Raw genomic sequence first — 60445 nt, 5'->3', positions numbered from 1 at the left:
ATTAAACGTGATTTCCGTCCATTTGTTACACTTTAGGTATACCCATCTCTTATCCGCAACTCCTCTAACACCACTGAACAAAATTTTCATAGAATCTTTATAACATATTTCCATTGTGCTTCTTCTATTACTTCTTCATCCTACACATATTTTGGGTTTCCCATTGCAAAACATGCACACTGCCATTATATTCATATTAGAGGCGGTTGATCATTTATATCACTGCTCACAGTCTTCAAATTTGTAATATATTTTTCCTTTGCACCTTTATTCATGTGTTATGAAAATTTCAGTTTCGCAGGAATAATATCAATGTTGATAAAATATGGATTATAACACAGCATCCTTTTAAGAGCTAACAGGTTTGTTATATAAAACTTCTCTGTGAATAAAAATGTATTTCAATTACACGAACATTATACATGGAGTATGTCAGAACTTAATCTTTTTTAATATTGTGAAGAAAAGAGCAATACCAAGTTAAAAACAAATATTTATTGGACAAAACATAAAAACAGTGGTATATGTGAGAGTTTGTGTGCTTACAAATTATCTGGTATGTAAATGAGGTTTTCCTTTTATTAAAAAAAATATACTTTATTCTTCATTTTGTTGTTTTTCATCGCGATTTTACGAAAACATTGGTGTCCGTTTTAGGTTTTAATATTTATAACAGAGTACTAATTTTACCGCTTTTTGCAGGTGATACTGCTGATTAAGTAATAAATACGCATGCTTTCTAAAGTTTTTATGCATTGACGAATTCAATTAAACCAAGAAAATGTTCATGAAAAATTTGAATAAGACTAAATTTAACGTTTGCCGTCAGTATGTAGAGTTGTCGTTCGTATCTCTTTCAGTGTATGACGCTACACTAAAAATGAGTTCCACTGCGAAAAACTTTCATAGTTCTTTATAATTTAGTTTTACATATGTACTTTGAACGAAATCTAATATTCAAAATAAGATTACTTTATCATTACATTTACTTTATGAAAATTAGATTAAATCAGGAGAAAATGACATGAACTATTTGTCGCGGATGTTTATGCATGTTTTCTGTTGAATATCATCGGAGTAAATCAGCCGACACAGTAGCCTCGCTTTCGTCTCTATGTAATCAACACAAATTACTGCGCATGTTAAATACGTGATGACCATGGGAGATTGAACATAGTTCAACTCCCAAAAATGCATGCATTTCCACTATATAATAAATAGATCTCCGCGCAAACACCAGAACCCCTGACCCTGGGGCCATAAAATTAACAATTTTGAAAGATGCACTCTTGCCCATCATAACTATGTACTTATTTAGTTTATTTAATATCCAGGAGAGAGAAGATTTTCAGAGAATTAATGCATTTTTACTATATTATCAATAGAGCCCCGCCGTAGCACCTAAGAACCCCTCACCCTGGGGCCTTAAGATTCACAATTTTAGAAGTGGCAGTCTTATTTAACATGAATTATGTATTTGGTTTGTTTATCAAATGCCCAATGTAAAAGAAGATTTTCAAAGAAATAATGCATTTTCACTATAAAATCAATATAGCCCCACCCTAGCACCTAAGAACCCCTGACCCCACGGCCATGTATTTCACAATTTTGGAAGAGGCAGCCTTATTCAACAAAACTTTGAAATGAAGTTCAACTTACTTAGTTTATTTAATGCCCAGGAGCAGAGAAGATTTTCAAAGAAATAATGCATTTTCACTGCATCATCTATATAGCCCCGCCCTAGCAACTAAGAACCCTGACCCGAGGGCCATGAATTTCACAGTTTTGGAAGAGGCAGCCTTATTTAACATACATGTAACTATATACTTATTTAGTTTATTTAATGCCCAGGAGCAAAAAAGAAGATTTTCAAAGAAATAATGCATTTTCACAATATAATCTATTCAGCCAGTATAACTTGGCACACAAGTAAACTACAAAGAAATACATAAATAAGTGTATCGGTTTTTGATTTCGAAGAACGGTGTCGCCATGGCTACTAAAAATAGAATTTTTTGTGAAATTCCTTTAAAACGCTATTCCTCCTACAATTTTGGTCTGATTTCAGTATAACTTGGCACACAAGTAGACAACATGTGCACTAAGATTCATAAATTAGAACATCGGTTTTGATTTCGAAGAACCGTGTTGCCATGGTTACTATAACTAGAATTTTTTTGTGAAATTCCTTTAAAACGCTCTTCCTCCTACAGTTTCGGTTTAATTTCAATACAACTTGGCACAGTAGTCACTATTTGACTACACTAAGATACATAAATAAGTACATCGGATTTTTTATTAGGACTATAAACTTTTTTTATTTTATGAAATTGAAGCAAAGATGAAATAAAAAGGAATTGGCATTAAATTGAAGATTAAATGTATTTTTGAAAGTGCAAGAAAAGTGTGTGATTTTGGGAAAACGGTATATGTGTGATTTTGCGTTAGAAATAGGAAGTGGTATATGCGTTAAAATGCGTGACTGCGGGGAAGGGGGTTAAACTCTATATCCCACGTCAATATGTTATTTTTATGGGGTCAAATTTTGATGGCTCAAGGGGAAATATTACTTCAAAATTTAATTTCGTGATTGACACGTCAACATTATGTAAAAAAAAAAAAACATTCAAACCTCGGGAATCTCATCATAACAATGTGTTTAAAAAGTTATTACTCATTAATTTGGCACCAATATATATGTATATAGAGATTTGGCTAAATATGTATGTTTTGATACTTTACCGAAGCTTCATCCCAAGATCCTCCAGTTTCATTGACATAATAACAATTGCCGTCAAAGGGATGCCATCCATCCTGACAGGCTGCAATGAAACAAATGACATTCACCTTCAACAGCCTTGCTCTAACAAAAAAAAATATGGTATACTATAGTAAATCAAGGTTCCAAAGTTTTCACCATAGTAAAAGCTCCAAAGTTTTCACCGTAGTAAGTCAAAGTTCCAAAGTTTTAACTATATTAAGTCAAAGTTTCAAAGTTAATTAGCTATAGTATTTTTTTTTGTTAGGGTGGTTCTTTTCCTTTGAACATAAATTTTTAAAAGTTTTATTCCATATTTGTAAAAGAACTTGGCACGCTTGTCGTAAAACAGCCTGAAGCAGGTACAAGTTAAAATAGAAGAACATTTTGATGTGGCTCGTGATAGATATCACAGATTATTGTTAATAATATTCATTTGAGACTGGGTTCGAGGGCGTCAACTTGCGTTTTGTCGGAGCCAAGAAGTAAACAAACAGCCCCGTACAAACCTTTTTTTTTGACAATTTACGCGTGCTTCCATTAATTGTTGACACTGCCGGGATTAGAGGAAGTTACCAAAATATACACAAGTTTTACTAAATCAATTTTCAGCTCACCTGAAGCGAAGGCTCAAGTGAGCTTTTCTGATCAAAATTTGTCCGTCGTCTGTCGTCGTTGTTGTCGTTGTTGGCGTTAACTTTTCACATTTTCGACTTCTTCTCAAGAATTACAGGGCCACTTTCAGCGAAACTTGGCACAAAGTATCCTTAGGTAAAGGGGATTCAAGTTTGTTCAATTGAAGGGCCATGCCCTTATAATTATTCAAGGGGAGATAATTCAGGAATAGTGAAAATTTGATGGTATGTTTTAAAAATCTTCTTCTCAAGAACCACTGGGCCAGGAAAATTGAAACTCATGTGGTATTATCCTCAGGTAGTGTAGATTTGAATTTGTTCAAATCATGACCCCCGGGGGTAGGGTGTGGCCAAAATGGCCGATGAAAGTTTTACATAGGAATATATAGGAAAAATCTTTAAAAATCTTATTCTCAAGAACCACTGGGCCAGTAAAGTTGAAACTCATGTGGTACCATCCTCAGGTAGTGTAGATTCAAGTTTATTCAAATCATGACCCCCGGGGATATGGTGGGGCCAAAATGGCCGATCAAAATTTTACATAGGAATAAATATGAAAAATCTTGAAAAATTTTATTCTCAAGAACCACTGGGCCTGTAAAGTTGAATCTCATGTGGTACTTGTACCATCCTCAGGTAGTGTAGATTCAAGTTTGTTCAAATCATGACCCCCGGGGGTAGGGTGGGGCCAAAATTGCTGACCAAATTTTTACATAGGAATATATAGGAAAAATCTTTAAAAATCTTCTTCTCAAGAACCACTCGGCCAGGAAAGATGACACTCATGTGGAATCATCCTAAGGTAGTGTAGATTCAAATTTGTTCAAATCATGATCCCCAGGGCTAAGGTGGGGCCAAAATGGCCGACCCAAATTTTACAAAGGAATATATATAGGAAAAATCTTTAAAAATCTTCTTCTCAAGAACCATTGAGACAGGGAAGATGAAACTCATGTGAAATTATCCTCAGGTAGTGTAGATTCACGTTTGTTCAAATCATGACCCCCAGGGCTAGGGTGGGGCCAAAATGGCCGACCAAAGTTTTACATAGGAATATATAGGGAAATCTTTTAAAATCTTTTTCAAGTACTTCGAAGCCATGATTAGTGATATTTATATGGAATCATCCTCAGGTAGTGTAAATTCTAGTTTGTTCAAAGTATGACCCCCTTGGGGGTTAAAATTCAAGCCCCCTCCCCCCGTTTACCTCAGGTAAACTTTCATGTCTGATTTGATAAGTGCTTTTTCCTAGCCGATGTGCTCAGGTGAGCGCTGTGGCCCCTGGGTCTCTTGTTTCTGGTGTTGCTGCGGGCCCCGATCCGAAACTCGTCGCCACCTTTTTTTAATATTCCTGGATTCGTCACAGGTTGAGATACATTTTGAGACATAGATTTTTGAGACATAGATGAACGCGACTACATGTGACAATTAAAAACATTAATGTAGTCACATGATGTGAACGTGACCATTTTCTCACTCGGGTGTTCAATTTCTATTATTTGGGCCGTTCACAATGGATTTTTTATGCAAAGTCTTATTTAGCAAAAAAAATTTTAAAGATCTAAAAATGATAAATGTCGTTGCTTTAATTTATGAATATTGATTTATTGATAATTACTCTTGATATAATGAAGAATATTAATTACTCAATATTGATGCCAAATTTGATGACTTCATTTTGATTTAAAATCATTTATGATAATAATTATGTTAAGTCTAGTATCTTTTGTCGCCCGCTTGGCGCAGTGGTAAGAGCGTCTGCTCTAGAGTCGCGAAGTAAGGAGTTGATGGTTCGAATCCCACTTTGGACGTGGAGACCAGTCCTTCGGATGAAACAGTATAAACCGAGGTCTCGTGTCGCAGTAGGTGCTGGCACAAAAACGTCCCTCCCTGCTCGATGGTCCTGAGTGCAGAGTATAGGACACTCCATGAACTTTACAAGGCAACTTGATCCTCACTTCTTTGTTAGGATAGTGTAAGAATGAAGAATCGAGAGGGAATTGAACACAAACATATTCCCTTTCATATTTTGTAAATTTCAAAATTTAAATACATTGTTCAATACAAGATTATCCGTTCACAACATGAAATATTTGTGAATGTTGAATTTTTGATTGAGAATAACAAAATGCAAATATACTAATGCAAGGACACGAAATCAGAGCTGGACAATCAAGAACATATGGTTTACGTTTATTAAACTAATAATTAATTCTTATTTGGATATCATAATATATTCAGATTTATATGATGTAACAATTCCTAACTCTCTGATTGGTTGTGGTCCATCATTCTAAAAATCATACTAAGTTATGTTGCACAAGACCTTCTACATGAACATTATATTAAACATTTTTAGCTCTACTGGTCAGAGACCAGAAGAGCTTATGCGATAGTAATGCGTCCGGCATCCGTCCGTCTGTCTGTCTGTCTGTCCGTCTGTCTGTAAACAATTTTTCAAAACGCTACTCCTCCTACAATTTTAGTCTGATTTCAATATTACTTGGCACACAAGTAGACTACACTAAGATACATAGAATAGTGCATCGGTTTTTAATTTCGATGAACGGTGTTGCCATGGTTACTAAAAGTAGAATTTTCTGTGAAATTCCTTTAAAACACTACTCCTTCAACAGTTTTGGTCTGATTTCAATATAACTTGGCACACAAGTAGACTACACTAAGATACATAGAATAGTGCATCGGTTTTCAATTTTGATGTTCGGTGTTGCCATGGTTACTAAAAATAGAATTTTCTGTGAAATTCCTTAAAAACGCTATTCCTTCTACAGTTTTGGTTTGATTTTGATATATCTTGGCACACAAGTAGACTACACTAAGATACATAGAATAGTGCATCGGTTTTTAATTTTGATGTTCGGTGTTGCCATGGTTACTAAAAATAGAATTTTCTGTGAAATTCCTAAAAAACGCTACTCCTTCTACAGTTTTGGTCTGATTTCAATATAACTTGGCACACAAGTAGACTACACTAAGATACATAGAATATTCCATCGGTTTTTGATTTCAATGAACGGTGTTGCCATGGTTACTAAAAATAGAATTTCCTGTGAAATTCCTTTAAAACACTACTCCTTCTACAGTTTCAGTTTGATTTCAAAATAAGTTGGCACACAAGTAGACTATACAAAGATACATAAAATAGTGCAATGGTTTTTGATAAGTACAAACCAGTAGAGCTACAGTCTCGACAGAGACTTCTGGTTTTACACTGGACTAAAATAGATCAAGAATTTCCAACAACTGATATGATTTAGCAACCCTCGAACTACAATGTTTATGCTCGGGGAATACTGCTCTTGTGATAGCTTACTTGTCATATTGTCCTCTAAACAGCAATTATTGTATGATATTATTAACATTTTATATGAAGAAGCGTGGTGGGACATGTAATAGGTAAAATGTCTTCGGAATTGTTGTCAAAAGTTTATCTAAATAATGAATAATAATAGAAGTAATTAAACAAAGATCCGTGTCCTAAAAATCATAAGTAATTAAAAACATATCCTTTGATTAACTTCATCGCATAATTGAATATTATTTCATTAATAAAAAAACCAATTGTAATTTCTTTTCTACAAAAAACTCAGAATTAAGCAGTTTTATAGTATTTTACGAAAATCGAGTATATATGACGTCATTTTAATCGCCATTTTGAGCTAATTGACACATTTCAAATTTAAACAGCCAAATTTTCCGAATTAAAGTGAGAATATTTAGTGTTCTGTTGTCATTTTACAAAGTTGTACTACGCTTAGTTCGATATTCACAAATCCTATGTAAACGACATTAAGAAAGGATTTTTTAAAATAATGAATATCCGTCATTTTGAATCGCCATTTTGACTTTTAACTTACAGCTGCACTGTTATTGAATTGTAGAATTGTGAGATGCAGAGGTACAAATTCAAATCTGCAGTGTGTTGATATTTGCAAATGTAAAATCTTTACCAAAGCAGAATATAGAAACAACAGACAAATAATTAGAATAAAATGTAGAAACGACTTAATTTTCTGAGATAAAGTAATAATGTTAGCATTCTAATATAATTTTGATAGTTGCATTACACTCAGTGAGATATTCACACATTATTTTTCCGTTTTGAACGACATTATGAGAAAAATAGAAAATTGGATGTCCGCCATTTTGAATCGCAATTTTGACCCCTTTAACACCATTTTCATGAAGGCCAGCATATTTTTTCGAATTCAGCATACTCGAAATAGGTTGAAAAAGTATGCTGGACCAAATAATAATTATTCGTCGTTAGAAGTTATTTCTAGCCTTCTTTTTAAAAATCAGGACCAAACTATAAACTCTATCAGAATTTTGTCTAGCATTCCAAAAATTCACTTCCGCTTTTGAGTTATTTCCCTTTAAACGTAAATTTATAGGCTTTCATTTCCAGACAAAGGCTCGGAGATGGCAAGTGGTGGCGTCTCAATGATTAAAAAATTCTCAAGAGGGACGTTAAACATTATACAATCATTAAATCTAGTATCTTTTGATACGAATAAAAGAAAACATACCTTGATAATTTGCCCAGTAAACTGAAGCATCAGTTGTGTTGTTATAACTGTTTACCAATTTTACGTCTAGGTGGACTTGAAGAAGCCGACACGAACGCAGGTTTTCATCATACTACTAATATAATACTAACGCATTCCGGTGAGTACATTAAACAATGAACAACACACGAGAGATGAGTGATTTCCTCTTTAGTTGTCAGATAGTATTGCGTGTCGGTCCAGCCGTCGTATGAAGGGTCTCGTTGAAGTACGATTTCCTTGAATTCTGAGCTTAGACAAATATTTTGCACAGAAAATGTTAAAAGAACACAAAGTACGTAAATAAAGCACTGCATTTTTCTCATATACCTTACAAGAAATCCTTTAAGCACTATTTGGTTATGATAACTATCTTTCGATCTTCGGACGTCAAATGCAAGTATCTTTGACATTTTTATTATATCCAAAGATTTTAATAATAGTGAACTATTTTGTTTAATTAGACTACTGTCATATATTGATCAATTCCCATTACAAGAGCAATTAAAATATTTGAAGTCTCATCCTTTGATTATTTGAATTGATGGAAACCTGTATTGTTCTGGACACCATTGACTGTATTGATTGGTAGGTCACGGTGTGTGCTGGATACTCATGAAAGGCAAAAAGTTATATCAGAGATCTAACATGGGGTCAGCGAAACTTGAAGAAACAGCCTACATTAAACTTTTGCAAGACAAATTACTTGATGTTGGCGTTCTTATCGGATCAACTCTATGCATGTAAATTAAAACAGTAAGCTGAATTATACAAATTTGCTTTAATGTTTAAATTTACATGCATAGAGTTGATCCGTACGTCGTGGATTCCCATCGTAAGACGTGGAGACCGGTCCTTCAGATGAGACCGTATAAACCTAGGTTCCCTGTCGCTGTAGGTGCTGGCAGGAAAAAGATCCCTCCCTGATCAACGGTCGTGAGTGCTGAGTGAAAGAAAAAAAGAATTGCAGCCCTCCAATTGCAAATGGTAGTGTTTCCATATGATTGAAACATTTATGAGAGGCGCGTTATACATACTATAATAATAATAATAATAATGATTGGATTTATATAGCGCTTTTCTAGCATAAATGCTACTCAAAGCGCTTTACAATCATCATTACCCCAGCAGACCTTAACAATCCAGAATCTTTCTCAGTGCAAGCTGCCGTAATCAGCGCTAGAACACTAACATTCTGACAATATATTTCACTGTCTATAGCCAGGTACCCCTTTTACACTTGGGTGGAGTGAGGAAATTCGTGTAAAGTGCCTTTCCCAAGGACACAACGTCGACTTGCCGCGGCCAGGATTCGAACTCACAACCTTTCGGTTTGGAGTCCGGCACCTTAACCACTAGGCTACCGATACTAACAAACATGCTTGTATAGACAAGTGTGGCTTGCTCCATTATGATTAAATGCATTTATTTCTAATACTTTTTTAGGGCAACATTTTAAAACATTAAAATTTTGCTGTAAAACTTTGCAGTATCATTTCATTTTCATTGCTGATTGGCGTCGAAATATTCGGATGGCTTGTACAGACGCAATCGGAGCTTCTCGGGCCTTTCCGACTAGCGGAAAAACGATCTCGAATGTATTTGGTAGACGCCATTACAACCCTCCCTTTTCACGATCTTTGAAATAAATGCATGGATACCTTTTATCTGTGGAATATGGAGTTTGACTTTATTCAATGTAATGATATTACCTAAAACATACCATAGAAGGGACTTCTAACTCAGTCTATCCTATATTTGAATAAACAGGAAATGTATAAATTTTGAACATCCGGTGATGTTAATACATTCGAGGTTGTTTTTCCGACCTCTGACGGAAAGACCCGAGATGATTCGATTGGTACAGACGTACACTAAGCTCTGCCTTCAACGGTGTTCGACCATCTTGCCGAATCAATCGTAATCTTATTTGAATTTCTTTCAAATGTCATACATTTGAAATTTGAGTTACTTTGTGGCTCGACGAACACTTTGTTTTTGCTTTAAAAGCATGCTAACATGAGGTTTTTATCAAAGCCTATTTACAACGAGGAATTAGAAATATTTATAAATTTTTTCGAAGAACTTTATGCAGAACTGAATATGAAATGAGTGGAAAGGCAGTTCCCGGCGGAGAATCAGTATCTACCTGATGCGTTTCCCAATCAATATCATCTAAGTTTTGAATGGATCATAGCGAAGTCAGCCAAGGAGTGCTTACTGACATCGAAAGGTCAAGGTCAATTAATTAGCACATGGCTTTATAAGAGAATTGACCAATCGTAGCTTTGGTTTTATTATTTTAACTTTAATATGTTAATGGAGGAAGTGGTTGCAGGATAAAATTAATGAGCGAAAATGTCTATCATGAAGGTAAATAAATAATGGCATGCTCGGAAACATCTTGTCACAATTAATACACATGTCAACCATGTATGCTCCATCTCACCTCGATCAAAAGCTACATGGAAATACGAGGGTTGATCCAAAAGTTCGTGGAATTTATTTCTAAAATTTTATCATGATTTGATGAAAACAAACAACAGGCATATTTATAATATAGAGTCATAAGGCAACAATATTAGAAAATTTCATCACTTTCCAATCACCAATAAGGTCACACGAGCTTTCTGAAAATTTATAGTTGTGAAACCCGGGGGAGACTTCGACGTTACGTAAAGTAAGATATGTCACGTCACGTTATAGAAGTATCTCATCCTACTGACCAATTTGAATACGTTATTCTACATAATGCTGCCCTTTCCTCGATTTTTTTCTTAAGAAAAGCATGGGTATCCTCTCGCACCAACTTATCTCCATTTTTTACTCATATTTCAAAATATTACCCATCTTTCCATATGATGTACCAATTTCACTAGCAATGTCAAGAATAGTGCGGCAGCCCACAACGTCCATTTACGCTTTTGATTTGTCTAGGGGAGTATGCACTTAAAACAGAGCATCCAAAAAGCGACCAATACTTTTATCAACATCAATGGAAGTTATTTTTTTCTTAAATTTCTTATGCCACTGGAAAACAAGTAATTAAATGTATTTTCCCCAAGCCTATGTCAATAGTATACGCGTTTAAGATAGAGTGATCCCAGGATTTTCGCTAAAAATATGACTTGACCGATATTTGATGTTGTATAACAACTTAAAGATGGACAATGAATCATCAACTTATAAACTAAATATCCCGTAAAATCAGTAAAACTCTCACACAAAGGTTTATTGAAGATCAAGCAATCGTTATAATGACATAATTTTAGTTTGATATGCCGCATAGGGCGGTTTAATTCTCATTTCACTTATTAAGAATTAAAGTAATAATAAACGCGTTAATGTCTCCCCCGCATTTCCAAACAACCGTTTCTATGGCAACTGCCAAAGTGTTACTATCAAAGATATTAAAAATGTGTTTTCATTTTAAATATTCATCAAGTGTCTATATTTTCATTTGTAATTTTCAACAAATTTCACTTAAAAATGAATAAAATATGAAGAAATTCCACGAACTTTTGGATCAACCCTCGTATATCATTTTCAAAATGTATGTCAAACTTCAAGTTTGGTGTTACAAAAAAAAGTCCACTTTTTTCTTTTTCTAAAGTTACGACTAATAAAATGTAATGTTTAATTTATAAAAAGTAGGTCAAACTATAAGGTCACTGGCATGGAGTCAAAAATCATATATATATATAAAGTATTTAGAAATGTCTTGTCACAGGTATGTTGTTATACACAAGGGTTGTCCCAAAATTTCGTAGACAAGGGTTGTTTTGTAGGAATCCGATGTCATACATTAATGAAACTTCGTACATAGATTACTATCTATCAACACTATCTAATACATTTATGGACAAATATGGAGCAACTACACAAATTATTCCAATTTAAAAGACAAATTTCATTGTCTGGTGTAGGAAGGCGGCGCAATACTGAAAAATTGCAATTAAAATTTGGTATATTATATTTAAAAGCCTACGGAAAAGTAATTTCTACCCTGTATTTTTTGAATGGAAATAAAAATCCTTAATACAGTTTTATTAACTATTATTCCTAAAAATATTGGTGTTTATGCTTTAATAAATATAAATTTTATAACGGTTTATATACATTGGTTGAAATCCGACTTTTTGAAAAATGTCGGCCGCGTTGGCACAGGCGGCGCACTGGACTATTATCAAGTGTTTTGATCCTGAATTCACTCTTCCAAAAATGTACCAGTCTTTATGTTTGGTAGACAAGGTAACATTTTCTCGTCCTTAGTATTTAAAATGACTGAAACGGTTTCTCTATATATTTGAATAACAGTAACTAAAATAGAAGACAGGGCTAAACACTGGGCAAGAGTTCCACTGTGCAACTCCATTACAGAGGGCAGACGAGAAGCCCATTGAAATAATAGCGTTTTCAAATTATTATTATTATTTCATACCTGTACATGCATACACTTTGTTTACATATTTTAATGTTTTATCATATCATAGTAATTAAGATATTTCACATTTATAACTATAACCATTTCGTTTAATTTAAGACTTTGATTCTGGTCACTGAAATATTTTCTCCAAAAATTTGAACCGTTGACATTTGTATTTTTTGACTTTGCAGATTGCTCCGGGTGTTAGAGAACACTATATCTTCAAATCTTATTTTTCGAATAGTTTTCAAGTAAACATGAAAAAACTTCGTAATTCATCTGTCAAGAACACACTTTATCCAAGCTGAAAATTTTATAAAGATACATTAATTTCTTTGAAAGATATGAGCTCAGTATACGAATTTTTAGGACAACCCTCGTACATGTAAAATATGTTAACTATTGTTTCTCATTCAAAAGATTGAAGATTTCCTAAAATTCAGACGGATAGATTGACAGACGACCGCGAAAGCGGGAGAGAAAGAGAATTTTTAATTGCATATTCAAAACCTTTTCTCAAAAACACCTGTACCGTTCTCGATACTGGGATCAATATGAATAAGCCATTCAAACAATTTAAATAGAAACTAGAGGTACTGTGAGCAATGAGCTCACTAAATGATACCCCCCGCCTCCCATATGATTATAATGGCGAAGTCCATGTTTTGCGGTGGCCGGGAAACCCAAAATATTTGTCGGATCAAAAAATAAAATAGGAGGTGCACAATGGCAATATGTAATAAAGATTCTGTTAAAGTTTCATTAAATTTCACTCCGTGGTTTAAAAGGAGTTGAGGATAAGAGATGGGTACCCCAAAGCGTAACAGACGGACGGACGGACAGACGTACAGACGGACAGACGGACGGACGGAATTAACGATTACTATATACCCTCCCGCTTTTCAAGCGGGGGGTATAACAAACCTAGAATTATACATGTATCTCATCCACTAAATGAAGGTGTGTAAACATTAATTATTGACATTCTAGTGTCAGTGTTCTGATTAAAGGCGCTATATACAATGTTTCTTCTGTGTATGAAGACCTGTATAAAGTGATTGTTTGATCAGCTAATGGTTAAAAGGTGGACTTGATAATATATTATGTTTCTCAAACATCATGTAGATTGATTAAAGTACCAAATGCATGCCAATTATTTAAAGAAAATGCAAAAACGATTTCGAAAGAGAGAAAATAAAGTTCTAATTTGTGAACAGATTTTTCATAAAGCAAGCAATCAAAAACGGTTACTTCAAGGTGCCAAAAATATGTTTCCTAAACACACGAGAAGTTTCCATCTGATCGTTTGAAACAGAATTTTCTCCTCTTAATGACCCTGTTTAAAGACAATTATAAAAAACATGATATACTTAACATTGGTTATGGAAATTATAAAACTGTTTATATATACTTTCCTTTTCCTAAATAGCATATTTATCGCATACGTTTTTTGCTCTACTTGTCAGAGCTTATATAAATGTGATATTAAGGTATCCGTTTGTCCGCTAACAATCTCAAAATGCTTCTTCTTACAGTCACTTGTTTGTAATGTTTTATGGACTTTTAATCTTAAATACTGTTCGTAATCTCCATATGTTTCACAGTTATAATAACTCGGAAGCCATTTTTGAATCGTACTGAAAACAAGAGGCCCATGGGCCTTGAAGGTCGCCTGAATCTCTGTCATAGTAAAGAACACGTTGGACCCACTAGGAATATTTTATTTGAATCTTACTCCCTTTCACAGATGACCTGATAGCGTAAAACACAAGACACATCGTTTGCTTTACTATTACGCATAAGGGAGATACAGTGCTGGTCTCCTCCTGCGTTATTGGGTTGGCCTGAGCCCCATTCCGGGAAAACCATGTCTGTACCACTGTGTGTCCAGATAAATTTAGTCGTGGTGTTGAAGTCTGTAGCCCCCGTCCACATGGAACAGCTGTAGAATACAGGACACTGGTCATCAACTAGAAAACAAACGTTTTAAAAATTAATGTGGTCGTGGATATTGGTCACAAGAAGAAGGTATAGTTTGTGAATCATTGTGCCTTAAAAATTTAATGTTCTTAAAAAGTTATGAAATTGGTTTTAACAAGAGTTGAGTAGATGAATATTATAAATCATTAAAGAATATGGAAGGAAGGGGCTCATTATGGAAATATGACGTTATCAATTTGGTACAATTTTAAGTTTAATGCAAAAAAGCCTCAAAATGTCTCCTTTCAGTGCTAATTTTCCTTTAGAAAATAGTGTCTGCCACCATCGCCCACTTCAATATTTGGATACACTATGTAATCTGCTTTGTAAAATCACTTATTTCAAGATCTTGGTAGGCGATGCAGGCAGAGTACGTTTTCTAAAAGAAAATTCCACTGCATATTGGTGTCTTTTGCACCTTTTTCAGAAAATACGGGAAAAGTTAATGACGTCATAATTAGCAAGGAGGTCAAATGAGAAACTATTGTGTATTCTTACTAATGGAATTCCTGTGATTCAGAAAAAATGAATTTCAATTCCTTATATCACTTTCATATTTTAGAAAAATACAGCGTTAAATTTGTATAGAAACTAAACCAGTTTATCAAAATATCTGTTTTTTTATTCCTACCCTTTTCAAAACCGTTCATAAGGTATTATATAGTTTGAAAATAATGAAATATTTCCGAAAATGCAATCACGAACAGATGAGCACCAATAAGATAATTTCTTTCACGTATCCATTTGCTTCTTTGTTGTTTAACATTCCTCTCGAGAATTTTTCATGTATGGAGACGCTACGTTTTCCCAATGGTAAGCTGTCAATTTCGACCAGTACGTAAACATTGCAGAAGTACAGTGGATTCCGTATTGACCCTTCAAAAGTATTTTATTTTTCATTTGTAAAAAACATTTAAAGTCTCTTACCACCACTGACAGGAAGAAGAAATGAATCTACGATCCAGCTAATCTCGAGAGATGATTGTAATTCCAATAAATAAGACCGTTTCTCTCTGCAAAAATTCTACAATTCAAATTAGGGAAAAAGCCAAATATCAATAGATATTTCATATTGGGATTATTTAACCGTATTTATTATTCTAAGGGTATTCCAAGGCACGTATAAAAATATTCCTTTTTTCGACCGACTGGCTAAAACTTGTACCATTCATTTTTTTTTTTTTTCAATCCTCTTAAAATCAATAATACTCATCCAAATCCTTCAAAAAGTACGTCAACAGTAATTTCAAACCGTCAATCTTAACAATTTTTGAAGATTCAGTGTTAATATTGAAAATTTCTAGAGAAAAACATTGGTCTTACCCAAACCTTGTTGTAATTATGAATAATAGCATGGCCTTTGTGAAATGTTGTATCTATTATTTTATTGTACCCTTAAAATATACATGTAATTATTATTATAATATTGTGGCCTTAAAATATACTATCAGAATTACAAGGGTCCTTTCATAATAAATGATTTTTTTTCTTGGAATAACTATTTAAAATAGCAACCAACCTTTATTTTTCATCTTTTATATGTGCCTTGGTACATCCTTTTATATTCTATTTGATAGATATAAATAATCCCACTATTGCGCTATTATATGGATATTATATATATATTTCTATTAGCTCACCTGAGCCGAAAGCTCAAGTGAATATATAAAAGTGAATATAAATAAAAGTGATATATTTTGGGAAGCTGCGCGTGCAACAAGATACTCACCAAGGCTTCATTAAAAGTTACTTTTGGTTTATGGAAGAAATAACAGTGACCCGCAAAGGGAGACCATCCATCCTCGCAGACTAAAGTTACAAAAAAATTGATTTGGTTGATTTCCAAACTTCAACAAATCACAATTTAAAAACAAATTGTTAACAAAAGCTACTTTCATGATTAAAATAATAAAAATTCTAAAAAATGACATATATCTTTAGATCAATATGAGTATAATTAAGAACCTTTACACTTATAGGATAGGTAATACTCGTAAGTAGCGAGATTTCGTCAGTCAGTTTTAATTTGACATAAATCAAATCAAAACAAAAACCTTAATTCATCTATTTAAAATTTGTTATTCATACTGTTTGTGTTGCATTGTTTATATACTGGTACTTTCTAAGTTGTAATTGCGTTTAATTGAAAATCAGCAATTGTCCATGATTGGCCATATTACCCAGAATACCCCAATTTTCCTGTTTGTTTGCTTTATATTAAAATTAAATTGTACCGTTTTCTTAAAAACTGTATTTAGAAAACACTAAAACATACAAATCAAAACAGATAACATTAATCTGAACAATCCTGTTCCTGCGAATAAACGTAGTTTCATAACTTTGAAGTGTTGGAGCGTGACATTTGGTATTTGGTAAATAAACATGGCGCTGAAGAAGTTGCCGATCCCGTTAGTATAAAGATCCTTAGTACATGTATATTATTAAAGATATAACTCTTACTCATTAATTAATTAAAATGAATTAAAGAAACATAAGCTATACCATTAGTTTCTTCTTTTTAGAAAGAAATACAAGAAAAAAACATAAAACAACATTGCGGTTATATACCCTTAATATACAAAAAAGAAAATACCTTTAAGTCTTGCCCAGTATTGCGACTGGTCATTAGTTGTGTTGTGAGTAGGAACGGTTGTTAAATTTAAGCTGAGGTAAATTAAAATAAGTCGACACGATCGCAGCTCCTCATCATACAAAATGCTCGCACACTCGGACGAGTAAATTAAACAAAATATAACACACGAAGGACGAGTAGTTTCCTCAATATTTGTCAAAATGTACTGTGTGTTTTTTGGTGTCGAGCCATCGAACAAGGAATCTCGTCCTAAAATAGTTTCCTTATACGTTGAAGTTAATTGGTAAGGTCTTCCAACATGTAGTATATAGAGTTGAAGAATGCAAACCAAGGAAGCAAATCCCTGCATTTTCCACCTTAGGAAACTGTCAATCCATTTGAACTCTGGGGTAATTTAATACCTTTTTGTCTTTAAAAAAGGTGATTTTTTTTATCTAATATGTTTTGCAGCTCTTCTCATAGTCATATCCCTCTGATCAAAAATAATAATAAAAAAAAGAATAGACATCTTGACAGCTATGTGAAATATTATTTGAAGTACCATTGAAATGTTAAGTAATACATGCTATTTTTAAAAGTCGATAAACTTCATGCCAGTCAAATTACCTACTTGCGGAAACTAACATTCATGATTGTCTGTTTGCCATGCATTATCGTTACAAATTTACTGAAATTTTAAAAGCTAATGTGTTTTCTAAATCGTTACTGTACCTTATTCAAGGAGTTCAAGGCGTATTCTCGATCGCAGCAAGGGTCGAACTATTTGAGGCTGTGTTTAAAAGTGTAAATCGGGATGTGAGACGTGATAGGTAGCTCTACTGGTCAGAGACTAGAAGAGCTTTGGCGATAGCTATGCGTCCGGCCGCCCGTCTGTCTGTTTTTATTTTGTTGAATGATGTTGCCATGGTAACTTAAATTGGAAATACTCTCAAGTTTTATTATAAAAGCTACTCCAACTGTTGTAGTCTTATTGCAGTATCTTCCCACAAAAAGAGACTTAATCAAGGATCATTATTAATATTTATTGCTGTTGTAAAGTTTCAAGTTCCAAGCTACTTTTCTTTTCCTTTGTTATAAGTACAGACCAGTAGAGCATCAGTCTCGACAGAGACTTCTGGTTTTTATTAGTTCCGTAAACTAATTCTAAATGTATAAAATCATGAGAAAAATATTTTTGAAACTTGCTTAAAAATAAGCATTTATTGTTTTATTATGTTTCAATTCTATTATCCTTTATTGTGAAATAAAAAGATTATTTTTACGATAAGTACTACAAAGCCTGGGAGTGTGTAAGATAATGAAGGGAAGTCGTCATGAATTTTCGGATAATAGTGATGTGTTGAAAGTGCATGATGAACAAAAATTGAAACGTTGTTAAACGAGTAAAATTGTTTTTAATATGCTACAGCGAGTGACCCACGGATAATTTTTTCCCACATTTTGCACCGCGCCTTGCAGCATAGCCTACTCTGTAGAGTCATAGGCATTATAACGTGACAAGAGATACATGTACATGTACAGGGTTCATTGTACATGTATCAGCACGTGGTTCATGTTGAGAGGCCTACATCTTTATTTTAATGACAGTAAATTCTTATCATTATGTTCCCCAAACGAAGTTGGGGAACATATTGTTTTTACTCTGTTTTTTATTATTATTAAGGTCTTTCGTCTTCACGGAAGACCTTATAGTGATTCTACTGTTTCTTATTAAGGTCTTCCGTCTTCACGGAAGACCTTATAGTGATTCTACTGTTTCTTATTATTATTAAGGTCTTCCGTTTCAGTCGGAAGACCTTATAGTGATTCTACTGTTTTTTCTTATTATTATTATTATTATTTTTTTCCCCAAATCTTGTCGGCAAGATTTCTCAGAGATGGCTGGACAGATTTTCGTGAAATTTTCAGGGATGATAGAGAACTAAAATACGCCCAGGCGTTTTTTTCATTTTTTCAAAATTCACTTCCGGTCGTCAGATTTGTCCGATTTCCGCTTTTTTCAAAATAATTTTGTCTAAGTCATATCTCAGAAACGGTAGGAGATAAAGAATCCAAACTTATATGAGTAATAGATCTTAATAAGTAGGCATGTCCATTTGGGTTAAGATCATCCGCCGTCACTTCCGGTCGTCACAGGAAGTGATCTAAGAAATCGAAAATTTCAACTTCTCTTTCATGAAACCTTTTTAGCACCACGTTATAGCATCTTATTTGTAGTTTCGAAATATATCAGTCCCACCGGAAACAAAAACGACAACTTCCGGTTATAAGAGAAAAACTACATAATTTGAGTATTTTTCTTTCCTATAAATATTTTTTATAGATAAAGTATTTGTAATGATTTTTGGATATGTTATCTAGACTGCAAGTATCTACAGTAACGTCAAATATCTTTGTAAAATTCACTTCCGGTCGCGTGATTTCCTGTCCTCAAAATGAGAAGTTATCATAGCTAGATCTCGTAAACGGTAAGAGATGAAGACACTAAACTTATGGGAATGATAGATCTTGATGAGTAAATAATTTCATTTGGGATTAGATCGTTCGCCGTCACTTCCGGTTGTCACAGGAAGTGATCAAAGAAATCGAAAATTTCAACTTATCTTTTATGAAACCCTTTCTGGCGTCACATTATTGCATCTTATTTGTTGTTTTGAAGTATGTCAGTCCCACCGGAAGCAAAAACGACAACTTCCGGTTATAAGAGAAAAACTACATAATTTGAGTTTTTTTTCTTTCCCATAAATATTGTTTATAGATAAAGTATTTTTAATGATTTTTGGATATGTTATTCAGACTGCAACTGTCTATAGTAACATCAAATATCTTTGTAAAATTCACTTCCGGTGGCGTGATTTCCTGTCCCAAAAATGGGAAGTTATCATAGCTAGATCTTGTATACGGTAAAAGATTAAGACACCAAACTTACAGGAGTGATAGATCTTGATGAGCAGGCAAATACATTTGGGTTAACATTGTCCGCCGTCACTTACAGTTGTCACAGGAAGTGAACAAATAAATCAAAAATTTAATTTTTTATGGAATTTTTCTTAGTAATACATTATAGCATCTTATTTGTAGTTATGAAATATGTCAGTACCACTGGAAACAAAAACGACTACTTCCGATTATGAGAGAAAAACAGCATAAATTTAGTTTCGTGCTATCCCATTAATATTTTTTTTTTATAAAAAGAGCATGATTTTAGGACATGTTATTCAGACTGAAATGTCTAGAGTAACCTCAAATATATTTTCAAAAATTTACTTCCGGTCACGTGATTTCTTATCCTCAAAGTGAGAAGATAACATTATGAGATCTCCTAAACTGTAACAGATCAAAACACTAAACTTATATGAATAATAAACCAAGAAGATTGGGCAATAGATATAGGGTAAAGTGCGTTCGCCGTCACTTCCGGTCGTCACAGAAAGTGATAAAAGAAATTGAAAATGATTTTGTAAATGTTATTAGGACTATAATTGTCTAAAGTAACGTCGAGAATCGAAACTTATTAAGTTACACCTCCGGCCGTTTGTTTTCCTGAAATCATTAAAAATATTATATGCCTTTTTAACATAGATAAAAGCTCATTCATGTAGATAAACAGAGGAGAACGGAAGACCTTCTTTGTTGCTGTAGCAACAAGAGATTCTAGTTATTATTATTATTCTTATTTTTTAGACAAATTTTGTGCACGCGATATCTCGAGAACTACTCATCGGTTTTTCATCAAACTTTAAGGGATGATGCGCTCTTATATGCCATTGATAATTTTGGAAGAATTTTGGAACAACTCTCTTTTGGTGCCAAGTTATGGCCATTTTCCTGATTTTAAAATGAAATTTTGTCAGTTCGAGATCTAAAGAACTACTAAAGATATGAACTGGAGACTTATTGGAGAGCATAGGGCATGACTTCTAGATATGCGGAATGTCCTTTTCGTGCGTCGTCAGTACTTCCGGTCGCTACCGGAAGCGAATTAAAAAAAATCAAATTTTCAACTTTTTTGTTTTTCATTATTTTTCTTTGATTTTTACAGGGTTAATAGAGACTCTTAAATGAATGCGGAATGTGTGATTTGTTTTAGAATTAAAGAACCCAATCTCCAGAAATTCGCATTTAAAGATTTGAAGCGGTGTTCCCGATGGCGTAATGGTTAGCTCGTTGGATTTTCACGCGGGCGACCCGGGTTCGATCCCCCGTGGGACTGATATTTTTTTACGACTTTTTCATCTAGATTTTTCGTTCTTTATTTCAGAATCGGACGGAAGACCTCTCGTTGCTCGCAACGAGATCGTTTCTAGTTATTATTATTATTCTTATTTTTTAGACAAATTTTGTGCACGCGATATCTCGAGAACTATTCATCGGTTTTTCATCAAACTTTCAGGAATGATGCGCTCTTATATGCCATTGTTAATTTTGGAAGAATTTTGGAACAACTCGCTTTTGGTGCCAAGTTATGGCCATTTTCCTGATTTTAAAATGAAATTTTGTCAGTTCGAGATCTAAAGAACTACTAAAGATATGAACTGGAGACTTCTTGGAGAACATAGGGCATGACTTCTAAATATGCGGAATGTCCTTTTCGTGTGTCGTCACTACTTCCGGTCGCTACCGGAAGCGAATTAAAAAAATCAAAATTTTCAACTTTTTTGTTTTTCATTATTTTTCTTTGATTTTTATAGGGTTAATAGAGACTCTTAAATGAATGCGAAATGTGTAATTTGTTTTAGGATTAAAGAAGCCAATCTCGAGAAATTCGCATTTAAAAATTTGAAGCGGTGTTCCCGATGGCGTAATGGCTAGCGCGTTGGATTTTCACGCGGGCGACCCGGGTTCGATCCCCCGCGTGACCGATATTTTTTTACGACTTTTTCATCTAGATTTTTAGTTTTTTATTTCAGAATCGGACGGAAGACCTCTCGTTGCTTGCAACGAGATCGTTTCTAGTTAGGGTCTTCCGTCTCCAACGGAAGACCCTTCTATTATTCTATTGTTTCTTTTTCACTTTTATTATTATTCTTTTTTTTTCTTTACAATTTTTTTGCAGAAGATTTCTCGAAGATGGCTCGACCGATTTTGTTCAAATTTTCAGAGATTATGTGTTTCTATCTGAAGTTTGTACCCCCGAATCAATTTTGAAAAATTCACTTCCGGTCGGAAGTTATCGCCCTTTCATTGATTTTTAGAGGGTCTCTTTGTCCTTGAGTAATCTCAAAAACGACATTAGCTAGAGAGCTGAAATTTTCAGCGATGATAGACGACACATTGCTGAATTGCGCATTGGATTTAGAATTTTTCAGAAAGGTCTAATATGGAAGCTCGGTAGGGGTCAAAATCTAGAACACGAATCATGAGTGAATTTTCGAGACATTTTGTATCATATCTTTTAAAGTATAATTATTTTGTTAAGACATACTGAACAATATTTGTGGGGAATGCCAGGATCTTCAATATGATTCCATGAAAAAAGTGCTGACTCATCATATTAAGGTCAAAAAGGGGCCAAAAGTCTTTGATCGATAACTCTTTACCAGGCAATATTTTGTGATACATTGCTGAAGCAAAAATGTTTATCTCAACAATCTTCAGCTATATATTATGATTTTCATGTAGTATGGTACATAATTAGGGGCCACAAGGGGCCAGAATGCCAAATCTTTGACGCTTTATATCTCGAAAATGAGAAATATTTTGATAAGTATTATTGAACAAAAGATGTTCAAAATAACGTTCTAAACAATGTGCAACCTTTCATTTTTCTCTTAACGTTCCCATTAGGGAGTTGAAGGGTTAGCCCCTAAATATTTCTTTTGCAAACAACTCGAAAACGAAAAGGAATCTCTGAATAGTTGTTGAACAAAAAGTGTTCAAAATCATAAGAGCTTTAAGACAAAATCCAGAAAAAGGGGCTGGGCACTCAAATTAGGGGCTGAGAGGGGCCAAAAGTCTTTAATCGATAACTCTTTATCAGTTAATATTTTGTAATACATTACTGAAGCAAAGATGTTTATCTCAACCATTTACAACTATATATTATGATTTTTATGTAGTATGGTACATAATTAGGGGCCACAAGGGGCCAGAATGCTCAATCTTTGACGCTTTATATCTCGAAAGAGAGAAATATTTTGATAAATTATATTGAACAAAAGATGTTCAAAATAATGTTCTGAACAATATGCAACCTTTCATTTTTCGCTAAACGTCCCCGTTAGGGAGTTAAAGGGTTGGCCCCTAAATATTTCTTTTGCAAATGACTCGAAAACGAAAAAGAATCTCTGAATAGTTGTTGAACAAAAAGTGTTCAAAATCATAAGAACTTTAAGACGAAATCAAGAAAAAGGGGCTGGGCACTCAAATTAGGGGCCAAGAGGGGCCAAACGTCTTTAATCGATAACTCTTTATCAGTAAATATTTTGTAATACATTACTGAAGCAAAGATGTTTATCTCAACCATTTACAACTATATATTATGATTTTTATGTCGTATGGTACATAATTAGGGGCCACAAGGGGCCAGAATGCACAATCTTTGACGCTTTATATCTCGAAAGAGAGAAATATTTTGATAAGTAGTATAGAATAAAAGATGTTCAAAATCATGTTCTGAACAATATGCAACCTTTCATTTTGCGCTAAACGTCCCCATTAAGGAGTTGAAGGGCTGGCCCCTAAATATTTCTTTTGCAAATAACTCGAAAACGAAAAGGAATCTCTAAATAGTTGTTGAACAAAAAGTGTTCAAAATCATGAGAGGTTTAAGATAAAACCCAGAAAAAAGGGCTGGACACTCAAATGAAGGGCCGAGAGGGGCCAAAAGTCTTTAATCAATACCTCTTTAGCAAGCAATATATTGATATACATTACTGAAGCAAAAATGTTAATCTAAAAAATCTACAACTGTATATTATTATTTTAATGTCGTATATTACATAATTAGGGGTCACATGGGGCCAAAAGGCTAAATCTTCGACGCATCATATCTCAAAAGTGGGAAATATTTTGATATGTAATATTGTACAAAAGATGTTCAGAATCATGTTCTGAACAATATGCAACCTTTTATTTTTCGTTAAACGTCCCCATTAAGGAGTTGAAGGGTTGGTCCCTAAATATTTCTTTTACAAATAACTCGAAAACGAAAAAGAATCTCTGAAAAGTTGTTGAACAAAAAGTGTTCAAAATCATAAGAACTTTAAGACGAAATCAAGAAAAAGGGGCTGGGCACTCAAATTAGGGGCCAAGAGGGGCCAAACGTCTTTAATCGATAACTCTTTATCAGTAAATATTTTGTAATACATTACTGAAGCAAAGATGTTTATCTCAACCATTTACAACTATATATTATGATTTTTATGTCGTATGGTACATAATTAGGGGCCACAAGGGGCCAGAATGCACAATCTTTGACGCTTTATATCTCGAAAGAGAGAAATATTTTGATAAGTAGTATAGAATAAAAGATGTTCAAAATCATGTTCTGAACAATATGCAACCTTTCATTTTGCGCTAAACGTCCCCATTAAGGAGTTGAAGGGCTGGCCCCTAAATATTTCTTTTGCAAATAACTCGAAAACGAAACGGAATCTCTAAATAGTTGTTGAACAAAAAGTATTCAAAATCATGAGAGGTTTAAGATAAAATCCAGAAAAAGGGGCTGGACACTCAAATTAAGGGCCGAGAGGGGCCAAAAGTATTTAATCGATAACTCTTTAGCAAGCAATATATTGATATACATTACTGAAGCAAAAATGTTAATCTAAAAAATCTACAACTGTATATTATTATTTTAATGTCGTATATTACATAATTAGGGGTCACATGGGGCCAAAAGGCTAAATCTTCGACGCATCATATCTCAAAAGTGGGAAATATTTTGATCAGTAATATTGAACAAAAGATGTTCAAAATAATGTTCTGAGCAATATGCAACCTTTCATTTTTTGCTAAACGTCCCCATTAAGGAGTTGAAGGGTTGGTCCCTAAATATTTCTTTTACAAATAACTCGAAAACGAAAAAGAATCTCTGAAAAGTTGTTGAACAAAAAGTGATAAAAATCCTTAAAGCGTTAAGATGATATGAATAAAACGGGCTGATTCCTAAAATTAGGGACCGTGAGGGGCCAAAGGCCGATTTTTTAAAAATCTTTAATGTTCAATGTCTTTTAGCAGATTATGGAAAATCATTATTTTAGAATGACAATCTCAATCTAAATCTTATCTCATCTCATCAAGAATCGGACGGAAGACCCACTCGTTGCTCGCAACGAGATCGTATCTAGTTATTCTTATTTTTCTTCCTGGGAAAATTTTGTCCGCGAGTGATCTTGTAAACTACACATCAGACTAAGGTGAAATGTTTTTAGGGTCAGTAGACATGTAATGTAGATTTGCGGAACGAAGGTCATTTTGCGCGCACGTGCTTGCAAAAGCGCGCACGTGCAACATGATAAATGACCGATTACATTGATATAGATGTAACTTTTTAAATTTTTGATGAAATGCTTTAGAACTCATAATATAAGGATACATTAGAAGTACAGACAATATGACATTGTCAAAATAGCAAGATCTCACGCGCATGCACGTGCGCTGCACTCTGATTGGCTGAAACAAAAATCTCAATATCTTTTTTGTCTTTTGACGAAATGCCTTGAAATTTTGATTATAGCCATGCATTAGGATATCCTACAATATGATATATAGCAATTATCATGAAAACACGTGCATGCACGTGCGCTGCAATCTGATTGGCTTAAACTTTAAATAGCTATAACTCATTTGTATTTCAACCAAAGACGATGGGATTTGAAATATAGATAGATATTATGAACTACTACAAGAAGGTATGGTCACCATGCACATGGATACACGTGCATGTACGTGCGCTGCAATCTGATTGGCTGAAACTTTAAACAGCTATAACTCCCTTGGTCTCCAACCAAACAGGTTGGGATTTGGAACATAGATAGATATAATGGACTACTACAAGAAAGGTATGGTCACCATGCACATGCGCACGTGCGTGTACGTGCGCTGCAATCTAATTGGCTGAAACTTTTAACAGGTATAACGCCCTTGGTTTTCAACCATATGGGGTGGGATTTAGAACATAGATAGATGTAATGATCTTCTACAAGAAGGTATGGTCACCGTGCTCATGTATGCACGTGCGTGCACGTGAAATGAACAAAATCAAAAATACACTTGAATGAGCGTATTTTTATTACTTTTTGATTAAATACTTTAATTTTTAGTTTATTAAAATAAATGGATTGTGTAGACAAAATGATATGGTCATTACGCACAGGCATTCGCATGCGCACGCATGCAATGCTAAAATTTGAATGAACTTCGTACACTTCCAGGTAAATGTTAAAGTCTCAAAAACATAGAGTTTGTCTTATTTAATGAAGCTTACAGGTAATATGGCACAAAAAGAGAGTTGGGGAGCGTTTGGGGAACATCTGTAACGGTCCCCGTTACAATTAGCACTAGTTTATTATTGACTTTATTACATCGATGAATTTATATAAAAATTACTATTTACTTCAGCTTTGAGTATTGCGTACTTTCCTTGCACTGGATGCTTTTGAAATTGTGAAAGTGCTTTTCGAAATGCTAAATTTTGATTGCGGCCGATTTGTCTTGCGTCGATCTTACTTGTTCTATCTTGACAGTGAAGTGAACTGTTAAGACTATATCAGGAAACAGGCGTTATAGCGAGCGTCGCGAAGCTCGTAACTGCGAGCTTTAACGATAACGCCTTGGCTTCTGACTTCTGCACATGCATTCCATAGATTTTTTTTCGCAGTAGTTTTGACCCACAATGCATCGCTTCGTGCACAAACGCTAAAGCAACGTTCTCGCGAGAATAACGACAAAAGTTAAACGGATAATAAACTTGCCTTGGTTTTAATGAATTTTTCTGTTTATTGCAGAAAATAGTCATAAATTGCTGATTGAAATCAGCCTTGTTCAGGCTTCGAATTCAAAAAGCAACAAACGACGTCAAGTGACGTCAGAGTCTTAAACGCACCGAATGTCACGTGGTTTGAAGAGTACGATGTAAATGAAATGCGCTCGCCCTAACGGTCGCACCGTCAACATACTAGTTTGAATCTGAATATGGTACAAGGAGAATGTTCTTTTGAATGAGACCGTTCAAACTGAGGTTCCGTACCTTTTTTAATTGTCTACTTTAAATTAAGGTTTTTCCATCATCCTATATCATAGGATTTACGAGAAAAAATGTTGATTTAAATTCATATACAGAAAAATCCATACAGGCATTACATAACCCCTAAACAGTAGCTCGTCATATTTATCCAATAATTCCCTTGTTTATTTATTTTTTTCTTGCTTGAAAAAAAATCGTATTTATCTTTCATAGATCAGCATGTTCAGCTCAAATGATTCTTTACATTTACGTTTTTGTGAAAGCATGTATCTTAACTACAGCGAGAGAGAAAAGCTTGATTGATCAACATCACTTTTTGCATACACGATTTCTCGGGTCGCAGACCATGAATCTAAATCCCGATATCGAAGACTATTCCTGATATCACGGTGTGGCGCTAACCAAACAAAAAATCTTTAAATGCAGACGTCAAAGAAACCAGTAAACGTTGGGTATCCTGAACAGAAGGAATAGAAAATTGAAATATAAAGTCTTTTGGAAGAGTTCAATCGAATACATTAGCTTATCTCAAACAATAAATGATATTGAATGCGAATATTTAGTTGATGTTCGAAAATGGACACTTTCTGAATATTTTTGTTATGAAGAAGGAAAGTTTTTTTTTAATTTGATACAGATGATCATTTGATCAATATTATCCTGAGTTTGTGGATCATTTGATCAATGTTATCCTGAGTTTGTGGGCGTGGCTTATAGAAAAGTGTCGGTTATGTACCCACTTTTAACAAAAGGAAAACACAGCTAATTATGGTACAATGAATCATGTTATAAGTAGCCAATATATTTCACTAAACTTCTCTGCAAATTTACTTTATATTGTTAGAGAGACATGGTTATATCTTCATTTTTTATATGCTGATTTATATATCCCTATTAAGAATAAGCGTATGTCATGCAAAATTTGACTCTCCTTATATTTCAATTGGCTGACTTTTAATGCACAATGATGAGCCAGGTCCTAAGGTAATTGGAAACTATCATTATCTATAATAATATTAACCACATGTATTAAATGCAAAATATGTCAGATAAAGCCAAAATTATACTATAGTATAGTACATTCACGAAGCAGGGTTGTTGAATGATCTTCACACAATCTGTAGCGTTTCAAAACATTAATCTAGCATGCATAGAACAAAAATAAGCTGTGACGCGACCTTTCAATGATGAGTCGCAGTAAATCTAATGGAACATATATTGTTAACTATTGGTATCAATTGTAAATTTCAATTGCAATGGCATACATACCAAACGTAATTATTTATGATCACTTTGTATGATAAAATAGCCATGGGTAGGAGAGCTTCAAGCGGACTTCGGACTCGTACTTCAACTGCCTTTCCCTTTTTAGCTTTCCTGATCAAAGTTTGTCCGTTGTCTGTCGTTGTTGTTGTTGTTTTCGTTGTCGTCGTAAACTTTTTAAATTTTCATCTTCTTCTCAAGAACCACTGGACCAATTTCAACCAATCTTGCTACAAAGTATCCTTGGGTAAAGGGCTAAGTTTGTTCAAATGAAGGGCCACGCCTTTGAAATAGAGAAACATTAATGTCTTTTTTAAAAAAATCTTCTCAAGAACCACTGGGCCAGAAAAGATGAAACTCATATGGAATCATCCTCAGGTTGTATAGATTCAAGTTTGTTCAAAGCATTACCCCTGGGGGTAGGATGGGGCCAAAATGGCCGATCAAAGTTTTACATAGGTATATATAGGAAAAATCTTTCAAAATCGTCTCAAGAACCATTGAGACAGGAAAAATGAAACTCGTGAAATTATCCTCAGGTAGTGTAGATTCAAGTTTGTTCAATTCATGTCCCCCAGGGGTAGGGTGGGGCCAAACTGACTGATCAAAGCTTTACATAGAAATGTAAAGGGAAAACTTTTAAAATCTTCTTTTCAAGTACATCAAAGCCATGATTAGTGATTTTATATGGAATCATCCGCAGGTACATGTAGTGTAGATTCTAGTTTGTCAAATCATGACCCCCGGGGGAAGGGTGGGGCCACAATGGCTGATCAAAGTTTAACATAAGAATATATAGGAAAAATCTTAAAAATCTTTTTCTCAAGAACCACTGGGCCAGGAAAGATGAAACTTATATGAAATTATCCTAGGGAAGTGTACATTGTAAATTCAAGTTTATTCAAATCATGACCCCTAGGGGTAGGATGGGGCCAAAATGGCTGATCAAAGTTTTACATAAGAATGTAAAGGGAAATCTTTAAAATTCACCTTCTCGAGTTCTTCAAAGCCATCATTAGTGATACAGCAAAACTCGTTTATAACCAAGTCGTTGGGACCTTTGAAATTACTTCGCTATATCCGTAATTCGTTATAACCGTAAAAGAAATTCGTTAAATTTATATAGCTGGGGATCCAAAATGACTTCGCTATATCCGTGAATTCACAATATCCGTGTTCATACTAAAGGAGTTTTACTGTATTTATATAGAATCATCCGCAAGTAGTGTAGATTCTAGTTTGTTCAAATCATAACCTCCAGGGATTGGGGGGGGGGAATGGGGATCCAAGTTTTACATTAAAATATATTTCAAAAATTATTCTTAAAAATAGTAAAGCCATGACTAGTGATACTAGTATTTATATGAAAGGATTCTCAGGTAGTGTAGAATTAGATTTGTTCAAATCATAACCCCAGGGTTAGGTTTGGGCCACAATGGTGGATCAAAGTTTTACATAGAAAAATATAGGGGAAAATCCCAAGAACAGAAAAGCTATGTTTGTGTTGAAGATTTAAGTTTGTTCAAATCATGGCCCTTTGGGGAAAGGAGGGAAAAAATGGGTAATCAAATTTAAATTTAAATTTGTACGAAGAAATAATCTTTTATCAACTTAAAAGCAAAGTCATATGCTGTATGGATACGAAGGCATTCTCAAATAATATTAAAAGTCAAGCCCCCCCCCCCCGCCCCAGTAAACTTTCAGTTCTGATCTGATATGTGCTTTTTCCTAGCCGATGTGCTCAGGTGAGCGATGTGGCCCGTTGGCCTCTTGTTAATCTTCACCTTGTGGTAGCAATCACTTTCTTATTACTCTTTCTGTGCTTTTCTGACTTAAGAGCGTGCTTTAGTGTCGCGGATTACGGCGTTGATCGTTACATCGAGGGTTCGAATATCATGCACTGAGGGATTGTTCTTAAAGCTGACATGAATTCTTAAATACGCAACATTTTCATCTATGTACGACTTGTTTCATACCAACTATAGCCGTGTTCCGCCATATTTCTTTCAGATACCTTGTCTCATTGTAACGATGTATATACCCCAATGCGCTCGTTACACTTGAATGGTTTTTTGGATTGGGTATCGACTTGTGCACATCTCCGATGGTAAAGCATATGAGAACACATGAGGTGATCAAGACATTTCAAAAACAAAATAAACAACATAATAATCATATTTTTGAATGATTATTGATTTGAATCAAACGAAAAAAATGCAAGTTTGGAAGAGAAATTTAGATGCATGAGTACGTATTTTTACAGTGCGCCAGTTTATGCAGAATAAACTTGAAATGAAAAGCAGTAAAATTTGCAAACACATTTTGAAATTATATCATTAGAATGGAACAAAACAACCAACGTCTTTGATTTGCAGGTCCTATGCAATTGATGCATATCGAGAAAACGCCTCGAACGCTGTAAACGTACCCATATCTGGTAATAAGGTTACTGCATCGGTTCGAAGATGTCCACAAGTCAAGTGAAATATACCCTAAATTCCATTTATTGAAATATGCATCACAAAAAAGAAATAAACTCCATAAAAGCTCAATAGTAAACACACTGTCAACACACTCATTACTCCGTACACACTAGCACGACGATACACTTAGTCCGTGCTGATCAGATTTTGGTCAGGGAAAATATCAAAAATGGAAAGAGAAGTTATTTGGTATTTGCGCGGCTGAAAGGGGGGAGGGGATATTATAACTGATGTTCATAAGCTATCATTGTGAATTGTTTATCTACATGTAGTTTTAATATACATTCTAGACAAAGTCATGTATATAGTCTGCAGTTGGTTTGCGTCGCAAAATTCATTTGTCAATTATAACTGATTATTTTAGTACTAATCTCAAATCTAAACAAAGTAATTTGATGTAAGGCTATAATTTACTTCAAATCTTAAAAGCAATTAACCAGAATACAAATTTTTATTATGTGTACATTTATACATTCTTTAACACATACACACACGGAGAAAGGCCATCCCCTGCTCAGATTGACATTTAGGCATTTGATTTTTTGGACGGTGGGAGGGGGGGGGGGGCATACAAAAATAATTGACATGACCGTTATTTAAATATTTTTGGAAGACAGACATGTCTGCCGAATTCAGTTTTGAGATTGTTTTAAAATGTGTCACTCCGACCACAAAGTATGTGCATTTTGAGGAATGTAACTGTTTTATAATTATGTTGTTACAGGAAATATTTCGAGATTTCAGTATCCCTGCCTGATAGTCTAGGTATTTTTTATATATATATATATATATATAAATAATTTCTGTAGGTGAATTTGGGAGATAATTTTAAAAGCTAGGGTAGGGATACTTGACCTGGTTGAATACGGATAATTATTATTTATTCTTTTGTATATTGAACTCTCTCTCTCTCTCTGTCTGTCTGTAACCATCCGTTGGGGCAATGATAGGTATAAAATCCTACGCACTTTGTGCTGTACCATTTATTATGCTTTAGGACAGATCAAGGATTTTTTTCAGGCGGGATGTCGAAACTTCATAAATTGAATAATAATTTTACTTTGGACAGGAAATTAACCCAAACGCCCAAATTGAAAGAGAAACTAGACGTACATGTATTATGAGCAATGAAGTCACTAAATGATACCCCCTGCCTCCCATGGTTATAATGGCAAAGTCTATATTTCGCTAAACTCATATGTGTCAGATCAAAAAGTAAAATAGGAGGTGCATAATGGTAATCTGTAATAAACTTAAGATTCTTTGAAAGTTTCATTAAATTTCTCTAAGTGGTGTAAGAGGATTTGCGGATAAGAGATGGGTACCCCAAAGCGTAACAGACAGACGAACGGACATAACGATTACCTCTAACTTTTCAGGCGGGGGATATAATAATATAAATCACAGGAATGGGAACATTGGGAACTTTCTCGAATACCTTCTCAAACGTATGTGTCGAACTTGGACAACAGACAAGAGAATTTTTAAAAAGATAGTTTTAGGTAAAATGTGGAATTCTCAAGAGGAGTTTACTCTCTCTTCCTATATGCTTTTTCTAATAATCATTACTTATTTATGTCTAGAAATTTAATTCACATTAAATTCTATTTTCATTATCATTGTACCAAAGAATCAAACTCGTTTATTATACCCCACGCGTGAGGTATAATGTTTTCGACCCGTCAGTCAGTCTTTTTTTTTTTTTGTTTTTGTTTTTTTTTTGGTCAGCGCAACTTCTCATAAACCACTGTACAGAGCTTTGTCGAACTTTGCAGATATTTATAGGAGACAATGTGTGTGTAGATTTGCATATCACCAGGAAATTCCGAATTCTTTATTTTTCGGGAATTTCCTCACTTTTACATTTAGATTTTGGCCATATCTTGAATATAGAGGTGAGCAGTTTGTCAGCGCAACTCCTCATAAACCGCTGCACACAATTTCGTCAAACTTTGCAGATATTTAGGACACGATGTGTATAGATGTGCATATTACAAGGAAATTACGATTCCTTTATTTTTTTCTGGGAATTTCAGCACTACTTCGACTTTTGGGGGAGCGTGGGGTATGTGAACGTGCTCACTTTTTCTTTCATAGTGCATAAAATTATAGATAACTTTAAATCTAATTATATTAGGTCTAATAAAGCCAATACACAATATTTATTTGATAATAATTGATCATAAAGAAATCCAATCTGTTTCAGACGTTTTTCTTACATTTTTTTTATGAGAGTGTTATGCATGTTTTATTACCCCCCCCCCCCCCCATATCACGGGAAAATATCTTCAAAAGGTGAATGATTCGTAATAATGCCTGCTTTTTTTAATGAATTTGATGAAGTTAAACCATGTACTTAATCGTAAATTTTATTTACAACATGTACAGACAAGAGTAATGTTTATTTTTGAAAAATTACTTGCATTTTTTTTCAATCAACCCCACTGAGCTTTCAACCTTTGATATTTTCCCTGACCAAATAAAATGATCGGCATGGGCCACGTGTGTCCAAGCATCTTTTACTGTTGAGTTAGCAATGGATTACATGACTTCTGAGATGCATTTTTCAATAAAAGTAAAATAGGATAATTCTTCCGACATGTGCACATCCCTGTAACGATAGCAGTAGTCAGGTAAATGTTTTTATCACTGCGTTTGACGCGTTTTCTCGACCTGCATGGGTGTTTGATGTACATGTATGTATTCCGTGTTAGTTTATTTTCTATATTGCAGCAAATGCATTCAAAAATAATTTAATTCTCGGTATAGTTCTATTTTTTGTTGAATTTTTACTTTTCAAACATGTATTTGGTCAGTTTATGGACTTCTAAAAACTTTGTTATCGGAGATGTGTACATGTCGACAGTCAGGCTAGAAAATCACTCAAGTAAAGCAATCGTACAAGGCTATATATAGCAGGTACAGGTGACCAAAAATTTTCAATTAAATATGGCGGAATCGAAGAAATATGGCGGACAAAGGCGTACAGGAATGTAGTTAGTCGTACAAAGATGAAAACTGATGCCTTTTAAAGAGTTCATGTCAGCTTTAACAATATAGACCCGTGTCGCAGAAAGTGCTGGCACGAAAGGATCCCTCACTGTTCATTTGCCCCGAGTGCCGAGTATATTAGGTCAAAATGTTTACAAAGTGGTGGCGTCTCCATATGAGTAAAAAATTCTGCAAAGAGCCGCTTAACAACATATTTAAAAAAACATCTATGTCTTACTGCCAGTACACAGTACACTAGTGCTTGGGCTTGCTCAGCGTCGCGCCATATCGCGTAAATTATAAGAAGTTAACATGTAGACAGGGACATTCTTCGGAAGAAATTGCGAACGATTTTTCAGGAATTCACAGAAATAAACATGTTTATGGAAAAAATGCCATTGGTATGTACATTTTAAATTTCTCTTTCTCAATTTGATCCATAAATTTATATCAATATTCTATTGTTTAAATCGGTAGTACATATAGCCTATACCCCCTTCCAAAATCACAGTGTTGCATGTTCATACCAATTAGATATTGACATTTTATAGTGCAGTTTGCAGTACATGTATACGTATAAATCGTTTAATAATAGCAATAAAGACAGTTTTATTGTTCATTGTAAATATGAATGTAAAAGCAATGTATAGTCCTTTCAGTAAAACCTTACTTTTTTTGATGAGTTCTTTACATTTTCAGTTTATTTAGACAATTAAATTCACGAATTTGTCTTTTTTGGTCAAATCACACTTAAAGAACATGGAACGGTTGGTTTCAAAATAAATCAGGCCCTGTATTTTTCTGAGATATGGAAGTGGTTTTCAAAAAATGCTCTTTCTGAAATTTGAAATTTCATGTCGTTAAGACATTCAAATCGTTTTCCCAATATGACCTTCTAAATGCTTACTACACAATATATTCATGGGTGTCGGAAGCGAATTGAAGCTGGGGGGGGGGGGGGCACTAAACCAACCACAAACCAGAAGTCTCTGTCGAGACTGTAGCTCTACTGGTATGTACTTATCAATAACCATTGCACTATTTTATGTATCTTTGTGTAGTCTACTTGTGTGCCAACTTATTTTGAAATCAAACTAGAACTGTAGAAGGAGTAGCGTTTTTAAGGAATTTCACAGAAAATTCTATTTTTAGTAACCATGGTAACACCGTTCATCGAAATCAGAAACCAATGCACTATTCTATGTATCTTAGTGTAGTCTACTTGTGTGCCAAGTTATACTGATATCAGACCAAAACTGTAGAAGGAGTAGCGTTTTTAAAGAATTTCACAGAAAGTTCTATTTTTAGTAACCATGGCAACATCGTTCATCGAAATTAAAAACCGATGCACTATTCTATGTATCTTAGTGTAGTCTACTTATGTGCCAAGTTATATTGAAATCAGACCAAAACTGTAGAAGAAGTAGCGTTTTTAAGGAATTTCACAGAAAATTCTATTTTTAGTAACCATGGTAACACCGTTCATCGAAATCAAAAACCGATGCACTATTCTATGTATCTTAGTGTAGTCTACTACTGTGCCAAGTTATATTGAAATCAGACCAAAACTGTGGAAGGAGTAGCGTTTTAAAGGAATTTCACAGAAAATTCTATTTATAGTAACCATGGCAACACCGTTCATCGAAATTAAAAACCGATGCACTATTCTATGTATCTTAGTGTAGCCTACTTTTGTGCTAAGTTATATTGAAATCAGACCAAAACTGTAGAAGGAGTAGCGTTTTAAAGGAATTTCACAGAAAATTCTATTTTTAGTAACCATGGCAACACCGTTCATCGAAATCAAAAACCGATGCACTATTCTATGTATCTTAGTGTAGTCTACTACTGTGCCAAGTTATATTGAAATCAGACCAAAACTGTGGAAGGAGTAGCATTTTAAAGGAATTTCACAGAAAATTCTATTTTTAGTAACCATGGCAACACCATTCATGGAAATCAAAAACCGATGCACTATTCTATGTATCTTAGTGTAGTCTACTTGTGTGCCAAAGTATATTGAAATCAGACCAAAACTGTGGAAGGAGTAGCGTTTTAAAGGAATTTCACAGAAAATTCTATTTTTAGTAACCATGGTAACACCGTTCATCGAAATTAAAAACCCATGCACTATTCTATGTATCTTAGTGTAGTCTACTTGTGTGCCAAGTTATATTGAAATCAGACTAAAATTGTAGGAGGAGTAGCGTTTTGAAAAATTGTTTACAGACAGACGGACAGACAGACAGACAGACGGACGGACGCCGGACGCATTACTATCGCATAAGCTCTTCTGGTCTCTGACCAGTAGAGCTAAAAAAGGTAAATCCGAATTTTCATGCCTATATTATGCCTATATAATATTTCTATTTTTGCAAAATAAAGTGTGCCCCCCCCCCCACCCCCGGTTCCGACGCCTATGATATCTTAATATTAAGGTTGGCGACGACTTGGGGCTTTCTAAAGGAAAGTAACAACAAAAATGACTTTTAGAGGCCTTTCTGCATTAAAAATGTTCCAAACTAATGACGTCATATTTTCAGAATGGTTCTCTTTAATGCCATATTCTTGAATGATTTATCATTTGCACCTATTTAACTTGTATTGAAGCCAATTTCATAACTTTTACGAACATTAAATTTTTAGGGCACAATAAAGTCTAAACTGTACCTTCTTAATTTAATGTTTACATTCTACAAAAAATTTTTCCCTTTGCCTAAGGTACAGAGAAACTGCGTGTAAAACTAGTCCGTGACTATTCTTTTTTTCGAAAAATGAACAATTTTGCGCCTTCAACAACTTTCTCTTTGCAATCCTTCACGTTCTGATTCTGGAAAACATGAAAATTGTTATTACCGGCGACTTCCTACAACTTCATGTTACATCCCGTCTTAAATACGCCGGAGGCTATTAAACGTAACAAACTTGTTATATGAACAATTTAACTATAACATAAATAAAACTCTCAAAAGAAAACCACCTGTTACATATCATTAACATTCTCTTTGTTTCAGAATAAATCTTGAAAAGAAATTCATGTATCTTTTAAGTCTGTGTACAGGAATAAGTTCCAAAACACCCACATTCACAATTCATGTCAGTGCCCCCATAAGAAATCGTAAATGTTGCAAAGGGTGGTAACTCCTCCCAAGTGACGGGATTTCTACACAAGATACAATTATCTCTACAAGTCAGTTTGAGTCCTGTCCTTGGACAGTATACGGAACCATCACATCGACAGAAACATGACCGAGCACGACATCTAGAAAGCTGAACATCAAACCGAGTCAGTGGGCTGTGCGTTTCACCGCTGTATTCACAATTCCGACAGACTTTGACAGTGCCCGTGGTTGACAAAATCTGGATACAAAATACCAGACGTATACCGGTAGATATAGTAGTACAATCAAGCTGAAATAATGCAAAAAATGCTTGTTGTAAATTAAAAAAAATATACTCTTTATTCTCTAAAATACTCAATTCTTCAATTCGATCGGCGATAATATTTTTGTCGAAATTGAATATATAAATATGCAATTTATTGCTAAAACGCGGAACGGAAAACGGAACGGAAAGCGGAACGGAACGGAAAACGGAAAACGGAAAATATCGTTTGAGATTAAATCATTTAAAATATATTAATTTCTCAGAAACGATATATTTTATACATATTTAATCCCTCCATGATCAATACAAGTTTAATTAGTCATTTTAAGTCTCTTACGAAAAGCGCTGACAAAGTAATGACATAGCTCATATTTCTTTCAATATTATTTTCTTACACTTACTGACTACTATTAATTTAACAGACAGAAAGTGTTGGAGGTTTCTATGATCCTTTTAATAGTATAAAGGGTATGTCTGGAAAACAGTTGAGGGGATATTTGTTATCTTTAAAAATCATGGTAATTGGTAAAAAGAAAATAAAATGTAAAAAAAAAATCTTCTAAATAAGATTACTATTAGAGCATCCCTTTCCCACAAGCCCGGATAACACTTCGATTGTAGAACTGGTTTTTAAAATTTTATGCAAGTTAGAGTCGCTTCCTATCAATTAAAATCTTGGATAGATGGAGTTGTAAATCTTTACTGTAGTGAAATTAATATATCGTCCATACGTTTAATTAAGTTATTAAAGCGTTTTACTTTGTTGGGGGAGTGGGGATGAATGACACAGTAAAACGTGTTTCCTTATGTTGCAGCTATTCATATTTTAATTTCTCAATATGCATGCATATCATATCCCACTCATGGATTTAAAGGGGAGAAAGACCCCCCGTCCTTTTTGTGACCAATATATATGTGTGACTGAGGGAACCTACTCCGACCCCAAACTGCCCCCTCCCCATTTCAAGATTCCCGGATTCGCCAGAGCATGCGGCATAATCTGTATACCAGTATGTCAAAACTAGTTCTTTTTTGTCTTTACCGATACACGTATTTATACATCCTACTAGTCTTTTTCCTTCCGTCTTTTTCAATACAAGATTTTTTATTTATAAATAAGTATTCTCTAAAAAATGATTTGAACGAAACGTTTGACAGATGGATACTACTGTAGACATAGGCGTCGGAACCGGGGGGGGGGTGGGGGGGGGCTTTTTTTCGAAATATATACTTAGTATAGACATTGAACATTGTCATTGTAGGTTTAGCCCCCCCCCCCCCACACACACACACTTTCCTCAGACACGTCGCAGTGTAGTTTAAAAATGGTGAAAGTGGTGGTGTTTGGAAAAAATTTTGGTACTGAAGTTCGAACCCCCCTCCCCCAACGAAATAGGATTTTCGTGTTTGGGACATTTTCCTTTTTTTTGCTTGTCAGGTTTTTTTGAAGGTATAATTTTTTTTTTTAGACTTAGCCCCCCTCCACTTTCAATCTGCTTCAGACGCCAGTGGTAGATCACAATTTTCGCGAGACTGTCATTGATTCTTTGTAAGCGAGACATAATTTTCACGAATAGTTGTTATTCCTCTATATAATCGGAAGGAATACTTTTATACGCGAGAATTTAATTTTGGCGAACGCATTGACTCGCGTAATTACGCAAAAATAACAAGAGACCCATGGGCCACATCGCTCACTTGACCACTGTGGGTAGGAAAAAGTAGAAATTGGTTTATTATTGAAAAGTTTGAAACCAAAAGTAAACCCATGACCAGTTATGGTTTTGCTATTCTTGAGAAGATGATTTTTAAGGAATATTCCTATATATTTCAATGTAAAACTTTGGTCGACCATTGTGGCCCCGCCCTACCCCCGGGGGTCATGATTTGAACAAACTTGAACCGACACTACCTGAGGATGCTTCCATATAAATATGATCAATTATGGCTTTGTCGTTCTTGACAAGAAGATTTTTAAAGAATTTTCCTATATATTTCTAAGTGAAACTTTGGTCGGCCATTGTGGCCCCGCCCTACCCCCGGGGGTCATGATTTGTACAAACTATAATCTACACTACATGAGGATGCTTCCGTATAAATATGATCGATAATGGCTAAATGTTATTCTTGAGCAGAAGATTTTAAAAGAATTTTCCTATATATTTCGATGGAAAATTTTGGTCGGCCATTGTGGCCCCGCCCTACCCCCAGGGGTCATGATTTGAACAAATTTGAACCGACACTACCGGTGGATGCTTCCATGTAAAGATGATCAATTATTGCTTTGTTATTCTTGAGAAGAAGATTTTTAAAGAATTTTCCTATATATTTCTATGTAAAACTTTGGTTGGCCACTGACTGGCCACGCCCCACCCTCGGGGGTCATGATTTGAACAAACTTGAATCTACACTACCCGAGGATGTTTCCCCATAAGTTTCATCTTTCCTGGCACAGTGGTTCTTGAGAAGAAGATTTTTAAAACATACCACCAAATTTTCACTAATTCCCAATTATCTCCCCTTGAATAAGGGGGTGGCCCTTTATTTGAACAAACATGAATCCCTTTTACTCAAGGATGCTTTTTGACCAGTTTGGTTGAAATTGACCCAGCGGTTCTTGAGAAGTCGAAAATGTGGAAAGTTTACAGACAGACAGACAGAGAGACGGACGCCGGACAAAATGTGATCAGAAAGGCTCAGGTGAGCTAAAAAGTAATTTACAGTAGTTAGTACATCTAAATCACAGTATGCATTTTATTGACCATCGCATGTACATGTTATGAGAGGAGCATAATTCAGAAATATATCATATTTTACGTTAATTTTTCATTAAATATGACTTTTATGTCATGAATATTGCTTTTTATTTCTGATTCATATCGAATTAAGGTTCTTTGCTTGACATTTATTTTCCGTTTTCCGTTCCGTTCCGCTTTCCGTTCCGTTTTCCGTTCTGCGTTTTAGCAACACCCCAATTTATTAACTCTTCCACACTTTTCTTTTTTCCTTAAATAATTTGAAATGTTCAACATTTCCTTGGTCTGATCTATATCATTTTCTCAAAACAATATATTTTGTAAATTGTGCATAGACAAGCTGATTAAAGGATAGAAGCGCATGCGCATATCTGGATCGAGGTTGGGTGGGTGCGGAATTATTACATGTAAATGTATCTACTTCAGAAAAATGTCAAATCGATATAAAGATTTGAATACTTATTCCTTATTTTTTTATAGCTTATTCTAAAAATATGTACAGAAGATTCTTTTTGTATAAAATATTTGTCGCACTTTAATAATGACTTCATGAGAAAGTTTTTTCACACGCCAGAAGGCACCTGTTTTTCATATGTTCAATAACCGTCACAAAAGCTAAGTCGGTAGAGCTTTCGATCCCTGTTTTGGAAGGTCGTGAGTTCGAATCTAGACCGCAAGAGACCCAAGTCGATAATGAATAGGTAGCAACTGTTTCTCCCCATGCTCTCGGAACGTTGAAGTGAACTTTGCGGGTCCTTTGGATGAGACCTTCAACCCCGAAATGCCTTGTCAAGGCAGGCTTTCGCACGATCAAGATTCCGAACAGCTCAATGGCCATCAGTGCCGAGGAAAGGTCAAAATTTTAAGCCGTTTTTTGGTTTATCGAGACGTCTCTATATGAGTGAAATATACTCGAATTGTACGTAAATCAACGTACATTCAATTAATCATAATTATGCTCAATACTTTCATTAGATCGGGGTAAAAACATTTTAAGAAGTACGGAATCCTCCGGGATTCGATCTTAGAATCTCTCACATGCTAAGAGAAAATTATACCCCTTGACCAATGCAGTGCCTTAAAAGAAATCCCTTCTAATTAAATGGAAGGAGTGGGCCACTTGTTTATATTCCCGTTCACGTTCGATATTGCTGAAATTTATACAACACGTCAAATCAACCAAGAAATATAAATCCCCGCTTGCAGGAGGTAGAAAAAATGGATTCAACCGCTTTTAATCAGAAGAGGGCAAACAAACAAACAGTCAAACAAACAGTTAAACAGTTAAAACCACTTTTAAATATTCTGATAACTAAAAATATAAATTGTTTAATTCTTCTAAGGTATTGAAATATACATACCATTGTGGGTACAAGTCCGTTGTTATGACATGATGTATTAACTTTATTAGAATTTAATACAGCTCACAACTGCCTGTTATAATCATCCGTGTTTACGAAGGTTCGTGAAATGTCAAAACAGTTTTCAGTGTGCATGGGATATATAATGGGCGATGATAAATTTTATTGTCTGCAACAGTGTAATAGTATAAAAGTAGGTTAAGTAATTTGTTTTGAAGATTTCCGTTTATACGCTGTGGTCTATATAAATCCCGGATTTTCTCTATCCGAACATGTTACACGGAAGACAACTCAATAGTTGGAGGGTAATATTTGCAATACTGGAGCGACTAAGCGCCCTTATTCTGTTAAAATAAATGCATCTGTATACAAGTAAAGCCATATTTAAAACAAATGTTTGGTTGCCGTCTTTCGACCAACTGACTAAAATTGGTCTGACTGAAAACCTTTTTTACCTTGCAGGACACGGTAAAACTTTTTTAATTCCCCTCAGGTAAACAAATACGTTGATATGTTCAGCTGGGAAAAAAGGGATTTTTCCAACTTCATGAACTTACCTACCCAAGAATTTTATCCTGAGTTGAGACAGGGTAAACACACATTATTTAAATATGGCAAGTTAGCAATTCAGGGAGCTAGGATTACTTGTTTTCGGGGTAGCCAGTCACTTTAAGGTGACTTTTAATACAATCTATTTACATTTGTAACTGACCTGTTACTTTCTTTTAATATTTCCACTGACCAGCATTCAAAATGTGTAAAATTAGGGAAGGGTTTGAATTTAAAGTTGAACTTCGAGGAATTTAATTGTTTTTTAAAATAAAAATTGAGGTTAATATTCATAGGACATTTTACCCGGTGTTGTCACGGATATTGCATTTTTTTGTCCAAAAGACACCAAAGTCATAGGGGTCGACAATCTTGACACATGTTCAAAAAGGCTTTGTTAATGGTTGTTTATATACAAGTCTGGAAAAATATCCATTTTCAAACTTTGAATAAAGTCCATGCCATTTTAATTAATGGGAAGAAGATGACCTCACGGTGTTGTGAAGTCTTTGATACAAAAAAATGAAACCTGTACATAGTATCGTCAATCACAATCAGTTCCGGTAGTTATAGATTAAATTAAACAGGGATTTACTATGTATTTAATTTCTTAATATTTTCATATAATAATCTGTTACCAGTTACCATTCAGAAAATATTTGTTTTAAAGATTTGTATGATAAAAATTGTTCTGTTGTTTAGGCCATAGTTTTTTTTTATTTTCTGTTTAACGGGAAGCGCCGACCCAATTTTCTCAAAATACCGAATAAAAATAAAAGAGGTCAATTTCACTTTTATTTTCAAAATACCCGCCGACTGTGTCTTGTTTGAAATAAAATCGGGTTTGATGTACACCTTATTTCTAAAGAATCATGTAAACGTTTGACATAGCTTGTGTTAATCAAAGTCTTTTACGAGCGTCTTGCTGATTACGATGTCGTAACCAGTTTCAGGAACTTGTTTATCACACTTCGCGGGTTCTATTAACAAGCAAGAATGTCATTTCAAGACATTTATAGACAGTAATTTTAAATCCATTGATGATGAAAACAAGAAAGTTCTTGAAATGAGATGAGAGTTAAAACATTGACAAACTCAATACACCAGATGCACATTGAACTGTGGAGCATGTGTCCAAATAGTTGGGGTAAGTTTTCAGACGTTGATATAAGCTTTCTGTTAAAATATTTTAGTGTTTGGCATTTTTATACGTGTTTTTTTTCTTTTAAAGATGTTTAAATATGGTACATAACAAGTTGAGGTAAAATTCGCGGTAAAATTTTATTTTACAATGAATCGTGTCTAACTATATCAGGGATATAAAATGATGATTAAAATATTTTAGATACGAGTCCATGTCTAATTGGTTGAATAAAATGAGGCTAGGATTCCTACAGAATTACAAGAGTTGGTATAGAATACTGACAAGTGAAGTGACAGCTATATTGGAGTTGCACATATCCTGTGGAAAGGTAGGGATAGAAAGAAGTGGACAATTTAATACTTTTAGTGCAAAATGGACAAAGAACGATATTATAGTTATTTTTTTTATCTAAGAAAAAACTCTTAAAATATTTTGTATCTTCATTTAGAAAAGAAAATAATCTCATGTAAATATGTTTTTTTTATCTTCTACTTTCTACCATTTACAGCATGTATTTGATTATCTAATGAAGTATCATAAAGGAATTCTTTTTTGCAGTTTGATTTCTTGGCAGAGACCCAACCATTTGTTAAGAGTTCAGGAGACTTCTACGATGACTTTGCTGTTGTTCATCAAAAAGTTCAGCTGACAAATTTCCATTCGGAACCTCAAAAACGTGTTTTCCCTTTATACTAAGATAGCATTATCAAGTTAGTTATCAAACCCATTGCAATTTTTTAACTTCTGTTAAATCATAATATACATTTAGCTTAAAACATTTCTTATTATGACTTTTATAAATTTTATACAATAGATAGATGATCACTTGAAGACCTGTGTAAAATTTTAAGCAGTGTGGTTTTTCTGTCATCCGTGTTTATCCAACATTATTGTTGCTGTATAACAAATTTAAATTATAATGTTATATTGATTTGCTTTCATACTAGAATAAATGTGCAAGTGTGATTAACCACAGTAGGATAACTTATGCAGTTGTATCTTTTTATCCGTATTTGAAATCCAAATACATTGTAAACAAAATTGTATTGTGTTTTCTTTTGTTTTTAAACATTTAAATGAAAAAAAAAAATTCATACCATTTTTTGGTTTTATTTTTAATATGGCCCCGACTCGATAAATTTTGATCTTTTATTTTTATTTCGTCCCCTCGACCCAACTTTTTCTTAAAAATTCCCGTTAAACAGAAAATAAAAAACTCTGGCCTTAATAAATTATGCTTTCGCCAATTTTCCGCCATGTGTTCTATAAAATTCGATGTACGAAAAATATCCCTAATAAACATGGGCAAATAATCATGTATGATTTAGCAGTTTGTACATTTGTTTGTGTGAAACAACAAAGTCATTCAGTCTTTAATAGACCCACTATATGTAGGTCATAGGCATTTTAGAACTGCATTCATTATGGTTCATTACTCAGCTTTATTAGAACTCCCGTGAAATAGGAATCAGCTGATTAACGTTGATGTTTACGTAGAATTGTAAAGGCATTGTTATTAGCAATGGTGTTTGAACAGATTTCCATACTATAATGGGACACCATTCGATTTTTGCTCATTATAAACGAATTAGGTTTTAACAATGGTCAATGGTTATTAATGTGATGGATTATGCAAAAAAGATAATACAAATAGTTAAACAAAGAAGTGCTGGAATAAAGGAACGTGATTTTAAGTTCTAGGGAAAAAACATTAATAGGCAAATTAAAAAAAAAAATCTGACCGACTGGTAAAAATGAAATATGCGGAGACAACTAAAAGTATTTGCACTCGCAAATAAATCCTTACAAAATAGGAGCTGAGCAAACACGGACCTCCAAAACATCAAAGGTGGGATCAGGTGCCATAGCCCGTCTCAACAACTTCCTTAAGTCCAGGAAACGGTAATTTTTCCTTCTTTTTCTAATTTTACTTATATATATTCGTCAATATGTAAGTTGACATTTTACCGTCATTTTCTGGGCGAAAAATTTCCAGAGAATTTTTCACAAATATGGAGACGTTACCACTTGCTTGTGGCGAGATGCAAAAATTATCTCCTATACTGGGCATTCACGGCCATTGAGCAGTGAGGGATCAATTTCGTGTCATCTCTTAATTCGACAAGGGACCTTAGTTTACAACCTAAGAAACGGACTGCAAGTCCCACCGTGGGGTTCTAACCCGCGATGTCAGTAAACTACCAGGGATGTTTTTGACCATCTGAGATCCATTAAATGTGAAAACTTTTCAAATTTTATTACATAAAAAACAGCCCCAAAGATACAGGTCCAGGCTTTGACATCATTGACCACTAATTTTTTCAATAAAAAAATGGCACTCATAAATTAACTTACCGTGCCTTGGTGATATTTGAGAAATTATTGTATGAAAAGCATTTTAAAAGGTCACATAAGTACTCTGAAGTTGATAATAAAAGGATGCTTGAGTTTCTGTTTGACAATATCTATGGCTTTTGGGGACCAGGTCTTGCAACAATCCACTGTAATTCTAATGGGTACCAGTTTGTGCCCCGTTATTAGTAGAACTCGCTATTTTATTATGTTCATATGATACGAATTTGTTCAAATCATGTAAGTGAAAAGAAGAAAACACTTCCTGTCGCCTTAAACTTCAACTCAACATTTAGATGTTTATATATTGTCGACGGATCGTCAATAAATTGTGCATAATAATTTCTATTCTTCTGTCAATACAACATATCTGGGTAAGTGTCTGATTTATTTCATATCTGGACATTTTTCAAGTAAAAGACAAGCTTTATATAAGCCGGATTAATGCGACCTAAAGGCATAGAAACAAAATGGTAAATTTCATAACATAAATGTATTTACGCTTATCGTATTTTGTTTCTTAAACAATGTATAATTTTCTAAAGGCATGTTTAAAACGTGAAATCATCGTGTTGTATGTATAAAGTCTAGATTGAAAGAGAGTTTGAGAGATTATTAAGCGATCATATTTTTCATGACTGCAAGGTCAATATTCCTCACGTAAAATGGTTCGAATTCGTTATTTATTATTAATGTAAACAGTATTTTAGATGTCATAATTGATTTTGAATCCCTATTATTATTCTTAACATTTTTAAGCAAGCAAATTATAGCTTTTAGCAGGTTTTACAATGATTCTAGGTGAATCATTGTTACTAATGATACATAAGTAGCTTTACTTTTGTACATGATACTTCAATACGACTGATGATATGTTAAACAACACATTTTAATGCTTTACCAGTTAAAAGCCTTCTATGCAGTTCATGGAATATTCCTTACATATCAGAGAAGGTCATAGTTAAAAAATTATTTGTGTTACATAATGTACATTCCTGTTGGTAAATATTATCGAAAATTTAATTTAAAGGGGAAAAACAGGATAATTGGATAGTTTAATGTGCTTTATAAATAAAAAGATATTTTCTTCCAGGAATGATCCTGCAAACCGGATCGGGTCCCTATAAAATAATTGTTTTGCGTCGGGGAAGGAAAGGTTCTTTTGAAAGTTCAAGTTAGAAAAAACAAAAAAACATTGAAACGTTTTCTACAATTTTTTTTTCTTTAATTGCATTCCATGTAAGTCTGAAGGTTTGCATATCATTCATCATTGAGATATAAATCCTGAGAAATTCCCGCGAAAGAATTATTGAAATTATTAATTGTAAATTGTTGAACGTACTTCTCGAGAATTTTTCACTCATATGGTGACACCACCACTTGCCGGTAGAGAACTGCAAATTTTGTCTAATACTCGGCACTTACGGCCATGAAGCAGTTTGGGGTCTTTTTCAAACCAGTACCAACTGAAACACGGGACCTCGGTTTATGCGGTCTCTTCCAATGGACCGGTCTCTACGTCTCATAGTTTGGTTCGAACCTGCAATGTAAGGATTAACTCCTTACCTAACGACTCTAGAGCAGGCCCTCCAGCCACTGCGGCACATGGGCGAATTTTCGTAATGAAAAATGACAATATATGATATGTACATGTATTATTATTTCCTATATGCAGAGAGAAATCTTGATCAGTATTTATTTTCCAAAAATTAGTGTAACTGATGAGGTTAATAAAATCGGAGAAAAATAAGACAGAATTAAAATTAAAATGGTGAGTGTTAAAAAACCTTAATATGTTGAAAGTTTTGAGTAAAGGTAGTCGGTAGAAGGACAACATAATGTTTTGTAATTTCAGTGCTCAAAATATACATTGATCTAATACTGGTAGTGTTATGAAAAAAATACTGAAGGTGTTATGAGCTACAATTAACCTAATCTTAAGGAAAATTTCAGGTAGAGGTGTACCTACATGTAGATTATATTCCACTTCAGTAACATCGGCTTTCATATATACTGCTTCTTTTTCTACAGAAATCTGTAACAGAGTATATCGTTGCATAACGTACGCTAATAAAGTTATTATCAATAGTTTAAGGTGCGGATAACATTAGGAGGTGGTACATGTAATTAGATATTTCTCGGTTTGTAAAAAAGCAATGAAATATATTAACACCTGATTAATATTCGTAGATTGAAGGTAGGGCATGGTGCATTTATGACAATGCTTAAACAAAGTTGTTAATCCATGTGTTATTCTCACGGTGAATAAATATAGCACATAGAGCGAAAGTATTGATTTATTTTATTATTATAAATACATAGTGTATTTCTACCCCCCCCCCCCCCCCCCAAATAAAATAGATATAATAAATTAAAAAAATTAAATAAAAAAATTTCAACATTCTGCAATTGACATTTATAAATTATTCAAAACACAAACAGAAAGTTGCTTCAGTAAATATGAAATATAACTTCATCTTCATAGAATATGAATGACTTTTTGTCAAGAATTCACACTGAAAAGCAAAGTTTATTTGGGATTCCTGTTAATTACTGGTAGATGACTGGTTGTTAATATCAAAAGTCGCAAAGAAACTGTTCCTTTCCGATTCCAATTTTTGAAGTCTTTCAGGACTCCAGAAAAAGAACATTTTTTTCAGTTGGTATCTTGACTCGGTGAACCTCCACACATATAGGACTGGATTTATCGCACTGTTCAAAAACATTACCCCTGCCGTAACGGCTGTTAATCCCCGCATAATTCTATTGCTATAGTCAATGTTAGGAATTGCTTTTAGTAGAAAATAAGGGGTGCAACATAAAAGAAAGAACCCCGTAATAACGGCCAACTTTTTCACAACTCTCACTTGATATCTTGCAGATTGTCCGTAATTTGTTTGTGGAGCCAATGTTTGCTTCCTCCTTGGTTGAGGTATTTGTAAAGAAAACCTGTTCGATTTCTTTTCATTTTCTTTCGATGGTTGAATGGTGACTTTTCTAAAACGAGCGTACAGTAGTTTTGCCATATAAATATACATGATCAGATTTGATAAGATTGTCAAAAGTTGAAACACTTTTGTACATCCACTTAACGCATTTTGGGGAGCTAGATACATTATTCCGCAAAATATTCCGAAACTGTGCGTCGGGTCGTAAAACATAAAGTAAGATATAAGTATACCAACTATCCATGAAAAGAAACAAGCGATTTTGAGGAACCTCGGTGTGACAATCTCATAATATCTCAGTGCAAACCTCAAAGAAAAGCAGCGGTCTATGTTGAACATCGTTACTGTTATGAGTGAAACGTTGATGAACGGAGCGGTAAAATATTTCTTCAGACGACAGTCTCCAAAAGCAACATCCGGGATACTTAAAATAAAGCCGGCAAGGCAGTCCGTGATGGCAAGGTTGATGGAGAGGATCCTAACTTGATAAATTAAACGGGAACTTCGGATGAGAATGACTATGGCGAGAAAATTCTCCAGGCATATAGGAATTCCGAAAGGTATTACGACCAAATCTGTCAGAATTTTTCCAGAAGACTCTTCGTTTCCTGTGATATTCCATTCATTGACATCGTCAGAAATATTTTTAATGAGCATCTTTATCTTTGTTGGTTAACAATAACTCATTTAAAAAAAAATATCGCAAGTCAGCTAAAACAACAGAACACGCAGTTCCAGATTTTATAACAGAAATCTACGGAAATGTTTCATCAAATCCATTTAAAAGTTAATAAGTTGAGCATAAAAAAGTATAATGCGAAGAAACAGTTGTTCCGAGGTTTTATAGCAAAGATTTATTGTTATATAATATCAACACTTCTAGAACTGTTTTGTATTGTCCATTATCTATATGGTTGAGGTAAGTGTTAATGACAAGGCCGCAAACATTGGTGACGTAGCTATGATGGACACTTATTATTATGTTTCTTTAAGGAAACAATGTCCTGATCCAAATCAAGTCATTATTGGATCTGGATACTATTGTTGTTATTTTTCAAAGCAAAGGTTTTCTGATTGAATTGATGAGGGGGCGAATATTCACAGATAAATAAAATCAATACTTGCTCTGATTGTGTTTATTTTTTACCAGAAATTGAGATGTTGGGGATTAATTTCAGTTTTTAGAAATATAATAATAATTTGAACTTAAAACATGCAAATTGAATCATAATTTAGCATTGTCATGTGATATTGTTAATCCGACTTTGACTCCACTTTTTTCTTAAACAATCGGATTTGGTGACACGAAGAATAAATCACCATAGGTTTTCACTTGCATGTAAGACGCAGTCCACCGAAAAACCAGGCAGTATTGTATTAATAGACGGCACATCGAATGTGAGGAATATTTGATATTTTATTTAAAACAATATCAGTGTAGTCCAAAAGGAATAATGTAATTGAAGATTTGTTTTTATCCTTGTGTTTTTGAATTCCCTTATAAAAACCATTGAATTAGCACAGAAAAAAAGAACAGTAATTTCTAATACATTTTTAACAGGACTATAATTCATACTTACATGTAACTAAATCTAGAAATATTTTTTTCTTTTTGTTTAAAAAATAAAATCGGTGGGAAAAACACTTTTGATAGTTTTCTGGCAAAATATATTTATGGTTTTACGAAATTTTGCGATGCAAGAGTTATCTCCCAAGGCATCGGTAAATCTGCTAAATTTAACACCTTTTAATTGGAATCCTAGTGAAATATTTAGAATCGATACACTAAAGAAAATTATTAAACAAACAAACGTTATTTTCAAACATAATTTATTTTCGCCTCTAAGCGTAATATTTAGATTAAAATTGGCTCTATTCAGGTTGAATCCACGTTTCCATTGATGTGTCAGTGACGTCATATACCTGACAAATATTGCCTCACAATGAAATAGTTACAAGTTTTCCAGAAAAGTTTGTAAATTCTTTGCGTAAAAGTGTAAAGAAAAAGATTTTTAAAAATTCTCTTTTTCTGTTTAATTTCTCTTCAGAGTGCAATATTCTTAATGTTATAAAAAAATATTTTAATATCAAAATGTATTTTATACACGGGCGGGGTCTCAGTTAGATCTATTAAAACAAGTTCGTTTTGATAAGTAATTTTATACATGTCTGAGAACTATTTTTTAACTGATTTACTAGGATATGCGTAAAATAATTAATGGAGTGTTTATAATGAACATTTCTTAAAAAATTGGGAATCGATGATGAATGTTTTAGATTTACGCAACATTTAATTCAACGAGGTTAAGATCTATACTTCATGATATTTGTAAAAACTTATATTTATTTATTTATGCAGTCAAATCAAAATTAGCAATCCGTGGTACGATTAAAAATGAAAAAAAAAACCCTGAAAATAAGTTATAAAAATATAATTCTTGAGTTAAATTACTGCTGAACTCCCCATTATAATTTGGCACTAAAACGGAAGATGGTTTAGCAAAACAAATCATTTTTTTTTCATATTTATTTATTTTAATTTGGCGATTGAAACAATTACACACTCATATTTAATATGGAGTTTCAACATGTGACTACAGTACCGACCGGACACAACCTAACAGAAAGCAAACCCGGATCGCACCCCGGGTTTGCTCGCGCGTTCGGTATTTCTTTACATAGCTGTCAATCAGTATCAGCTATTAACCAATCAGCGCGTCAACCAATCAAAATAGCATATTGATCTGTCTATTCGGATAAAAGATCGAACGTGTTGATTTATAATTAAATATAAATCCAAACATTGTACATACAAGCAAAAGTTACTGCGTAAATCTATTATGATAATTAAAATACTATTTTAGGCCAAAATAAAAAATACCTTTGTTTCCCCTAACGCGACCGACCCAATGAAATCGCGCCGACCAAAAAGATTTTTCAAATAAGATGATTTAAAAATTTTTTTTATTAGCAACCAAGTTTTATAAAATACAATTTCATCAAAATCAGTTTTTAACGGAACGGGATACATTGTTCTACTGTGATTTTCAAGCATTTGTTGGAAGTAAAATGGCACCAAGAAGTGATTAATTAAAGAGAATTAGTTCTTCATAAAACAACGGCGACGTCTCAATCTTATGCCTTTAGCTAATCAGAATTCTTAACTCTTGAAACAATTTGAAAATAAAATTTACAATGACTAATTTAGAGTGTTTCGGAGGTGTCTTGGCGTCTCCATGTAAATTTTCGAAAGGGATGGTAAACAACGAACAAACAAATCTGTCTGTTGAATTTAAGGTACGTAATACATGGAAAGGCCAGCCTCATGAGCAGATGAGGGGCCCACCTAGTGAACACATCATTCAATTTCACTGCATTTTATTTAATTTGAGTTTTGATCTAATTACCAATTCATCTATGTTCCTATGTGTACTGTATGCCATTATGGAATCATAAGAGTTAATGTAAATATGTCTCCATATTCATCCTGATATAATTCAGATGTCCTTTCTTCGTGCCTTTATTTACGGGTTTAACTTTGTGACTATGACATTGTATATAGCATTTTATCATCTGTAGTAGATTCGGTTTGGTTCATTTAAATATTGTTTACATACTCTTTCCAAATAGTTTTGAAATCCTTTCAATTCAGCTTCCTTGGACGTCCGGTGTATTTTTCTTTAATTATGTCCTTGAAGATTGGTTGTTTCTTTGCTTATAATCCCTTCGAAATTTGTTGGGATGACATTTGAACATTTCCCCATTGCTCCAAATGTAGACGTACTACGCACTTTTTTGCCATTAAGCAGTGGGGGATCTTTTTTGAGCCAGCATCTTCTGCGACACTGGACACTTATGGTCCCTTAATTTTGAAGGATCGTTTTCAACGTTCCTCATTGGTATTTTAACCTGCGACTTAATATTAGCCACTTACGTCTTAACTCCAAAGCAAAATGCTCCAGAATCACTGCAAATCTCATGGCCCTCAAAAAAGTACATCGATTGTTTATAAGCACCGGGGGCTGATTGAAGGTTTGAAAAAATATCAGTCTTTGCGTATTTGAGAATCTTGTCTCTTTTATTCGATTTATGTAAATGTACTCTGGCGTGAGATATTTCACAAGTTCAACTAAATTACAGTTGTGAATTAATCAATCATGAATTTTGCTTTTAAAAGGCATATGCATGATACCAGTACTTAGTATTTTGTTCACAAATCAATTTCTTTTGTACTTCTCTTATCTATAAATGTAACTTTCCATTAAATTTGAGAATGTATTTTCAAAGCTGCTATTAGAAAATAAAATTGTTTGCCTACCTACCGACCCAACTTGAGAATTTAGGGTCGGGTTAGGGGAAACAAAGATATTTTTAATTCCGGCCTTATATTTATTTATTTCAATTCTCCGGGTTGTATTTTATATTTATACATTTATTTTCTTCTTTTTTATTAAAGAAATTAATAAATTATATCTTTAAATTTTCCACGTAGAATGATACATGAATATTCTTTTGTGTTTTTTTTTTTTTTTTACCAGCATTCGTAAATACATCAGTCAAAAAGGGAAATCAATAACTAGTATTACAATTTTTACTGACAAGAAGATGAGAGAAGAAAAATAGTTGGTCTTTGACAATTATTGTAAAATTTCATCATCTCAATCTACTAACAGTACAAGAATATTTACGTGCAAACTTCAATTATTTTATTTCCATTTTCTCAATTTACGTTTTCTTTTAAATTATTCAAAATTCACATCAAAATTATTGATATTCTTAATTGAGCATGAAAAAATTAGATGTACATGTACATATTCCTGTATATTTAAAAAAAAAATAGCTGCAGCAGGCTTATAGAAAACAATTTGAGTACAGGTTTGGTAGAAGGATTCATGGAAATTTAAGAAAAAGTCACCAGACTTTATTATTTTAATCTAATCTAATGATGAAAGTTTACATGTAGTTATCTCTTGATGTTTCCTGTTTTTGTGTTTGTTTCTGTATTTAAATATTTAGAAATATTTTTGAAAGATAATTTTAAATTTCATTAATATGTGAAGTGGGTGGGTGGGGTATATTAATATATTCTTATCAGGCCGGGAGAACAATTATTATTTATCATTTAATTTTTTTCATTCTGATTAAAATCATACTCGCTCCATAATTCTGAACGTAATAAAGAGCTGATATAATTTTTTTTTTAATGTCCGGTAAATATTTATTAAGTACATGTACATGTGTACTTAGGTCATTGATATAATACCAAAGAGCAAAGGAAAAGAACTCCTGAATTTTCACTAAATAAAAATTAGCAGACCTGTTTACCCTTAACGTCATCTCTTGGTATTTTTGATCAGATTTGTCCGTGAGATTTAAAATTTGCCAGTAAGATTTCGCTTTCCATTGATTTTACGTATATAATTAGAGAACAGCTGCTTTTTTGATTAATAAAATATGGTTAAATAACAATTTCTTTGTCAATCTAAACCACAGCCAACTCGACATCGAAGATGTGCTTGAAATCTTTTTCTTTTATAGTGATTAAAAGGCCTGAAACTGAGACAGATCATAGGGATGATTGATTGATTGTTTATTGTTTCTCTCAAGATTTCTTTTACTCATTAAGACGCCATCAACTGCCCTGGGAGACCTGCAAATATGTCCTATACTCAGCACTCAAAGCCATCGAGCAGGGAGGGGTCTGTTTCGTGCACCAACTGCGACACAGGACCTCGTTTTATACGGTCTGATTTGATGGACCCTTCTCCAAGATGCATAAATGGGGTTCGAACCTTCGACTTAACGAGCTACTCTTGGAGCAGATGCTCTAACCACTGTGCCATGCGGGCGACCAGATCACAACGATCGATTGTCAATGATTGTTGTTGTTTTAAGCCGAGTCGGCATTTTTTCCAGCCATATTTCAGCAGATCATAATGAAAACTAACTGCTACATTCCAACCGAACGTATTTCCTTATTTTCATAATAGCAAAACGTGAGACGTATTTTGGATTAAAAATCTGGAAAAAAAAAATACGGCGAAATCGTAAGAGTAAACAGCTCTGCATTAGAGCCCGCCATAATTCATGAAGCCCTGACCCAGGGGCCCTGAAATTCAAAAATCTCAATGAGGCATCCTTTCTCCGCATAACTATGTACATAGTCCATTGGTTTAATACCCAGGTGCAGACAATATGATTTTTAAAGAATTTATGCATTTTCACTATAAAATCAATAGAACCCCATCCTAACACCAGAACTCCTGATCCTGGGGCCATGAAATTCACAATTTTAGAAGACGCAGCCTCATTTCACATAACTATGTACTTGGTTAGTTTTGTAAATACTCAGGAGCAGAGAAGAAGATTTTCAAAAGAAATAATTCACGTTTTACTATATAATCTATATAGCCCCACATTTGCACTAGAACCCCTGACCCTGGGGTTATGAAATTCACAATTTTGGAAGAGGCAGCCTTTAATTCGACATAGCTATGCACTTGGTTTGTTTACTTAATGCCCAAGAACAGAGAAGAATTTCAATGAGTTTATGTATTTTCACTTTATAATCCATGTAGTCCCGCCCTACAACTAAAACCCCTGACCCTGGGGCCATTAGATTCAGAATTTTGGAAGAGGCAGCCTTTAATTAAACATAACACTGCACTTGGTTAATTGGTTCAATGCCCATGAATAGAGAAGAAGAATTTTAGAGAAGTAATGCATTTTCACTATATAATATATATAGCCTCACAAGTGAGAATCTTTTGAGAAAATTGTAGGCCGAAATGTCTATGATGCCATAGAAGACTGGCAGCCATTTTTATGCCATCATCATAACAAACAATTTCAAATGAATATAGGCATAAGTGCACTGAGTTGTAGGTAAAATTAAGGGTGATAGAAAATAAAACAGGTTTGCAATAGGAAAAACCGTCAGAGAGGGGAGAGTATCCAAGTCTGGAAAAGAAGTGTTTTAAACCTGTTTGGTTACCTAGGTAAACAATAAATGAATTAAAACCTTTGACAAAAAAAATCTGACGATGAACAGTCATATATCATACCAGGGTCTGACGAAAGTCAAAACAATGTTAAAATATTGCGCCCCACCCTTGCAACCCTGGCCCTTTCCTCGAGTCACAACCCCTGACAGTACATGAATGGGGATTGTGGATAGGGACATGACTGTTTATATGATGAATAACTTGAATTTTTCCCATTCTCAAACTGACTGTGTCACCCCAACTGAGAATTCATGTCTTTAGTAAAGCAGGGTCTAGGGTGGACCTGGACATTTAAGTGCAAAAACTGAATTTAAATCTAAAATATATAAACTTTTTCGAAACGTCGCTTCTGAGGGACCTGGTCGAAAAGCAGCAGCAGTCAATAATGCAATACAAATTGCTTTGTATCAAACCCCAGTAGAAAATGACAAGGCCCGCTTGATCCTCGCTTGTACAGATCTAGGACCTTTTATTCCCCCTATGGAAAAGAAATCGACTCGCCGATAGAGTAAATAGGGATCAAAGCCAATTAAGACATGGTGTTAAGACAAATCTTAGTGATGAAATAATCCCTGTAAACACAAAAGTTCAAAAAGCAGAGGCAACATTTCTAAATTATGAAGAAAATTTGAAGAGTAGAGAATTTGAGTCAAACATGACTGTTGTTAATTGTCCGTGTGTTTAAACCCTCTGAATGTTCCGATTATTATTTTTAAAGTATCTGCGTTTCTTGTGTACACCATGCACATTTCAATTTTTTGACTCAAGAATTCGGCAATTATACTGAAAAATTATTTGTCATTTCTGTTATAAACATGAAATATTGAAATAACCGTTATCATTCTCATGTCTATTGAAGCAATACAGAACAGGAAAAGATCAAACGGAGGTTTCGAAAACCATAAGAAGTAGGATCAGATGCCATGGAGTCACCTTTGGCGCTGAGCCGTCATTCTACTGTTGCTTCGTTTACAGCAAAGATATCGTCCAGCTGGATTTTTCCTACCCTAGAATTGATCCCCGTGGTCCATGTACTTCAGTACTTTGCGAACATTGACGAATCTACCGGCCAGGAGCTTTCCCGATTCCAGGCTATAGAGTGCCAAGCTGTCCTAGGACTGATGGGACAGAGCGGGGACGTCTGCGGGACAGAGCACAACGGGCCAGGAGCAGAGGAGGAATCCACTTGCATGCGAGGGAATACTCACCAGTGACTCCCCCGTGTACTGCGGGCAACCAGGACCGGGACCCTTAGCCTACCACGCTGGGGTCTCTGCGTGAGAGCCGCTTGACCGGTGTTCCGTCTGTTGGTCGAAACAAGTCACCAATTCATTAACCCGCAGAGAATGTCGTGGTAGGCCTTGCTGTATGGAATACCTCAGAAGACTGTTATCTATTTATTATCTAATTATTATATTATTAATACCTATCATGATAAACATTTTTAGCCTATCAATGCACCACTAACTTGTTTATCAAGTACAAAACCATCAAATTGGAGATAACATACAAAATTTGCGTCATTTAGAATTAAAATAATTGCTTTGATAACAGTCAACACGCTTTTTTTCTACTGTTAAATGTTAATATTGCATTTAAATAAATTACTTTGCATATTTAAATTACGAAAAACAACAAAACCCAGCCCCAACAAACCCAATATCACCCCCTCAAAACGGCTAATTCATTAAAACTTTCGAGCTTTGAATAACTATGGTATTAACTTTTGAACTTTGATTTACTTTGGTGAAAACTTTCGAACTTTGATTTACCATGGTGAAAACTTTGAAACTTTTATTTACTATAGTAAACTATAGTAAACTATAGTTAACTAAAGCTTACTATAGTATTTTTTTGTTAGGGTTAGGTCGAAATAATTTAAGAAAAAAAGTAGAAACAGTGTGGATTGCAAAAGTAGTAGCTACTCATAGAAAAGAAAATCAGAAGAAGTCAGGGTGGTATGGGGTGAAAACTGAGAATTTCAACCCTTTAAAAAGTTTCTGAAACACATAGAGCTAGTGGCGTGGTAGTTCCCATTCGAACACATAAGTATTTTTTTTTTAAATATTAATATTCATGTGCCATATGCAACTAGCTAATTTTTACAATACAAAACATAGGACCTAAAGAACTAAACTCAAAGGCCTAGCTTTGACTTGAGTCTGTTGTCACATTCCAAGTTGGATCTTGCTTTTTCTTTTTGCGATTGACTTATATGCAGTATTTAAATGAAAAATTAATAAGTAACTTTCTTTTCACTTTATTAGTTCTTATTGCTCCTTGGCTTGATAATATTTTAAAAATACGCAAAATTTATAAAGCTCATTTGAAGAAGAAAAATTGATTACTGAATTCTATTATTGCTGTCAGGAATTTTTTTTGCAAATATTCTATAATTTATGGGATGTATTTTAGGGTTTATATCCGAGTAGCGGTTCGATTACTTTTAAGGAATGGAGCGCTACGAGTTTATAAACCCACGTAAATTCCACCTTTTTAATGCTTATATTTATTGTTTGCTAAAATATAATTAGTTTTATATGTTAATACTTTAAATATACATTGCATACCCATAGTATATGTTATATATAGAGAGAAAGTACGGTGAAAAAGTGTAATCAAGTTATTCTAATTATGTGTTTGTCATCAGCTTCGATACTTTAGTGAGATGAGTACTCGACCGAGAAAAAGGACCGCCATGATTTTTTTTGCATCGGCTTCTAAGGTGCTCTCTTGTCGGTCCGTCATGTGTGCATAAATACAGACGCTCGCCAGAGCTCGGCGTCATTCTGTTAGTATCCTCGTATACGCTTAGATGGCTCATCGCATCGTCCACGAAGATTTGTACATCATACCTGACTTTCAGCTAGAGACCTACATCGTTGTAAGAAGAACTAACAATGGGAGGGAAATCGCCAGAATCAATATGGCAAGGATCCCGTGCAAAACAAAACAGGAGAAGCAGGAGTCACCGGCGCTCCAGGCCCCACCAGCTACTCCTCCGTCGTCAACGCCACCGCCATTGGCACCGGCAGGAGGGGGCCTTCGCTCCATTCACCACCCGCGGGCCGAAGAGGAGAGAAATTTCCATCTTTCGGATTCGCCGGAATTCCCTCCTTCTAGACCTGTCTTCCCAACACCAGAGCAGTTCCATGGTTGTATCCCTTCCTGTGGAGTACAGGTACCTAAGTAGTACAAGGGGCCTAGCTAAGGCGGAGGTGACGTCATAACCGGAAGTGGTTTAACCGGAAGTGGCCTAAGCCGAAGTGGCCTAGCGGAAGCGGAAGTGCCCTAGCTGGACCCTAAGTGGTCTAGCGGAAGCGGAAGTGGCCTAGCGGAAGTGACCTAGCTAGGGTCCAGACAGGCTAGCTAAGCGGGTCAACTGAGTGCACTTTTTATGCAAATGAGGTTCAAAAATGGTGGATTCTGATTGGGTGGGGGGATAGGGAGGTCAATTGAGTGCAGTCCTAATCCCCTTAGCCCCCTAACCCTAGCCCCTTAGCCCTAATCCCCTTAGCCCTCTAACCCTAATCCCTTAACCCTAACCCCCTAACCCTAATCCCCTTAACCCTAATCCCCCCTTAGCCCTCTAACCCTAACCCTAATCCCCCCTTACCCCTTTAACCCTCACCCTATCCCTAGTCCCCTTAACCCCTAATCCTATTGGGGACTAAGGTTGGGGTTTCAGTACATATCTCCTAAAATATAGTGTTTTACACTCTACGCTGCGACTATGTTTTCTTTAATGTACACAGGTAAAAATACTTGGCAGCGACTCAAGAATGTGATTATGACGTCACATTTTTTCATTCACAGTCTAGACAGCCTAGTTTAGCCAGCCTTACCGGTTCAAACTGGATTTTCTGAAAACAATAACCTGGATTTTTTTTTACGGAAAACAATAACACATACACAAAGACAGATTAGAACAAGGGAATTTTTATTCAGAATGAAAAAATACATCAATTTACTTTTTTCTTCTTCTGTGCCTTTTCCATCATCAGGGGTAGTTTCCTCTTGGATTCCTGAGGCTTTTTCTCCATTTTTTGTATGTCTTTTACGAATACGTAGCATGGATCCATCTGTTTGGTTTTCTTAGTCTCTCCTGATCACCTTGGTCCTTCTTTTTTCTGGTAAGTACTTCCTCCTCCTCTCATTTTGTCTTGCCTGTTAGTGACTTCTGATTGGGATAATTTGGCACGAATCAAACAAAATTCACTGCTGTTGTAAGTTTTCAATTTATTCAGCTTGTTATCAATATCATTCACCTTGGTGTTCAGTTTATTCACCTTGTTATCAAGATCACTCACCTTGGTGTTCATATCATTCGGCTTGTTATCAATAACAGACAGCATGTTGACAATCCCATCCAGAGTTGTATTTAAGATGCCCATATCTTCTTTATCCACATATTCAGGAAAATTATACATGCCCAAATCCAGTACATCCTGTGACTCTGGCATGGGGGCTCCTACATATCCTTCAGGTGTCACATAATACTGGGGGTTTTCTGAGGTATTCATCATTGCTTCTATTTTTCACCTCTGTCAAGTTTTAAAATGTCAACAAAAAGACTGATCTTTAAATTTTACAGTTTTTTGCTTTATATACCTTTACTGTAAGAGCCGTGTGCAAAAATACGTTTTAGCTACGATTTCTTATACATGTACCTGTTGCATCATCTGTAAGGGCCGTGTGCAAAAATACGATACACCTACGTTTATTATGGTGACTATACAGGTAATACTAGGGGAACGTGTGCAAAAAAAAATATCCGGAGGAGAATTCGACAGTTAGAAGCTTTTTTTAGTTTTTAAGAAATAAAATAAAAATCATGTAAATATCACGTTAGTCTTATGTTATTGTATGACGTCATCTTTTATACACTCGGGTTCAGGTTCCCTGAATTTCGCTTTGTCACTGTGGTGGCGCTTTTTTCAAAAGCGATTTTGTTTTGCTTTATCCTATCACATGTCAGGATTTTAATCACATGATGGATTATCGATGCTTTGCCGCGATATTTGACTATCGTCTGGTATTGTGTATAAATACAGACCC

The 60445-nt window shown here is 34.5% G+C and overlaps 2 long non-coding RNA genes across 2 annotated transcripts; one reads left to right on the top strand and one right to left on the bottom strand.

The window, feature by feature from the left end:
• Window positions 1–36811: 36811 nt before the first annotated feature.
• Window positions 36812–41479, bottom strand: LOC134240976 (uncharacterized). The gene is made up of 2 exons (XR_009986549.1): window positions 41391–41479; window positions 36812–37297 (listed from the first exon to the last, which is right to left on the bottom strand). It is a non-coding gene; the product is annotated as an uncharacterized LOC134240976 (long non-coding RNA).
• A 1293-nt stretch (window positions 41480–42772) lies between these two features.
• LOC134240975 (uncharacterized) lies at window positions 42773–44124 on the top strand. Its single transcript, XR_009986548.1, has 3 exons — window positions 42773–43086; window positions 43285–43411; window positions 43642–44124. It is a non-coding gene; the product is annotated as an uncharacterized LOC134240975 (long non-coding RNA).
• Window positions 44125–60445: the final 16321 nt, after the last annotated feature.

Source organism: Saccostrea cucullata, unplaced genomic scaffold (genome assembly GCF_032062105.1).
Source record: "Saccostrea cucullata isolate Sc308-1 unplaced genomic scaffold, CSIRO_AGI_Scuc_v1 ctg3793, whole genome shotgun sequence".
Taxonomy (NCBI): domain Eukaryota; kingdom Metazoa; phylum Mollusca; class Bivalvia; order Ostreida; family Ostreidae; genus Saccostrea; species Saccostrea cuccullata.
The sequence above is the reverse complement of the archived record's forward strand: the minus strand, read 5'-3'. Positions and strand labels throughout refer to the sequence as shown.